At 31.7% G+C, this 72089-nt stretch overlaps 1 protein-coding gene across 1 annotated transcript; it reads right to left on the bottom strand.

Annotated features, from left to right (window-relative positions):
* Nucleotides 1-47577: 47577 nt before the first annotated feature.
* Nucleotides 47578-48200, bottom strand: LOC134727668 (uncharacterized; the record flags this gene model as incomplete). Its single annotated transcript, XM_063592048.1, is given in 2 exon segments — nucleotides 47578-48020; nucleotides 48023-48200. Coding segments are annotated over 2 exon segments (621 nt in total), but the record flags the coding sequence as incomplete, so codon positions are not given.
* Nucleotides 48201-72089: the final 23889 nt, after the last annotated feature.

Genomic DNA, 72089 nt, shown 5'->3' with positions numbered 1-72089 from the left:
TGTCTTGATAGTTCTTAATGGCTACAATTTATAGGCTGTGCTTTACTGAATAGCTATTGTATAATAATACATCTGGAGAATAACGAACTACTGGGATAAGCTTTCTAAAAGGCCTAAAATCTCATATGTGAAACGGATATTCCATAACGGTCAACCAAATTGTGAGGGCGTTCGTACAATTTGTGAAAGGATAATTTCAACTTTTGGAACTCTTGGTTTAATAGGTACCGTGTGAGTAGCGACCCTTTTTCAAAGAAATAATGATAGGAAAAAACAAGCCCGGGAATATCGTATTAATTGGGAGATATATATACTCTGTATACAGCTGGAATGTTGCTACATACAAATGGAAAGTTTACAATTGAGAAGCTGAAATCATCTTTTTTTATCATAAAGGTTTGTTTTCAACCGACCCTAATTGTTAACATCTAGATGTATTTCAAGATATGAGACAAACTTAACTGAATCTGTTGTATCTTTATCTCTAGTTTGATGGGATAGATGCGTTCAACAGAGTCATTACATTTTGAATTATTTAGTAAGAGAACACAATATATATAGCTGAATGTAAAGTAAAAGGATACTGCTAACTTCTTTTCTTTCTTCATAAGTTCCTCACGTCGTAACTACAAGCCCCTTCCCTTTCATGAATGTGACCTACCGAAATATACTATTTACCGGATTTGATATCACATAAGCAACACGACGGGTGCCACAGGATCAGGATCTGCTTACCCTTCCGGAGCACCTGAGATCACCCCTAGTTTTTGGTGGGGTTCGTGTTGTTTATTCTTTGGTTTTCTATGTTGTGTCATGTGTACTACTGTATGTCTGTTTGTCTTTTTCATTTTTAGCCATGGCGTTGTCAGTTTGTTTTAGATTTATGAGTTTGACTGTCCCTTTGGTATCTTTCGTCCCTCTTTCAAGTATGAAGTAAGACTCATAATGACTGAATATGATAATGTTAATTGAGGTCAGCTTAAAAAAACAGTAATACTTTCAGGTTAACTAAGGTCAACACTGTTTTACTGTATCGTGTTAAAAAATAGAGGGGTTGATGTTTTACTGTACATGATCAGGCTACATCAGGTCAGCACACCCTAGGTCAGTACCACAGCACTGTGCATGGTCATATATTAGTTTATGGCAGCTCAACAAAACAGAAATTATTCCAGGTTACCTTAGGTCATCTGTTTATTACTGTACATGATCAACTTTCATCAGGTCACCACTACAATACTGAACGTGGTCATGTGACCCATGACAGATTAAAACAAACACTCATATTTTCAGGTTACCTCTTGTGTACATGGTCAGGTTACCTCAGATCACCATTTCAATACTGTACATGTACATAGTCATGTTACTTCAAGTCACTTTTACAATACACTTGTATGTATATAGATTATTTGAGGTCAATATTGCGAAACATACATTGAAGACCTGTTGGTGACCTTCTGCTGTTGTTTTTTTATTTGGTCGGGTTGTTTTCTCTTTGACACATTCCCCATTTCCATTCTCAATTTTATTTGCATGTTCAGGATACCTAATGTCACTGTAATACAGTATTTGATCGTGTTACCCAATATACTTTTGTAACGCAAAATTAGACTAGGTTTCTTAATGTCACCTTTACAATATCATTGCTATTAGGGTTACCACAGGCCTAATTTGCATTTACAGTACATCGTCATTTTATTCAAAGGTAACCTTTTAGTCCAAAAACAGTTTTATAAAACACAATATTACCAGGTTACCTCAGATCACCTCAGATCACCATTAAAATACTGTACATGTTCAGGTAAAGTCTGGTCACCACTGTCATGACTGTAATACTTTACATAGGCATACTACTCTAGACAAGTTTTCACAAATATTTTCAGGTTATCTTAGGTCAGCATTGTATTACTTCTGTGCGTGATCAGGTTACCCAGTTCAAACATTGGCTGATCCAGTCCAAATCCCCTTTCATGGGAAATTTGTTTTGGCGGTTATCACTTAAGCATGACTGTAGCGGGTCTATCAAGACAGTCAGTAACCCCCCTTCTTTTTAAAAAAAGTTCTGGATTAGCAACTGTCATCACTCTATTACTGTGCATGGGCAGGTTATCTCAGGTCACCATTGCATTACCCATACGGTCAGGTAATTTTTCTAATCCCATTTTCCCTGAAAATCCTATTTAATTTTACCATCCAACCCCAGTCAACACACACGCATATATTAAGATAAATGATCGTTGCAATAGGTAAAAAAATTATTAAATTGCCTGGCAATTTGGTTAATATCTTTGGTATTTAGCCAAATTAAAATTGTAATTAAGATTGAACAAAATAGGGAACTACATTTTCGTTCAAATTAATTGATGACAAATCCCCTACATTTATACCTAAGGGCGTCTATTACACGAGGACATAATTCAGCGGACCTTTTAGCCGTCTGCATTTAAAGGAGAAAGAATTTATTATAGATACAAACAAATCTGAACATTACTATTAGTTTAAACTTAACACATATGAAAGACACTAACATAAGAGACGTATTTAAAAGGAGAAAGTATTTATTTTAAAAAGAAAACCACATATCATACAGTACCAACATTTGGCACTGTTCATTATTTCGTTGACAGCAAACAGATTATTCCGATCGTGCGTTCCGTATCACTTAGACTACCTTAATTTCATTTAATGTGCTAGATCTTCATGAAACACATAATGAATTTTAAAGATTCGCATATTCGCATCCGATTATATCTAATTGTAGTGTTAATAAATAACCTTTTCACTATATATACATTTTGACACTCATATTGTGAAATGGCCCTCCATACTCTCGGCATCCTGTAAAATAGTTCCTAAACAATAAGAATATGTCTGTGTTAGATGAATACCTGATGTTATCTGTATTATAGCATACGTCTTTTAAAACAAAGCAGAAAAGGTGCTAATCGCTTTTTTCGTGCAAGTTAATTGCGTTAAAATTCAATAAGACGGTGGGTTTATTTTTTGTAATCAATGTATGGCAAGCAAAGAAAAATATACGATTGATTTAGCACTATCCCGTTCTAGTTGTAAAGAATTACCGAGACAATGGGTCGGAAAGTGGGCGCCCCCAATGCATATTTTATCGTATTAAGGCTGATTTCCGTATTTCGGACGCAATTTTCGTCCTTTATGAATGCTTACCCCATAAATTCTTTGCCCCCTCGTTGTAGTACTACCCAATAGCTATTTATTAGAGCAGAGTGTATAATCCCTAGCCATAAAGAACTGCCGGGGCAATGGGTTTGAACAAGTGAGGTGACCCCAGTGCATATCTTATCAAATTTGACTTTTTTTCCCGTGTTACGGACGAAAAATTCGGCCTTTAAGAATGCTTACCCCAGAAATTATTTACCCTCACGTTTTAGTACTGTCCAATAGCTATTCATAAGAGTAGCTGCTATAATGCCTAGCCATAAAGAACTACCGAGACAATGGGTCGGAAAGTGGGCGCCCCCAATGCGTATTTTATCGTATTAAGGCTGATTTCCGTATTTCGGACGCAATTTTCGTCCTTTATGATTGCTTACCCCAGAAATCCTTTGCCCCCTCGTTGTAGTACTACCAAATAGCTATTTATTAGAGCAGAGTGTATAATCCCTAGCCATAAAGAACTGCCGGGGCAATGGGTTTGAACAAGTGAGGTGACCCTGTTTAAAAAGAAGTTGTGTTGTTGGTACTAGTCAAAATCTATTCTTTGTGGTTAATATGAGTTTTGAAAACCACAAATGTGGATTAAAAATGCGTTCATCACATCCTGAACTTAACAGATAATTGAATTGTCACCATGATATTATGGTAAATGCTAATTACAAAACTGTAAATATGAGTTAGAAATTTGCAAACTTAATCTAAAATTGTGTTAAGGGGATATAAAACTTTATCGATTTTCTATATAAATCTTGCAGTGAACAAAAAAGTCAAAAACTATGATTTTAAAGAAAAAAAATTGTCGCTCAAGTAGTTTACCAAACGCAATTGCAGGATGACGAATTGCAGGATAGATTTTTATAAACAGAATTGCAGGATGAGAATTGCTGGATAGCTTGACACTAGTTATACATCCTCCACATCAAATATTTGACTTTGAGCGTTCCTGATGAAGGTAATCCATAAAAGCGCTGCAGAAGCAAGAAACTTTATAAAACGTTCTTGTCATTTGTTTTATTATATAAAACTGGAATGAAACCATGTATAACTTAATCCGGATCATTTGAAAATTGCAAATTGAATTTCGACCAATTTCTTATATTTGTTATCTTAGTATGGAACACCAAGGCTACTCATGGTCAATCTATTCCATCTATTCCACGGCCTCATTTAATTCACTTTGATTTTTTTTCTAGATTTCACACATTTTCGTTTTTGTCAATGCAGTGTCTAAATAGTGCTTCTGTCATTTAAAATTACACGTTGACTACGTTGAATAAAAATAGTTTTTGTTCTCAATTCTATTAAGTATTTAAGGTTCTTGCTAGGATAAAAGTACAATCATAATCTTGGTTGGTGCAATTCCTTGATCTAATTGATATAATGTTTAAAAAATAATCCACTTTTCCAAAGTCGATTTCACACTAACAGGCTTAAAAGTATATGATAAAGTTCAACTAATTTTTATTTCCACATCATACATGTTAATAATAAGATAAAGACAATATGTTACAGTAATATCTAATTTCACACTTGATAGACATCACAGTTAAAGTTATCACAGTAAGACATGCGTTGCAAATTATTGTCTTTTGATAAGAAACACAATAAAATCTTTCTTTATTTAACTAACAGATGGTCATGACGTAGGGTGTTAGTATACTTCTAGTTGGAAATTCGGTTGGCACGCCTTATATGAACCGGGTTTATTTGAAAATAAAAATGATAGAATCCCTTCTTTAATTTTTCTTAAATTTATCTTTTGATCGGTCTTCAGGACATTATGTAAATAAAAAAAAGTTAATATTTAACGCCAAAAAAAAAAAAAAAAAAGATTTGACCTTCCTTTACGATTTGAAGTGAAAATTATGGCATGATGTTGATCAGCACATTGCATAATCTAAAAGAATACAAATCAAGACAATGGTATTTCGCTCTTTTTATAAAACAATATTCTATTTCTCACTCCGAGCCGTCCCGTCTTTATTTTAACACGTACTGTTTAATCATATGTAAGTTTGATTTTAGGTGACAGACCGATGGATGACATGCGATCTAATCAGATATTTCTTTCTAATTCAACTTCATTGAATTTGTATTCATGCTTACTTCGATTTAATCCCTAAGCTTGAGATGGACAACGCATGAAATGTGCGTGTTATGTTATTTCAAGGAAAATAATGTCAACATTTAAAATGAAACAGAAGTAAATAATTTGATTGACTATTTGGATCCACAAAAAACCTTCTTGTACAGGTAAAAACGATGATTTTCATATATTTTTCATCTTAATATGAAATTAAACAGACATAGTGAAATCCAATTGCACCAGTTCTCTTTCTATTACTTATCTTTACTCACGTTTATATCGCATACATATGGCTATCATAGATTTTCGGAGATCAACTCGACAGATAAATAGAAGGCATCAAGACTGAAATACACACGAAACGAAGTTACATATTATGGAGTCTATGCCCTGTTAATTGTTTTTTACGACTTTTTATAATTTGGAAAAACGATTAACATCCATGGTAATAAATCAAATATTAGAACTTGAGTCAGATATTTGGCAGCTAGTGCCCCTTTAAACATGATTAAGGCATAAGCAGATCTATTTTTTGGAAGAAAAACGAAAAAGAGGTATTGTTTCCGTCATCCGATTGACTTCCGGTTTTAAACTTTTAAACATAATTTTCATAGTTACTCGGGGACAAGACGATTATTTTCGTGGTATTTTGCATGTATACTATGCATCTATGATTACACTCCTATAATATAAAGAGACTCTCTCTGTAATATGGCAGTGCTCGCCTTGAATAAGAAACTTAATATTGATAGTTAATATAAAATATACTAAATGATAATATACGTATGTTCATAGTATACAGAAACGCAAACATCATTGAATTTAACAGAAAACATAAAAACAACGGACTTTGAAAAAAAAGGGGATAGGGCCTAAAATAGTTGTCCTGTCACCAAGTACCTATGACTTTTCTGAAATTCTCAAGACATACAATGTTTTACAAAAATTCATTCTACAACAGTTAACACACTTTTCACCGAGCTCTAAAAGCCCGCGATTGGTTGTCGAAACAAAGACAACGTATTCAAAACAAACTTTAAATAAGTATAAATCTTTAAAAAAAGTTGTCAAATATAATACATATATCAATTATTGGTACTCATTCACAATAATAATATAATTTTACTCTCGTACAGCATGTAATTAAGGTGAAAGAAATATGAATGAATAAAAAAATAAAAATTGATGAAATAACAAGACGAGACAGTTTGTCATCGCTTGTGATATATTGTAATTTTTCGTGTCTTCCGAGTATGTATAATGTCAATACAATAAATGTCTTTCCCTTTTATCCACAAAACATTAAAATATTTAAAAAACAGGTTTTTGTTTTATACAATCAGTGTATATATGAATAACTCCTTCATTTTCATGAGTGTATGAATTAGTAGGAACCATGCACTCATTTTTTTGATACATAGATAAAAAAAATAAACAGGTACATTATAATTGACAATGAGACAACTATTCACCATAGACCCAATGCTACTATAGTTACTTTAAAACAAAGCATATACTCTATATCGAGCTATCAGAGGCAATGCCATGACACAAAACGTAAGAAACAAAGGATGTTCATGCACTGAAGAGATGGGTTATACCAGATATTATTTTTTGTATCAGTGTAAGACCATCTATAATCCTACAGCAAGCATACGTGCCAGGATCACTGTATGCCCCGACGAGTAAAAATGCAGCAAACTCGACATTTCGTTCAGTAAAACAAACTAGTGATCCGCTATCTCCTTTTCTTGCAAAAACGCCATTCGCCTCATTTTTAATGATTATCCACGGAAAGGATTCCTCTGCGTCTTTAAGCCTTTCGATTGTTTGTTTGTAAACTCCTGTTGTTAAATTACTCGTTGATCCCCATTTGAACACTTGCGTTCCAGGGTTTAATGTAAATTCATCAAACGTGAAAACGTAACCTGGAACATACCTATCATTCTTGTTTCGTATACCAATACAATGTGAAATATTACCATCCGATTGGTCAAGTCTTAGAAAAGAGATATCTAAGTTTGGCGACGGCTCATATTTATCGATAGCTTTTTTGATAGAACCATCCGATAATTTCACTTGTAGATGATTAGCCTCACACCCTAATGTGACATGTCTACATGTTGCACAATATTCATATGATCTGTCTTTCAAAAGAAATCCCAAAGTGCCATGTTTGTTGTTTAAATCTCCTTGTACTATTTTATCACCAGATTGAAGATTTGCATATTCTTCCACTTGAATTTCTTTAAATTCGCATATTCTTACTTGACCTGCATTTTTCAAATATTTTGAAAGAAAGCGATAGACTGCTGGACTGTGAACACTGATGTCCTCTATGTATACACAAAAGTTTCCTTCGTCGTACCCGATTGCTTGAATGTGCTCACTTCTACATAATAAAAACAAGATTTTGTTTAGCTTATATGTATATATATACATTAAGTAATTTGTCACAAAAAAGTGCAAACAGTTATTAAAGAGAAACATATAAAATAAATTCAATTGTCTCTATAAACATTATAGGACGCGGATACTTTGCTAGATAAATATCCTATGAACAGTATTTCTCGATTTACATTGATTGGAGTTTTTCAACCAAATTGATCTAATTCTTTGCTTTTTACTATATAAGGAAATTGAGAATGGAAATGGGGAATTTGTCAAAGAGATAACAACCCGATCATAGATAAAAACAACAGCAGAAGGTCACCAACAGGTATCTAATTTTGTGATAGGTGTCCTCCTTAAGCATAGCTACTGTCAGAAGATATTATCTAAAGTATGAATTAATATTCATAATAAAATATTAGAAACAAATAAAAACAAATCCAGATGCAATTATTGAAAAACTACAGAATAGATAAAACCTGTTGTACAAATGTTCTGTTCTTGTGTGTCAGTATTAACTAAATTTTTTTTTAGTAAAAGCAATATTTGTATCTGTTTAAGTAAAGGAAACCACTATATTTCTTCTATTCATATGCGTTTATTGTCTTTTGATATTTGAGACTCGTAGAGAAATTAATTCTCGTAATGTGTCAAATATGTAGCCTTTTGTGGGATTTTAAAACAAAGCACAACAAATTGGCAATGTCAAATACATTTATCCCATTATGATCATTGCTAAGTATTCCTGTTGGCTTGTAAAGCAACATGCTACACGTACTATCAGTTACAATGATCTGAATCGTAACTCAACATATGACATCTACAATGAAGGTTGTACCCTTTGCAGATTAGTATAGTTGGTGCAAAAAGGAAGGCCACATTAACGTGTGTGCGGCAATACACCAGACATCAACAAACACTGTTCGGTATTCATCTTATTTGCACGAAGATTTGATAACTCTATCAAAACTATACAACTTATGTTTTGATACTACTGACATTAATCCCCATTCAAGCCAATACAAACTTACAGCTATCATTGCGAATATTGCAAGTCACGGACTTTTTCACATTGGAAAGACAAAGAGAGGCACATTTGGAAAAGACCTTTCCTTTGCCAAAAAAAAGTCTCATTGATATCAATTTGGGAAAAATACGTAATAATATATCAGCTACTTCTAACTTGAAAATACCTCTTTATCATAAATACTTATTTGTACCTTTCATTTTTTTTCCATATATCGTTACAATTATAACTAAGATTTCCATCTCCAAATCTCAATATTGATGACTTCAGGTCAAGTACCTTATTGATCTTGTGTTAGTTCACCATTCATATGAATATTGCTGGCCATGTAAAAACTTATGACATAAACATTGTCAATAACATTTATCTGCGAAATATGTTATCCGAAGGCCCATACAAATCGTGAACTCTAATTAATAAATTAGAAACACAACTTTAAAATACCAATGGATTCAGTCTAGGACTGTGCCAGGCAATGCGTAAAGCCAGGAAAAAAGACGTAGATACTCTTTCTGTGTGGATTAGGGCTATGAGATCGCTGATACAAATTGTAATTTAGAAACTGAATCTGTTTAAAGCAATTTTACATCTATCTTTAAATTCTCAAATATTGAAAAATACTTTTCCTACCCCTATGACAAATATGTTGTTGTTCCTGAAAATGGACTCACATCAAAATATGTTTGTGTGCAATCACAACAAATGAACATCTTGATTAATAAATATGTATTAACTATTCAATTGTAAACTCAACATATACCCCAAAAGACTTACTAAACAGGAACTCCTGGATAATAATATGTCTATGCTATGTTCCTTTGCAATTTCATCCAAAAATGATGAATTTTATACATAAGCACATATTAAAAAGTGTTGCACAAACAACGATATAATGTTTGTTTCCCGAACCTCATTGTACATCATTACAGTCCTGGAAAGATGGGAACTGCCCACCTACACCATACACCATTACACCATTTCACCATACACCATGCACCATAACACTATTCAATTTGATTTATCACACGAAACGCATTACACCTTGACATTATACACCTTACACATTGCACCATACATCATTACCCTTTCTATCTACACCATCCGAAATTAACCAATAATGCAGTTCAATTTCAAAAATCGTGCAATTACAACATTTTTTATTTATTTTGAAAAATGAATTTTGATCACAATATTGTAAATAAATGTAGAAAATTCAGACTCAGTTTTGTTTTAAACTCTAATAATGTCGAACACAATTCATTCACATTATTCCCGTGCGACGGTTGCAAAGTCACACCATTCCTGATACACCTTCCCACCCTACACGTTGTCTCACAACCAATGTCTGTAATATCAAATTGAATTAATCAGAATTAAGCCGGGCGTCGAAATTATTTTGAGACCTACCCACTCTAGCAGTGTCGTGAATCAGATGAATCTAAGACTATATCCTCTTTAGATGTATTAAAACATTTGACTTTGTTATAAAAAGTATTCCCTTTTCCAAACTAAAATACACATCAATATATTTGGTTCTGCTAGGTTTTATAAAACAGACTACCTAACGTTGATACAAGTATCTTGTTTTGGATACGAATAACACATAGCTTGTAATAAATCAGTCTGATTGAACCAAAAAATTATCTGGAACCGACATCATATAGATGCTTGATGTTTTGATAGCCAATATATGTTTTACGTCACGATGACTTGTTTTTCAACAAACAATCGGCATGTTCAAGAGAACCAACTGTGCTCGCCGACTTATTTCTAAAATCGTGTGATGCCATAATACAGGAACTCATTAGACAGAGAAAAATAGTTCGCATTATTCTTTAAATTGACCTTTCGTTATACAAATGATAATCTCTCACTAAATAATTAAAAAAATATGACATAAACATTGATCGAATCAGGATGTCTGAAGTTGTCAAACTGCATTTTAGACCCCCATAACATAGAATGATTTTTTTTTTAGTAAAGCTGGTAGACATTTCTTTAGATATCATGTTGTCTGTCCCAATAGTTGAAAACTGCACTGTAACAGTATTTTTGAGATAGAAACAGTGCAAAATTTAATTTATTGTCAAAAAGAAAAGCACTACAAAATAACTGTATTCTAAGGCCATTTATCGAAAAAGTATAAATATGTAATTTTCGATCTGCGTTAAATACCGATTGCATGGTGGCCTTCAGTTGTTTTCTGCTCTTTGGTCGGGTTGTTGTCTCTTAGACATATTCTTAATTTTCATTCTCGATTTTATTCAAACGATACGTAACTGTCATCGTTTAAAACGTCATTGTCAATTAGAAAATTTATAGCTTAAACTATAGGGAACCGTACAGTTAGCTTAGTTAAAGTACCTCGATTAAATCTTAGATATGGATATTTCCATCAATACAACAAACCAAACTATAAACCTGTTAATAACTATAGGTCACCATTCTAACTTTAACAAAGATTAAAAATAATACTAGCATGACAAAGTGTCAAATAATTTGAATGAGAAACCAAACTTTCCGACTTTGATGAATGAAAAACACAATAACTATGACTGTCGGAAACCGACGGAAACCACTGAATGAACTCGCTCTCGAATAGGATTATAAACACTACAAAAAAGGCGGAGTTATGCATTGATGAAGGCAAACCCTTTCCTTTGAATCTAGGATGGTGGTATAGTGTCAATACTTATCTACAAAATATCAAATTCGATTTACAATCAAAACGACATAAAGACAAAACAATTATGAAACTCGAAAAATATTAAATACAGTAAAATTCTTCTTTTAACCGATAAATTAACCATGTCTATTCAGTTTGAAATATTAATCAGGTTCCCACTGCGCATGGATTTGAATTTGAATGGTAAGTCACACATGTACTGTATGTGCATGTTACAACCAAATGTTTTTTTTAAAAAGAATAGAGAAATTTGATTTCAACAGATTAACCAATTTAAAGAAGTGACCTCTTGTTCTTGATTGTCTATTTTAAAAAAAAACATAAATTGATTACAATTCAGCCATCATCTCGCCTTATCTCAGTCTTGTACTCGATCTTTATTTAATCAGCTTTTTATTTCATCATTTTATGTCGATATGGACCATACCGACATCAGGTATTATCGTATCAACTGTGTCGTCATCAAAATCGTAAATATAATGCCATGTGTGAACAATATCAAAAAGAGCATCTGGTATCATTGTCGGTGTGACAACTCTCCACAAGAGACCAAATTAAACAGCAAGTAACAAATATAGGTCAACGTATGGCCGTCAACAAAGAGGAAAGCCCATACCGCAACGGGACAAAACATAAACATAAGGTAGCTTTACGGTTCCCGATAGTTATTTTCATTCGTCAAATTCGGAGTCTTTGGTTTCTCATTCAATTTATTTGACACTTTGTCATGCTGGTATTAGTTTTAATCTTCGTTGAAGTTTGAATTGACCCCGAAATGACAAATATTAGAGAATTCACACGAGAAAAATGACGGCTCAATTTATGAAAAAAATAACAAATAGAAACAAAAACACTGAGTTCATTGATATCGATTCAATATCACGTCCAAACCGACATCAAGATTTCACAGAGATATGTTTGAACTGATTTGATTATTTTTTATGCTTGACACATACTTATCTAAAACCTAGCAACTATAAAAAAAATAACCAGTATCAGATACATCATTCCTTTTATGAATTAGATAATATGGACCGAAAGACAGAATGAAAAAATAGGTAGCAAGAAATTGTTTTTTTAATAAGTGGACAGAAACAAAAAACGCAATAGGTAAAGCATAATATTACGTTTGCTTTAAAACATAGCCCTCTACCTTATAAATTTAATTTGTCACCTTCAAAGTTTTCCATCATTTATCTTTTGGGCTCCATTTCAAATATGTTGTTTAATTTGTTTGTTTAACAAATACGTGACGAAATTGACACACCTAACACTATACCGTTGCTTGGAAAGACTCTCTATATATTGTTATCTTAGGTATCAACTACAGTGAAAGAAGATACAGTTAATGATATTAAATAGAAATTGCAAAAGGGATTTTACTGTGCTTATCCATTAACCTGTGTTGCAACACATAAGCAAAGGCTGAAACAGTTTATCATATTGCAGTTTGAAATCTTAAAAAAAAAAACTGTTTTAGCCTTCAACAGATTGCTCAACAGATTGCTCAATTGAAAGGTTGTAAGTTTGAAGAAAAGTGCTATGAAAGGAAAAGTAATTCTTCCCATCCAGCTCCGGATCCTGTAAGTGGATGTCTTTGTCATTAATTTCAAACAAAATAATGACTTCATATAATATAAGTCAATGATAAAGAAGGTCTAACTTTTACAAGAACACTTCTATCATAAATTATTGTTTATAATTAAATAGTTCAAAACGTTGATTTGTATTTTTTTATAGCTTTGTTTTGAATAAGTAACATCACTGAAGAGACATGTATTGTCGAAATGCGCATCTGGTGCAGGAAAATTGGTGCCGTTAATGACACACAACAAAAATTAGGCCAACAAAATTAAATACAATAATTACAAAATCATAAAAATAGATATACATTATTTCCATTTGTTAGAAGGAGAATATCCAAATTACAATTACACAATAACATCTATTCGGAAAAAAGTGCTATGTATTAAAGACATACAAATCAAAATGTTTTGATTTTTTTAGTAATACAATATATTTATGATAGAAGTTTTCATATCAAAGCTAGACCTTCTTAATCAGTTGCTCATATTAAAGTAAGTCATTACTTCATTTAAATTCATGATAACTAACAATAGCCAGATGGTGAGTATAACTTTTTATTTTACAGCACTCACTTTAAACTAACAATATGCTAAAATATTTTACGAGTTGATAAGTGTGTGTGAGATGAATTCAGACTGCAATATGGTAAACTGGTTTAGCATTAATAATTTGATACCACAAAGGTTACAGGATAAGCACGATAACAGACCTATAATTCTTAACGATTTTCTCTTTGGAAAGAATCATGCCAGTATAAGCTTTGATACAAGTGATTTTCACGAATAAATTCCTTTATACCGCAATTATTTGAATTTTGATTAATAGTCAAAGAGGATGCTGTTTATGGCTTTGTTTGTTGGGACAGCGCATGTAGTAGAAAGAGTGCTTGATAATTGTTTGGTCTATAAAGACAGCTTATGAAACATGACTATACAAAGACCCCTTTTAGTTTTGTTTATTCTTAATTTGTATCAATTAGCAAGCATTCTTTATCTCTTCTGAAAAGTAATCTATGTCATTTTTTCCACGTTTGGTCAATTTTCTAGTTTCATTTTGACCTGCTCACATTACTATTTTAAGTTGTGTTTGCTGTTTATAGAATACGCATACGATATTTTTGCACTTCATATCTATCGAACACATTTCATAGACAACTGTTTATGACAAGTTGTTGTTAATGATAAAATGATTGATTACACGTTTATAAAATGTGGGGTATGAGGTGAAGTATCGGATGAATCAAATATACTTAAATATGGAGTAAAATTCATTTTAAATTTAACTTTTTGATATCAAAGGATGTTGCGAAAAACAATTGTATACCATCTATTCAAATGATAGGAATATGTATAAAGTATTTGATTGAAAACCTTTGAGTGGTATACAAAGGTACACATTAGTAAAATTAAGAAAAAAAGTAGTCATAAAAACAACGTTTATACATATGGTTGTACACAAATATTTTAACACGACAACGGAAAAAGTTATTAAGAGTGAATTAAGAAGGGACATACTCTTCAAATCTATATTTTGCTTTTAAAAAGTTCCCAAGTTAAACCATCTATGTGCGTCTTGTAAAGCAACGCAATATGCAACTCCTTTTTTATATATGGTTAAGAACGTTTCAAATAAGGAGTTTTCACGCTTCATACAAATGTACTTCGGTCAACGCTTTTACACCCCAAAGAAGTTAAAAAGAAGCATTCAAGTCTTAAATATTAAACTGTGAAAATAAAGCCAATGTCCAAAATAAATCATATATAGAATGATTGCATTTGTATTTACCACAAATACGCGTTAAGACTACTTAAGACTTATCACTGAATAAGCTCGAACAAAAAAGGCAAATATACTTTGAAGTTATACAGCTGTTTTTCACTTGTTCCGTTGTTTTGTTACGTTTGATTTTGTTAGATTGTTACGGACTTCTCCTCGTTGAATTTAACCTGTATTTTGGCATTTGTGTTCTATTCTTTAAAAATCCTTTCTAGAATTTAGAGAGATTTTTCTATATACAGCTAAGGTAATATAATCCTGTGGTAAAACAATACTTCGTTTTTACAAAAAATAAACATCAATTATTGACAAATAAGTGCTGTTTTATAAGCTGTTAATTATCTCTAATAACTTTTATATAAGTTGGAATTATTCACTATTAACTAAATATTTTGAATTTAGCTTAAGGTGGCTCGTGGGTACAAAAATTTCAGCCAAAAAAATAAACCTTTATTTTTTCATTACAAATTTTATTTATTACACTATTAGTTGTTACATTATGATATGGTACAAAAAACAACCCAAAATTCGATTTCTTTTGGCCCCTGATGACTTTAGAAATGTTTATATCATTGAAAAAGCTCAAAGTTATCTTCCTTTGGTGCAAAAATGTAATTTTTTGGCATTAAATTTGAAATATCTTTTTTAATTCATCGGTGACCTATATTTTTTTATTTTTGTTTTCAAAAAAGCAATACATAAACTAAATAATTGTAAAATTTAAGCGATTTCTGTAATTAGGTTATTTTTTTATTTCGATATTTCCTCTATTTCTCCTATTAGTTCAACAGAAATGTATGCTTCTTCCAGAGGCAGATTTTAGCTTAAATGAACGGTGACCCCAGTTTTTTATTTCATTTTTTTTAGTATAAGATAAAGTTCATTTATAAAAATATAGCAAAACCCTATGTTAGAAAAAAATAGTTGATTTATACCCAGGAGCCCCCTTAATAGAAGTTATTTTCATTATTTTGTTTGAAACTCGTGATAAAGGAATTACGTTTTATGATTTGAAAGTGACTTATTGACACAATAGGTCGGGTGTATTTTATTGTGTACGTAATATATTGTACTTTACTGAAATTTAATTATACATGTCACTATAATAAAATAATTACTTTCTTAGTTACTTACTCTCAGGGTTCCCAAAGTTGAGTTATTTTCCTTTAGGTAACTCTTAGATTCATGTAAGAAAGAGTAATAATTGAATGAAATTATTTACCTTTTGGATGTCATTTTAAGCTCATGGTAAAAACAGTCCACCGCGTTACGACTTTCTAGCGGAACGGCAGTTGCTTTAACTATTTCATTTAACGGCTTAATCATTTCTTGTAGCTTTGGAAGTTGCAATGTCTTGAACTTGTCCAATATAATACGCATAATTTCGGTTTTTTTCGCCATTATTTGCACGTGAACTGTTTGTGCGACTTTATCCCTAAACGAATAGCTGTTTAAATCTTCTGTGAATAGAAATGTTGAAACAACTGTAACCACAGCTTTAACTCCTTCCCAAATCTGTTCTATGATCTGAAATATTACAAATTCGTAGACAGCTTGTCTGATATTACTTACATCAATGTTCTTGAATAAGTAGTCCGCAATTTCTGTATCGAGCGATTTGACATCTGATTTAAATTTTTCAATTAGAGATTCTGCAATCTGATTTCCTAGTCGTTCGCAAATATGACGTGCAATGTTATCTCTAACTTCGTCTACTTTCCATTTATTCCGGGTTGTCGAACTACCACCCCACTGATATTCTCTAGCAGCAGTTGTCATAAATCCTAAACTGAGCCTATAATTAAAGGGTACGTCATTTAAAACCCCCCTGTACTCATCAAAGTAGCGATTTGTTGATATATTGTTTTCTAATCTTGTTATGGCTTCGTAAGTTTGTTTTAGTTTCGATTTTGTGGTTTCATAATTACTCAGCATTTGTTTTTCAAGATACAAGGATGCCCGAATTCCAATGTCGCTATTATGACGACAAAAAAGACGATGACAAATGTCAGTTGAGCCTACTTTCAACTCCGCAGATATTTCGTCGCTCAAATTATGAGATGCGGTAGCTGTTAAAGAATCTGCCGGCTGGTCGATGACAAATAAGATGTGTTCAATATATTCGTTTGGGAGATCTCGCAATCCATTTAGCATTGCTCTGTCCTACAAGTAAGAAGTTATTCAAAAATAAAACGCACATGAAAAGAATTAAAAAAATCAGGTGGTTGACTTTTCATTTTACCTAGCAACACAATTTTAACATTTTACACCGGGTATGTTAAACAAAGGCACATCTTAAAAATGTCTAACAAACGTTATGTACCCCCTAAAAATATATAAATATCAATTTGAACTTGATTTTAGCTTTAATTTATATGAATTATAGTTTTCTTTTAAAAAATGCTTTGCTTTTCAATAAAAAATAGACAGCAGTGGAATTTGGACACGTTTTAATTTGAAAAGTTATGTCAAGCTGTAAAAAACTCATATTTCAGTTAAAGTTTAAAGTCTGCATGCGGTTTTCCTGTGTAAAACCTTTATATTTTGCTCAATGCAAATATCATATAACTAAGGAATATAGTTATTTAGTCAGTAAGGTCATTAAATGATTAACATAGGAGAAATGAAACATGTTCAGACAAGACTATTTAGCACGAATTAGAAGTTCTCAAATTGATGTCGTAAACAAACGCTATTGGACTATTTTGTTTTCTTACTTATTGGTTTTCTAAAATTGATTTCGAAATTATCTAAAATGAATTATCTAATCCCTACTTTACCAAATTGACAAGCTTGTTTCAACAATCTATGTTTTAATCCGTTGATAATTTATTTCAGGCACCACATGTGCTAAACCAGATGGTTACATACTAAAGATTGTTCTGCCTATAAACTTAGTCCCAACAGTATTATAGTACTTTAGTTTATCTGTGTATCGGATGGCTTTCTTTTTTAGGGAGTTTTTATGTTAATTTTTGGAATGTAAGAACTTGTAAAAAGAGAATTTAAAGTGATAGTAGATAGTTGAAGGCTTAAGAGTTATATTATGCATAATTACAAGGAGATTCAAATTTTCTAGTTGTGTCAATAATTGTTATGTGCTGTGTGATGTATGAAGCCATCTGTACTAGTACACATATTTGATTAGGAAGACGCCTCAGGGTGCGGGAGTTTCTTGCTGCATTGGTGACCGTCTGGTTTTGTCTCTTCTATGGTTGGATTGTTGTCTCTTTGACACATTCCCCATTTCCATTCTTAATTCTATCTAGATTTATTTTGGTTAGCATGGTTCAGTTTTGTCCAGGCTTTTCTGACTGAATTGCGTTAAACTAACAAATTCTTTATTTGTACACATTATACAAACAGTCGCCCAACCCGTGATATTTTGTCCACATTTTATAATATTTTTCTATATATAAACTTTTTAAATTACATACATCAGCTGTTAAACGTTCAGATCCAAATGTCATTATTACACAAATTATAAGAAATGGTACTTTGTCGTCTAATTGGGAAAAAATCCTGTGCCCTCTCTTTCCACCGGAAGTATCATACGCAGCAATCTCGGCCAGATCAATCGAGGGACGAAAATATCCATAACACACGACTATCTGTGGATCGTCCATTTTGTACGTCCATTTAAAATTATCTGCCACCTTGTCGATAGAGCCAATTACGTCATTAACTATACTTTTGATACTTTGCTGCGATTTCTGAAATCTAGGAAACGCCTCCTTGTTATATTGAAAAATTTCGTGGCTACCTGCAACATAAAGATAAAAAACTTGAAAACTATTAGGAATACAATTAAAATACATAATCTAATACTTTTTTGATTGTGTAAAACAAATTCACGACAATAGGAAGAATTTTATTTCAAAACAATACAGACGATTTACGTCTTCACTCTTAACGTTTATTGGTTTGCATGTAAAAAGTAGGTTAAAAGACAAATTCAGACTCGAATGATCAGCTGTTACATGTGTTAAATGTATGAGTGGTTAACAACTTATTCCATTTTCGAATTGAGCACTGTTGTGTTTGAACTTAACAAATCTGTTCGCACATTTTACATTGTTATTCAAAGCAAAATAATTATACAAGATAACTTGAACGATATAATTTTATAAAGGATATATTTTTTTCTTATTGTACTTGAACTTATAAACCCGATGTAGGTCTTTAAATTATTAAGGTTCAATTACTAAAAGTTTTGACATGATTAATCGCATACGCCTTCTTAGAATAAGGGGATCCAAACTGGGATTCGGGAAAACACCCAGCATAACACCATAATATACAATTTCAAAGACTTAAATCAAAAGCGCATTTTAGGGTTTCGAAATTTTATTAATCACTGCATCACGTTAACTGATCACTTATGCAATAATGATTTTTATCGTGGTTCTTATATGCTGTTTATTACGATCTATGATATGATTTGGAAGGAAATTATCAAAGTAAGAATGTTAAACAATAACTCTCACAGTGTTTGTTTAGGCTATATTAAGATGCGAAAAGGGAATTATGAACGAAAAGGGAATTATGAACGAGACAAATGCAATTGTTTGATTTCATATAACACATTATAACACATTGTATTTAAATTTAAGAATCATGATCAACTTTGCAAAAATGTATCATTGAAACACGTTTGGATCGATGAACCGAACAGACAAAATTAAATATTTTGTATTCGCATAGTTTAGAAAATTACAGAATCAAAACCAAAAGAAACATTTACCCGAAGATTGTGACGGAACTTATGCATCTAGGTTTATTCAAATAGAAGTTGTGAAACAAGCCGTTGGAAGACTTTACTCACTATTTTCAGTTGTTCTGATTATTATTAATCTTTTTCACGATTACTGACAGATTGAGCACATCAAATATATATATATATATATATATAGAATGCATGTGCAGAGGATTCATTGGTAAGTTGTAAATGAGGTTTGTTTATGGTTTTGATTTCCTTATTTATAAAATAGAAAATCGTAATATTGCAGAGTTGAAACTGAAAAAAATATATATAGAATTAAGGCTTGAGTTTATAAATGACGTCCATTATCACTGTACTAGTATGCATATTTTAGGGGCCAGCTGAAGGACACCTACGGGTACGGGAATTCTCGCTACATTTAAAACCCAGTTGTCTGCTCTATGGTCGGGTGGTTGTCGCTTTGACATATTCACCATTGTTTTTCTCAATTTTATTATCATATATACCAGGACTAAATTTAGTATATACGCCAGACGCGCGTTTCGTCTACAAAACACTTCTCAGTGATGCTCAAATCCAAAAGAGTTAAAAATGCCAAATGAAATACGAAGTTGAATTCCTAAAAGTTTTGCCAAATACAGCTAAAGTAATCTGGGGGTATAAAAGCCTTGGTATTTCCAAAAAAATCATAAATTTGTAAACAGTAAATTTATTAATATAAGGCCACACCAATTTAAGTCCTTGTTCGACGGACCCGCCCGCACCTATTTTTTCAAAAAAATACTAATTTTTGGGTCCCCTATAGATTGCTGTTTGGTCTCGATATGAGCTCTGTGTAAAAGGCCGAACTAAAAGTCTTTGACCTATGTTCTTTTATTATAAGGTTGAGAACAACCCTCCCTCACACAAGGGCCTTGAAAGGGTTATTTTACCATGTTAACTGTTGTAGAAAAAAAGAAAGAAATACTAAGGATTTGTATAGTGCTACCATACAAAACCTTGAAAACTTAGATTTTTTTACTCAAAAGAGGAGAAATACATTAAATTCAAACAATTTTTCTGAAAGAGGGATACACTCATTTTGAATAATATCAAACAGTTAAAGTAAATATGTTAATATGGTTAAAATCCAGGAATATTATATTCTTTCATATGTTTTGAACATTTAATACCATATAGATATTATAGTTCTTTGGGAAAATATTAGCCCTTTTGTACTAAAAGTGTTTTTACTAAAAAAAAAGTATATTATACCTTATACTGACCTCTCATAAAAGGGATATTCATAGCATTAAGTGGTTATTCTGAACCTGATAATGACCTGGATGGAGAATTGACTCATTGTCACACATACATCGACCAGATTTTTTTTTTTTTTGTTGAACAGGGAAAACGTACTTCATTATTTAAAGAAATGTCAAAGCACAAGAGATGAATAATGTTTTAATGTAGTCAAAACCTACTATTTTATGTTTACCAAAAAAAATATAATCGCTAGCCTTTACATTTTAACCTTCGCCTCAAAATTTTCAAATTAAATATTATTTTAATAAACTTTTTAAATCGCTCGCTCGCCCAAATTTCGGAGTCCAAAATTCGTAGAACAAGAAATTAAATTGGTGTTGCCTATAACCATACTAATGACAATTCATGTCAGCACACAACGTGCTGACTACTGGGCTTGTGATACACTCGGGGAAATAAATCTCCACCAGCAGTGGCATCGACTAAAATTTATCCTTTGGTAGTATTTTTTTTATAAAAAATATAATTAATGAATAATTAGAATGTGTAGTGTGTAATACTATGAATGACAAAACTATTTTTTTCAATATTACTACTTTTTCTGTTAAGTCTGTTTTTTATGATATACATTTGACGTGAAACTGTACTTATGTATCCCGTCATACATAAGAAAAAACAAAATTTAATGTTAAATTTGATATATGCTTTTTTGTGCTTCTTCGTTACATTTGTTGTTTTATAGTGATATTAAGATGATTACACAAAATTGACTGATGTACCCCTATTTTTGACATTTTTACTCTTTGAGTATGTTAGTGCTGTTCATATATTGTTGACAATGTAATGTAATTTAATGCCACTGTCATAAAAGTATGAGGTTAAGCTAGCTATAAAACCAGGTTCAATCTACCATTTTCTACATTATCCAGTATTTTTGTGTTTTACTTTAAGCAATTGAATTGGTCCGTTTTCAATACAATAAGGTAACTGTTATCTGTCTGTATCAGGTTAACTATTATTTGAGTTGAACATATACGGATCCCTCAAATTTAGTGGAATCAGGCTTCTGAAAGCGTTTTCCTTTGTGCTCATCTATGTTTGTGACAGTTGATTAGTCAGTTAAACATGAAAGTTTAATGATTCAGTTAATATTGACATAGACAGACCTTTTTGTTTGGAAGACTTTTAATATCAGTACTAACTTATCATTGAGCTTTTACTATTACTTAAGGCTAGATACACTGTGAAGACGATATTAAATTAGTTGATTTAACAGAGAACATCAGAAGGAGCTTGTACTCCTGAAGGATATTTTAACAAGCCAATAATTGAAATAAATATTTGATTATGTTGTTGAAAATATAAATATTTGATTTGCTACAGTAATTCTCAAGGTTATCTTCAGGAAGTTTGACACAGAAACTTATAAGATTGCAATAAACCAAATTTTCGCATATAACATTACTAGAGGTATAAATGATTACGAGCTCATATCACAAATACATTTACTATGAGCATAAGCTAAATTGAAACATATAATGTCGCACAACGAATAATTATTGATAAAATAAATTGACACAGATGAAACTGAGTTATTAAATTGACAATTCAAAATTCAAAATTGTGCAGACTTAGCATATTTAGCTTTTTGTCATATGTTCAGGCGCACGGCTCTAAAAAAGATTATCGTATTTACTGGAAAATTCAACTCACTGACTGTACTAGTACACCTACGTCAAACTAAAGCGTACAGTATACTTAAATTAATTTATTCACTTTTAAAGTCCTGATCTTTTCATTTAATTGAAATGTTGCTGTGAGACGACTGGACCCTACCCCTTTGAATTTAGTTTAAAATCTTTTCGAAGCCAGAAAGTCCCAATATGAGATTGCACAAAGTCTTAAAGTTAACTGCACTGCCATTTCAGGACAACAGTTGGAATACATGTACCTGTATTACGAAATATGGACTAACAAAGTCCGCATCGACTTTGACAGGAGGGCATTAAAACTAATATGCCGTATTGGTTAAGCAGTATCGCGTCAAAGCACATTTGAAAAATAGTCCAATACGGATATGTTGGCACAAGAATTAACGTTCTCTTCAATGTGTGTACAGGAGAGGGTAGTACAGTAGAAAATAGTGTCAAAGTGCGACCTGAAATGACTGCAAAAACGAACCCATTGGTTTTCAATGCAATGTTAAGGCTGAACGGTACAGGGATGAAATTTTCCAACTTAACCTCATGCACTGCATTGTATGTCAAAAAGTGACCTCTTACAGAAAACAGTGTTTAACAGTGTAATACTTTGAGTCGATACCAGCTATTTCTTTTTACAATAACCTTCCTATTCGCTAAACTTACATTAGATTCAACACCAAAAGGACAATTTGGATAAACATGCGCATCCGAATAAACCTTTGCCTGTGACCCTCAATTAACTTCTACAGATGTTTGAACAGAGACTTCGAACAATTGAGTCTACGATAAACAAAACAAGGTTAAGATACAAATGAAAAATTATATTTGGTTATCAGCTACAGCTAGTTTACAAATCCGTCTTGTATTTTTTGGCGTGCCGTTTACATTAATTTCGGAGAAGGAAAAAATATAAAAGATGAGAGCATGAATTTGAAGAATCAGTAAACTCTATAGATTGCACCTTCAATAAAACATTTTGAAAACAGCTTTTGTAAATATTAACGTTTGTTTATATGCACGAAAATAAGCTGTAAATAGTCTGGCATCTTATGTCACAACAATGTCGCGATGATCATACTTTATACAGAATGATGAATGTCAGACTTTTAGTTTCTATGTAGCAACATTCCAGCAGCGCCTGCATACGGAGTATATATCTCTCAATTGATACGATATTCCAGGGCTTGTCTGTCCTATTACGATTTCCTTAATAGAGATTTGATTCTCACAAGGAAAAGAGGGACGAAAGACACCAAAGGGACAGTCAAACTCGTAAATCTAAAACAAACTGACAACGCCATGGCTAAAAATGAAATAAACAAACAGAAAAACAATAGTACACATGACACAACATAGAAAACTAAAGAATAAACAACACGAACCCCACCAAAAACTAGGGGTGATCTCAGGTGCTCCGGAAGGGTAAGGAAGCTATTTCACAAGAGTTTCAAATGGAGTTAAAATCATCCCTTCGTAAATTTTACGTACGCAATCAGGAGTTGATTGACCGTTATGTAACAGACGATATCAGATATGTACCTTATGCTGTAATTACAATCCCGTTCTTTTTTTCACGAACGTAACTTACCGAATTATACTATTTACCGAGTTTGTAGTAACACGACGTGTGCCACATGTGGAACAGGATATGCTAACAACCCCCAACCTTCGATGCATTACAATCTCCCAAGTTTTGGTGGGGTTCGTGTTGCTTAATTTTCAGTTTTCCATGTTGTGTCTTGTTGACTATATTTGTGTCTGTTTGTCAGTTTCGTTTCAAGTCATGGCGTTGTCAGTTAATTTTCAAATTAGGAGTAATCTGGTATCTTTCCTCCCTCTTTCAGAAGAGTTATTTGCATTCCATTTTGTCATTTACTTAGTGACACAATATATCTAGCTTGACACTTCCTTTCATATAATATATATCTATAGAATAAGCTCTGAAGATGCGATATGTCAAAGACAAAATTAGAAAATGAGCAGTTAATGTAGAAGATCCATTGTCAATTGTAGATAGAGGGGGTTGCCTATATCCCTGCAGAACCTCATATGCAATATCTAGATAAAGATCCTAGTCAAGTGTCAAAATCAAGTGCTCGAACACATCAAAGAAAGGGACAACAACTGACATATTCCTGACTTCGTATTTTTCCTATGTAGAAAATGGTACATTCCTACCAAAAGACGTAAGGCCACCAACAGGTCTTTTCAATTCTTATTGTAATTTATATTTTCGTTTGAAACGTGTAACCCGGATTTGTTTTCCCTAATTCGATTTCGGACTTTTAAACAGTGGTATACTACTGTTGTCCTTATTTATTCCCTTCAGAATATTCGTCTTTGTTAGGGTGTCCTTAAATACTACCAACTTGCAAACATACAATAATTTTTCTCTCTCTATATTCAGGCGTTAAATGTTGTGTTTATATATATAAGAAGATGTTATATGAGTGCCAATGAGACAACTCTACATCCAAGTCATAAAAGTAAACGATTATAGATGAAGGTACCGCTTAGAAGTTATCGTAATATTGATATACCTTTAATTCATATATGTTGTTTTTTTTTAATTTATGGGTTTTATGTTTTCCTTTCATTCTTTCTTTTTACATGTTTACTTCATATATCATATGTATGAAGTATTAAAGAAATCACATCAAAATGTTCCATATGGTAAAAGCTAACAGGGAACAAAGATAACATTTCCCGTGCTGAAATGAAAATTACCTAAACGGTATAAGCGTCTACAACGTACAAGTGTCTAAAGACAGAGTAAAAGGTAAAGAAACTGCTTGGGACGAATTCATCAGACAATATGCATATCACGTCTCAATATATGCCTCAAAGAAATCTGAAATTAACGACACAATGTCGATGGTGGACGATCATTAACACAAGTTTACTTAATGTCTTGGTATGTAAAGACCCATTATTTAGTCAATGAACAAAAAAGGAAGTAATATCTTAAATCATTACATTGTACAACATATCATTGTCAAGCTGTTCACTATATGTGAACTCATTTTGTTCCGTAGTTTTTGAGAGCGTGTTATTCTCTACATACATAGATACATTACCCGTGGTAGGGGTTATTTAATCGTCAAATATAACTGTCAATTTGTGGATAATTTCATTGTCAAAGAGTAAAATTTAAATAATATGCCGAGATGATTTTATGGGTAATATATTCCAAAACACTTTCAAAAGATAATTATGTTCACTGGACATTTCGAGATCTAAAATAAAGAAGATGAACAATGTTAGAGGTGTAAAGTGAAGAATTTGGTGCTTAATAGAGGGACGAAAGATACTAAAGGGACAGTCAAACTCATAAATCTAAAACAAACTGACAACGCCATGGTTGAAAATGAAAAAGACAAACAGAAAAACAGAAAAACAATAGTACACATGACACAACATAGAAAACTAAAGAATAAACAACACGAAGCCCACCAAAAACTAGGGTAATCTCAGGTGCTCCGGAAGGGTAAGCAGATCCTGCTCCACATACGGCACCCGTCGTGTTGCTTATGTGATTAGGTAGCACTCCACAGTTAGAAAATAAAATTAAAATTGAGTCCCAAAATGTTTTATCATCTCCTATTCCTGGATTTCTAATACATTAACCTAACTGTTTGTGTTGTACATGTGCATATGTATGTAATCAGTATCTTCCATAGATTCAATTTCCCAAAGTTAAAAGGGTGAAAAGTAATTCCTTTTATGTGTATCCATGGCAACATTCAGCATTTATTTACCATAAAATATTGCAAAAAGGGGGGTGAACATGTCATATATCCCCCCAAAAGTTGGATCAAACTAGAATTTCAATGCCTTTGAGTGATACCTTTTTAGAAACTGTTTTCTTAAATCTTCCTAATGATCAAATAAAAAATGGGTGTCTTTCGCCTCATTTTTTCGTAAAATCCTATCACAAAGTTCGTGCGATAAAAAGTTGGAAAAAAACATTACAATAATTGCCGGACCAATGTATGGTATGGACATGCAAATACGGACTGTCATACAGAAAACAGCCTATATTACATACATTACATAACCTTGATGTTCATATAAACCCAATACAAAGGCTATTTTAATACTCAGCTATCCAAAAATGAATTTTATTGCACACTAGCTCTCATATTTAAAAAATCCACAGGGGCCAAAATGCGAAACTACACACCTAACTGTGGAGTGCTACCTTAAGGTGAAATTTTCCCCCTCCTGCCTCATCTTTTTTTATGTTGTCTGTGTTCTACTAGTTGTTACGATGAAAATGGTACCTAAGTTTTTAAAATTGGTTCAGTAATAAAGATTTTATGAAGGTTAGCAGTTGGTGTTGAAACGTGACAAAAGTGATTTTAAAATAAATGCTGGATCATAGTGAAAAACTTCAAGTCTGTCTCATTTTTGGGGTAAATTTCTAAAACTTTTCCCTTTTTTTTATTTGAAATTATAAAATTACCTTAAAAGAGGACAAATTGTTCAAGTTTTAGGTGTTTGAAAGCACTTATAGGTAATTTTTGCTGTAAATAGCACACCTAACCTTGGTTTAGAAGCTCTCAAGCAGGGTATAAATTTCTAACAGTACTGGCATCATTAAATTTAATTAATGCCAAATTATGATATAAAATCCTGCTTAAAATGTTTATTTGACTTATTTGCATTCAAAAATATAAAGCGATACATTCTGAGATTATCATATAAAGTGCAATCTTTGGTTACAAGGGCAAAGCTAACGGGGTACAAATTTAAGACCGCAACATGTCTTAGTGTCAAAATGTGTATATTTGGATGCTAAGGACAGTAAACAATAAAATTAACATGAATTGCCTTCCTAGCAGTTTTTTTTACCTTCAGAACTAAAACAAGAACATAAAAGACTAAAGATTTGTGGTCAATTTTAACTTTAAAAGTGCATTTCTGTGCTTTCTGATGTGCCATAAGGTAGCACTCCACAGTTAGAAAATAAAATTAAAATTGAGTCCCAAAATGTTTTATCATCTCCTATTCCTGGATTTCTAATACATTAACCTAACTGTTTGTGTTGTACATGTGCATATGTATGTAATCAGTATCTTCCATAGATTCAATTTCCCAAAGTTAAAAGGGTGAAAAGTAATTCCTTTTATGTGTATCCATGGCAACATTCAGCATTTATTTACCATAAAATATTGCAAAAAGGGGGTGAACATGTCATATATCCCCCCAAAAGTTGGATCAAACTAGAATTTCAATGCCTTTGAGTGATACCTTTTTAGAAACTGTTTTCTTAAATCTTCCTAATGATCAAATAAAAAATGGGTGTCTTTCGCCTCATTTTTTCGAAAAATCCTATCACAAAGTTCGTGCGATAAAAAGTTGGAAAAAAACATTACAATAATTGCCGGACCAATGTATGGTATGGACATGCAAATACGGACTGTCATACAGAAAACAGCCTATATTACATACATAACATAACCTTGATGTTCATATAAACCCAATACAAAGGCTATTTTAATACTCAGCTATCCAAAAATGAATTTTATTGCACACTAGCTCTCATATTTAAAAAATCCACAGAGGCCAAAATGCGAAACTACACACCTAACTGTGGAGTGCTACCTTACATAAATAGTCTAATTCGGTAGGTCAAATTCGTGAAAGGGAAGGGAATTAAGGGAAAGGAAAGGAAAGTCTCTTAAGGTGACACGATATCAAATGGCATATCTCCCGATTTCCAAACTTTTTGGCACACTTGTTCTTTGAATAAAGTCTCATCGGAATATGTAATAAAAAATGGGGGTCACCATTTTTGTTTTCTTGGTATTTTCATAAGAAAACGTCAATTTTGACGACAGATTTACTTAGGTATATAGGGAAAATGTCTAATTTTCGGCTTGCCTTTTTAGATTTTCCAATGAATGGCTATTTTCTTATAAACAAAGAAAAACAAAAAACTAGCATAATATCCCGGGTTGCATTCTGAATCCATACACGTATAGAAAATTATATGTCACCATCCTTGCTTTTGAGATAAATGGCTTCAAAGTTGATTGATACCCATAGATTTTGGCCGAAAACGTGTGACGTTATTGAATACAGAATATAACGTTATTCCTACTCAGAGAAATGGAAAACAAAATATGTGTCGGAATCTGAATGGTGTTTATTTTATTTTCATTTCCTCTGTCGGGTGTCGTTAATTTCCTGGTAATGCAATATGAAATATTTCGTCCTGCACATGTAAATTTCACTCAAACGAATTAACATTAATTTTGTCTAATTTTCACACCAAACGAGCATATTGTAATTCAGTGCATGGTTGTTGTTTGTTTATGTGTTACATGTTTGTTTTTCGTTCATTGTTTTATATAAATAAGGCCGTTAGTTTTCTCGTTTAAATTGTTTTACATTGTCATTTCGGCGCCTGTTGTAGCTGACTATGCGGTATAGGCTTTTCTTTTTATTAAAGGCCGTATGGTGACCTATAGTTGTTAATTTCTGTGTCATTTAGGTCTCTTGTGGTGTGTTGTCTCATTGGCAGTCATACCACATCTTCTTTTTTTATATATACTTGAAATTTGCTTGAACTGGTTGGTTCAACGTGAATCTTATGATAATAGTTCATGAATAAATCACCAGAAAGATAAAAGATCTTAATTCTAAAATTTAATTAAAATCATGAAAAATACCTTCAAATTTTTATAAAGTTCACGTGGAAATAACCTGAAAGAATTCACGTGTGATTTGAATAACTGAGTTTTTATCTCCATCCTTTAAGACAAAGATGGTATCATCGCTTCATCTATGCAGAAATAGAGTACTTTAAAAATTTGATCCAGTTAACAGTTTTATGATTGCTCGGCCACGGTTTTTGGTGGTTGTTTGACGTTCAGTGGCAAATAGTTCATGCATGTTCGGGATGATACAAAACAATATTGAAAACAGCTGTTTATAAAAGACACATTTAATGCACCAGTCAAAAAAGGTTGAACATTCTGTTAGTTGTGAAAATTATGAGTGAAAGTAATTATCCTGATAAAATACACATTCTAAAAAATAAAATAACAAAACTCAAAGGAAATTTCAGAACTCACATTCTAGATTTGCTACATACATAAGTATAGCGTACTCTGCGTGGTGTAAATGTGTCAGTTAGTTGCTAAGCAAGTCGGACACACATTGCGAACTGTAAGCAAGCTTTCACAAAAATCAACAGTCTCTTAATTGTGGAAAATTATTTATCAAACAAATCTTGAGATCAGATATGCATTCTTTATAAGTAAAACAAACTGCGAAATATAAAGGATCAAGCTTAAATTCCACATGTAGGAGATGTAAGCCGGAGTCTGTACTCTGCGTCCCTTTTTTTTTTTTTTTTTTTTTTATCAAAATGCCTAATCTAGCAACCTGTCATGAACAAAAAATAAAGAAAATCCAATCGTTACTACTCGGCCATTCTCGCTATAAATAACGTACAATAACGTTATTTCTTCGTGCAACCAGAAAGGCCGAGTAGTTCCGATTGAAAGAAAATGCAGATGATATCCGCAGCTTTAATATAAGTTTTCGGTCGGAAGAAGACCCAGAGATTATTTCTATTCCCTAGTCACCCTTGTGGTGTAATTCGTAGAATAAAAAAAATATATATAAACATTATGTAATTGTCAGAAATATAAAAATGTATTTGTTCTCACTACAAAACAAGTCTCTTTCTGTCGTTTGAATAAAAAGTTAGTCAGTCGTTTGCTTGTAAATTTCGAGAGAAAAAAAATGTAACGGAACCAGTTTGACAAGAGCCAGTCCTGACTATCAACTTGCGTTTATAGACGCAAGTGGATACATGGGGCTGTCTTTAATCAGACTTTAACTGGACCTGAATGTTTTAATTTTATTTTTGTCGAATCAAGTTTTCATGTATTTCTCAGTCCACGTTAACTTTCTCAGACCTCATTCCGAATTTGCTGTCTGTCCCGTGTAGATTTGGTTTACAAGATTACAAAGCTAGCACTTTATTTTATAAATGTTTCAGAAACTATATCGGATTCACTCTGAATGAAATGAATTTCAGAGACTGTTTACACTTGAAACACAGGGAGTGTTTTTTCGGCAAAATAACAAAGTTAAACCACTTTTTTACATTCCATACTAACAAACTCTTTTCTTTATGAGTTTCAAAGTCTGATTGTACAATGTATTGTTCTTTTTCGCCTAATTCTATTCGAATTCACATCCAGATGATAACCTTTTTCCATTTTACCCGAGCGGTTTGTCTTTTTATGACCATTTTAAAACGAATTAATAGTTGTACAATTCCTGTTTTATTACGCATCATCCTAAGTTTCTATAGATAAGATTTCTACGAAAATTTCATGGGGATACGGCGTGAGTCATGAATAAGTATTTATTGCAAATATAAACCAAGAATAAAATTAAGTGACAAAACTCAATCTTTTATGCATAAGAACATAAATAGATAAATCGTGCAAATGCTTAAATATTCAAGAAACAGCCGGATATTTAAAAGTAAAGTAATACATTTTTAAAGGTTAACAATGAGCAGAAAAATTGCCGGAAAACGATAAAGCATTCTACTTCATATAAGTTTACCGTACCGTATGCATCAAAACTCTCGGCGCTCTGCATCAAGAAAAAGTTTCCGTTAAAATGTCACATAGTTACCAAAATTATTTTTTAATTCAAAATCACCTTGTGATTTCAGAACCAGCTACATTGGCTTGTATACATACATCATGTGTGAACGTTATTCCATAACGTCAGGAACGATAACTCGTGGCGTAACGTCATTCGGTATCGTGTTACCTTAAAGGATTCAAATTAATCTTAAACAAAAACTTTAAAGTAATACTGACTCACCTTTTAAGGTCGACAAGGACATTGTGGTTGCTGAAATATAAAAAGAAACACAATACTGTGGATTTCTATGTCATGTTGGTCTCCTGTAGAGAGTTGTCTTATTAGCAATCATTCCACATCTTCTTTTTATATCATCAATATATCTGAATGTGAAATTATATAATCTAGATTTTTTTTTTAATATTCTTGTTTTTACACGTGTCCGAAAGGAACTTCAAATCACTTGAAACTTAGAAGACTTTGGCAAGGACAGACGAACAGTACTTTCCCATAGGAATAAACGGCCAACTGCTTTACCTGTTTGTCGACTTTTCACAAAATGTGCAATATGGTGTCAAAAAGTAATAAATTTATAGCGTAATTTGAATTTGAAAGTCATTGTGGATTGTTTGTTTAGAAGATTTTCCAATTTCACATGTAAATGAAGAATTTGTGTTATTTCAGAAAAAAGATTGAGATCAAAATTATAAAGGAGCTCATAAACTTTTTTTAGAATCCACATTTTGGTTAATAACACTATGCAAGTAAACTTGTACAGTTTTACAGCAATTCTCAAGACCCTCTTTTACTGCGGAAATAATGTTGATCAATCCAATGGACAATCCAGTTGTTGAACATAAAGATGAATATTGTACCGTTTTAGTACGGAATTTTGTGAAGCTTGGGTATCCAATACAAACATGGTAAGTCTTCCGATTTACTGTTCAATGTAATGTTAATTGAAGACATGAAGAACTTATGATTTGCCAAAATCTTATCCTTGTCAATTGATATGTGGAATAACCTTAGTGTCAATGTATTCTCAATGATTTAACATGACATGCATGGAGCACGATTAACATACACAAACAAAATTATTTGAACCTTTGGCCTTAGGACTAACAACATACTTATCGTGAAGAGATGATAGACATTTCAAAGTCTCTTTTTCTACGCAAAGGACTTTGATCAATCATTTACACAGTTTTCAACTTTTGACTGCGATTTTTTTTTATCAGAGACCTAATCGTTTAGCCAATGATCATAGGTAGTCCTCAAGTGAAATCATAATTATTTTGAGGTTATTGTTTCAATTAACGTGTTATGGTTTTCTAAACGTAGGATAATTAAATATTACATTTCGGAGATGTTCATGTTGAACTATGGTTATATCCCCAGTAATCACATGGCCCGAGGAACTGTGAATATAAGGCAAAAGATGTTTTTATGCATGTTTTTTTATAGGTAAAAACCGTTTTTGTTTAACTATAGGATATAATGGGTAAGGACGGATATAAAAGTAGAATTTTATATAGTATCTCTGTGAAATGAAGAACGTTGCATTTATGTATGGCATAAATGTCTTTGTAGCAAACATTAACTGGAAGGAATTTCCACATTTTATCATGTGCAGGTTCCGTCATAACTTTTAATGTAATGTAACCGTAGATGATAATAAAGGTTGCTAATCGGTTGAAAAAATAAGTCAAACGTTTAGTAGGCTTACCTGATTTATGTAAATATCATAAAAAGCTAATGAACAGATGTTTTTGAAAATTGCCTCTCTGTCGGTTTCTCACTCCCTTTAGGTATTTCTAAAATAAAGCAGACATAAAATGTAGCAATTGATAGTACAACAATGTACAAAACCTACTATTTTGCTGTTAGATAAAGGCAACAGTAGTATACCGATGTTCAAAACTCATAAATCGATAGACACAAACAAAGCAGGGTCATAAACAAAAACCGAGCGAAACGCATCAAATACAAGAAAATGACGACACAACATGAAAAAAGTTACACACACAGAAACAAACTAAGCATTATAAAAAATCCGATGCGAACAACAAATATAACATCAAAACTAAAAACATGAATTGAGGATAAAAAAAGTACCGTGACACGTCTTATAATAATGTGAATTCACAATCAAATATAAGAGGAAACAAACGACACAAAAGAAACACAACGTTGAATTGTAACACACACAAAAACGAACTATAATATAACAATGACCATATCCCTGACTTGGTACAGGACATTTTTTAAAGAAATAAAAATGGTGTGTTGAACCTGGTTTTGTGGCATACTAAATCTACCTTTTTATGGCCATGTGAAATATAACATTAAAATGACAACACAACATTACAGGACTACAATACAAATAAGAGGAGACCACAATTGACAAAGAAACACACAAATAAAAAAGCAACAGATTTAAAATTCAATACGCCAGAAATGCATTTGTCCACACAAGACTTACTGGTGACGCCAAGATACAAAATTTTGAAAGCCGAAACAAGTACAAAGTTGAACAGCATCGAGGACCAAAAATTCAAAAAAGTTGTGCCAAAGACGTCCAGGTTTTTGTGTTAGGTACCAGAACATCCCTATTATTTAGAATAATTTATACTTTTGCGAAACAGTAAGTATTATAAAATGACTTTATAAAAGATAGACATGATAAAACTGAGGAATTAGATTATAACAGGAAACAAACAACATCCATTATATAACCCCGATAAAATCCAAAATAAACTATAAACACATTCGAATTTGTCAAAACCTCAACGCCAAGTGACGTCATATTTGAGATTGTAAAAAGTTTTTTTTTAAAAATGACGTCACATTTGAATTTGCAAAACAGAACATCAAAAATGAAAAATGACGTCACATTTGAATGAATAAAACTATCTGTCAAAAATAAGATAGAACTAGGTTTGATTTGATATTTTATATTTATTCTAAATACTGATATTACATTTAATAACATTGAAAATTGCAACACTGAGGTAGCAATTAGACAATTACCTATATTCTATTTCCGGTTAATTCAGAATCAAACTGCAAGCGTAATGCATGTACAAATTATGTTCAACCAAATCAAATCTAATAAATGAAGGCGGTGATTAAAATTCTTTAACATAACACATGAATTTTATCGAAAAGACGTCAAGACATTTGACATAATCGGATGAGAATTACAACTGTAAAAGATAAGTGAAGGGTTGATGGACAGGTACAATAGTTTTGAATGCCTTGTATCTGAATCAACCTTTATCGTGACGCATGATATTCATTTTGAATCTTACGTTTCTGTGTGGTCCTTGACAAAACTTTGCAATAATGAATGACAAACATAGAAATAAATAACCATGACAAATCCACTTAATGTAATCTACATCTAATGAAGTTATTGTATTAGATACGCATTTGATATGTATCTGATGTCCCCCTAGTCCATGTCATGACAGACGTTGCAATATTAAAAACACACTAAATCGATGTTCATAAAACTAAGTATATAATCGTAAGAGGTATGTATATGTGCATTAAAAATAACTAAAAAAATTATTATAATAGAAAAAAATATACTTAAAAAAATCAAAATATTGGTTCATAAAAGTTTTCTCTAATTCGTCGTCAATTCATCCCTTTCTGCACCAATTGTACATTGCCTGATTATGCCACATAGATAGAACACATACTTTTGCAGATAATTCGAAAATGATGACTAAGTTTGCCTGCGTATTGTTTGAAAATTATTAGAGACACAGATTCCACAACCAACAACTTATATAATACGATTCTATCAACTCTCGCCAGTTAAATTTTAGATATCTAAAACGCTCAGTGACCCTCGCGTTTTGAATTTGAAAATTTGATTGTCTTGAGTGGAAAAGATATCGGTTCTCACTAAATGCAGTGATATACTCTATATAATATATTATGAAAGATAAATATATGTTAAGAAAAGATATTATTTGTTCATAAAAACAGTTCATTAAAAGTAAATATATATTCATTTAACCACAATGTTAATCTAAAACTTTAATCAAAATATACGTTTATAAAAAAAAAAAAAAAAATATGTAGATAAAATAATGTACTTGTAATTAACAAATACATGTATTTTGTTTATAACAAAATAGATTTATATAAAACCTGAATATGTCTAAAAAATAAATAAAAAAAAAATGATTGAAATAGGTTAACATAAGATAAAATGAATTTTCAGGAAAAATAGATACATGTATCAAGGTTTCATAAAATAAATATACGTTCAATGATTTGCTTCCCGGTATACCTTGTCTATAATACGCTATAGATTTCTCCGTTATTTCGGGTATCCCTCGAGATCTGCCAGGTACAGTGGAAGGTATGTCAACTCCCTCCCGGGATTAATGGTAAAGGTAGTTGAAATACTCGACATCCAAGGGGCTGCATGTTTGGAATAGATAAACCCAAGAGGTGTATGTTGGTAAGCGGTCTAGCTGTTCAGACCGATAAATGCAATGGCAAAAGCCCTTTGTCTGACCCCAGGCGTTTAAAAAATCGGGTAAATAATAAGGATGACGCTTACGTGTCATGGAACACGTCTGCGGTCCAAACCGGAGGTAAAATAAACTTGACTTGTTGGGCTACGGTTTGTCCAATAAAATCAACGGTACCAATTTTGTTGCACCAGATGCGCATTTCGACAATACATGTCTCTTCAGTGATGCTCGTGGCCAAAATATTTGAAATCCAAAGCTTATATAAAAGATGAAGAGCTATAATCCAAAAGGTCCAAAAAGTATAGCCAAATTCGTGAAAGGAATCAGAGCTTTGCATGAGGGAGATACATTCCTTAATTTATAATAATTTATAATATTTTGAAACAGCAAATTTTAATAACACAAAAAAATCCGTATTTTCATGCCAGTACCGAAGTACTGGCTACTGGGCTGGTGATACCCTCGGGGACTTATAGTCCACCAGCAGAGGCATCGACCCAGTGGTAGTAATAAAATCAACGGTACCAATTTTGTTGCACCAGATGCGCATTTCGACAATACATGTCTCTTCAGTGATGCTCGTGGCCAAAATATTTGAAATCCAAAGCTTATATAAAAGATGAAGAGCTATAATCCAAAAGGTCCAAAAAGTATAGCCAAATTCGTGAAAGGAATCAGAGCTTTGCATGAGGGAGATACATTCCTTAATTTATAATAATTTATAATATTTTGAAACAGCAAATTTTAATAACACAAAAAAATCCGTATTTTCATGCCAGTACCGAAGTACTGGCTACTGGGCTGGTGATACCCTCGGGGACTAATAGTCCACCAGCAGAGGCATCGACCCAGTGGTAGTAATAAAATCAACGGTACCAATTGTGTTGCACCAGATGCGCATTTCGACAATACATGTCTCTTCAGTGATGTCCAAGTTGCATCTAACTGGATATATAATGCAACAATGTTTGTAACGTTCATTTTGATGGGATAACGTCACTTATTTACATGGCATCAATTGACAATTGATGCTATGAGAGGTACGCGCAAGCGCAGACGACATATATGACAGATTTTAAATACATGTTTTAACGTTGTTTTCTTTCAGTTTTATTAGAATGGAGATGACAATATTTAACGCGTCACCAGTAAACTTAATTTGCGACCATCAAATTCCCGATTGATGCCGTCGGAGCTTTGAATACAATACAGTTATCTTCTAATTCGTTATCAATCTGTGTATAGAACGTCGGTGTGTCTTCTCCCGCTGTGCAGTCCGTTGGTTGTCTTTAAGAACTTCGGTTTCCTCCACCATGCTAATAGACTTTCCAGCTTTTTAGCACTATATTGGGGGTGGGGACTGCCCTTGTAAATTTGCTAGTGATACAATCTTTTTTTTTCCCGAAAGGGGGTTTATACGAATGTCTACCTTGCAGCTCTCGACGGGTTGAATAAATAATGACGAAATCGATCAGCACAAACATACAACGTATTTCCTGATATGTAAACAACATGTACATTTTTTATGAAAATATATTGTCTTTTTTTGACATAATTGTTTAAGTTTTTAATTTAGGTTTTGTTTTATAAATACATATCTTCTTATGAACATACATATTTATCATAAATGCAAGATTTATATTTAAAAACACATTATTTTTGTTCTGGACATATTGAACATGTATGCCTATTCTTTAATTTCATCAAATAACAAAACGCTTAAAAAACGCATTAATACCGTGTAGCGTGCCTTTTCATCTTATTTGATAATTATACATCGGATTTACTCACCGAACTTTGCCGACATAGCGATTGGGATGACAAAGATATAGATAAATATGAACGTGTGGTTTTGTTTTCCTGAGTATTTTATTATTTCTTTAGATTAAACATACACACTTTAAACTATTTATCAAATTATGTATACATATACCAAATGCCTGCAAACTATTCGAACCAACGGTTCTTCAACAATGACGATACCATAGATATTTGTATGTCAAAACAATGACAATAAAGTTAAGACGTGTTTGTGAATTGAATTGGGCTTTCGTGCAGGTTACACCGGAATAATAATATTTAATTGTAAGAAGTTGATTTTAAATGTCCTCTTAGTTCTGAGATCACTGTTCTTTAATTGATAAAGATATTTTTGACAATAATTATTTGAACACGTCGCGATGAATTTCATTAGATCAGGATTCGAATACTTCAGAAATGTGTAAATCTTTTCATTTCACAAACTGTCGCAATGTCGACTACTTATAAAATTACTTTTTCTGTATGACAAGTGTTTGCAAATGATTCTAATGATCGATCTTATCGCCGTTATTTATTTTCAATTTACAATAATTTGTCTGCACCTCTTTAGTGTTTCTTTTTCTCGTAGAAACTATAAACACACGTTCAAATTAAATTCCGCGATCACATTTCTCTGATCGACATTTTCCCTTTAAGGTACAACTTGCGATTTCGAATTGGGAACTTTGGAGTTAAGGTCAACATAGGTCATATGCATATGGGTTGGCTTATGATCGAATATTTGTCCATAGACACAAAATATATTCATGTGTAAAATGTGTAAAAGTTTCTAAATGCCAATTGGAGAGTAAACAGTGATGGTTTTATTCATTCTAAATAAACCTTTTGTACAAAATTCGGCAAATAGATTACAAAAAACAACTTAAATGAAAATCGTTGCTACTTTCCGTTTAACTTTTATGAAAAGGTTCACCACACCGATATCGTTTTTCAATATGACCAAATAGTTTCCAACTTTCATGCAAGTTATTAAAGATTAATTTGTATAGAAGTTTACCTTCTATATTTCAAAAACATGATAATAGTTTAAACCTTTATAATTACGTCAATCCTATAATTAAACCTAATGATACCAAGAATAACTACCCACAATAACATCATAAAACCAATGCATGTATCTAGTCAGGTAATATTTCATTAACATTCATTACGATATTTTAATTTTGAAAATTCAATGTTTCATATACCTGTGATGTTTTCGGAAAACGACGATTTAAATCTAACTCGTTTAATTTATACTAGATCCAAGTGCTGTAGTGCAAATATTTATTTGTTACCGTGGTATTTACAATATTTGTTTGCATTGAATAATGCATGTATTCAAGAGCTAAACAGTCCTAAAGTGTTTAGTACCTGATAGACCTTTGTAGATCAATCTATGTGAAACACAAAACAACAAAGTTGTGTTTAAGTTGATTGGACAGCAATCTATCAATCTTAATATCTTATAGACATGGGGGGATGTTAGTCTAAAACAATAGACAGTCGTCAATACAATATGTCAATTTATTTTTGAGTGTTGTTTTTAAAATCAACATTGGAATTATTATCTGGGTTATCATAAATTTGATTTCTTGTGGCCTTTATGATAATTCATTATTTATAACTATGGTGTCACAATATTGTAAACGGTCCAGCAATAAAAAAAGGTAGTCATTTGCATATTTTGAGAAAATGCAATTAAAAATCATGTTCTTGGTCGTTTAATGTCAATTTTCATCTAATCAATAGGTTATTTCTGTTTTATTTACTGGTCGTGCTTTACGTAAACAAAACATATATATTACTTTTATTTTTATTATTGAAAAGACCGAGTGATACATGAAACGAAAAACGAAAAAAGAAATTGCTTTCTACTTACAATACTTAGTTAATCCATTTGTACTTTCTCGACAAGGACTGACATATGGTGACAAATACGGACGTGATACAATTTATATCACTTCACCGATGTATATTTAAAAAATCGGCCTACTTAGATAAACAATAATTAACGCTAATCGACATACTTTGGCCTGCTTAAAGTGAGTGGCTGCCTAAAATAAGTCTATACATGCATAATATTCAGATAAGTTTATCATATTTAAATTATTTAAGGTTGAAATCCAATCAAAACATGATATACAGCAGCATCATAGTGATTAATAGTGGTAGTACGATAAACATTACCTAACAGACATACATGTCAAAACAAAATTCAATATTCGTAAATCACTTGCAAATAAGTTTGTGGGTTTTAGTACAATATGTCTTTTTGATTCAATTGTAGGATAAACAATAGCGGTTATGACTTATATTTAAAAAAATATTTATTGAAGGAAACCATTCAGATATAATACATATCATTGCAAACCGTAAAGATCACACATTTATTTTTTTAATTAATATCGGATAATTGTCCTTACATCTTTCCAAGAATCAAACAAAACAAAAACAAAATACAAAAAATAGGGCCTAAGAATCGGAACTTTACATCTGAAAAATCCCACTGCATATTATTAAGCTCTGATATTTGAAATGTAATGATTATGCATGTTCCTTATTTAGCAAAGCGCTCACTTTTTCCATCAAAGTGTAAATAATCTTAAGGTTAAACAATGAAAAATAGTCATAATTGACATGACTTAAATCACATATAATGTGGGTAGTATATCTTGCTCGAAAGGCTATCTATAGTTTATATAGATTAAGCCGTTTGGTTTACCATTTGAATGGTTTACACTGAGTCTGAAATATTTTGATGCCCTTTATAGCTTGCTGTTCGATGAGAGCCAAGGCTCCGTTTGGAAGACCGTACTTTTACAAATTGTGACTTGGATGGACAGTAGTCTCATTGACACTCATACCACATCTTCTTATATCTATATAAGACTTTTAAAACGTAGGAATTATCAAAATAGTAAGTATTTTTTATTCCCGGATCAATGTACCTTATTTGTATTTGGCAAAACCTTTTTGGTTGCACAGCGCTTTTAAATTTGTACTTTATTTAGAGTTTTAACCAGATGTTGAATGGTATCTACATCGTCTGCTAATTCGTTCGTTTCTTGGTCCCTTTAAACAATGAGTTTAAGTATGTGGAGATGTACGTAAGGTTTATATACATTTTCAGGTGTAAATGTTGGTTGACATATTCGTTATTTTTGTGGCTCTTTATTTTGTAAATTTTTAAGGATAGTTTATTATACTTTTGGTCATTTATCGTGTATTCTATGGTTTTGTCAACTCTTTAACATATCTTTTGTTTGTCCCCTTTGTAGGGTATGGTTGTAAATTGTTGCGGCATGCTGTAGATGATAGGTGACTTTCACAGGTCCTGATTGAATATTTTCAGCATTATATTAGCTCTTCGTCTATATATAATATAGTGGTAACATGTGCTAACATTCATATATGGAAGTTGATATTAAGGGCTGAAAATTGTATTCGTTGAACGGAGGATACCACAAATAAATCCAACATGACGTCATTTACCATATATATTTTTCATGTTTTAAATCACTCGGTTAAATCTTAACTAGAGACCGATATTCCAGTTTATACCAGATGTATTGTTGTTTGACTCCTGTGTCAGGTCAAATAAATATGCAGGACAAGAATACAGTGATATCTTATGAATCCGGCCTTGCACAAGAAAGACCTGCTTAGCAGGAGTTCAGTCGTGCTAGTTCACAAAGTAGTAGTATGCAACAAGATAAATCGTCTTACCAGGACTTATTATCTTGAATCGCGAGCAATTATACCAAATTATACAAAAAAAATAATCTTTAGTTGAGAAAAAGAAAGAGAACATAGATTTATTCAAATCTAATGTTTGATCTGATTTTAAATGTTTTTTTAAGTTGTGAGATCACTGCAATGTCGACTACTTATAAAATTACTTTTTCTGTATGACAGGTGTTTGCAACTGATTCTTATGATCGATCTTATCGCCGTTATTTATTTTCAATTTACAATAATGTGTCTGCACCTCTTTGGTGTTTCTTTATCTCGTAGAAACTTTAAACACACGTTCAAATTCTTCGATAAAATTTCTCTGATCGACATTTTCCCTTAGAGGTACAACTTGCGATTGCAAATTGGGAACTATGGAGTCAAGGTCATCATAGGTCATATGCATATGGGTTGGCTTATCATCGAATTTCTGCCCATAGACACAAAAAGTATTCATGTGTAAAATGTGAAAAAGCTTCTAAAAACTAATTGGAAAATAAACAGTGATGGTTTTATTCATTCTAAATAAACCTTTTGTACAAAATTCGGCAAATAGATTACAAAAAACAACTTTAATGAAAATCGTTGCTACTTTCCGTTTAACTTTTATGAAAAGGTTCACCACACCGATATCGTTTTTCAATATGACCAAATAGTTTCCCACCTTCATGCAAGTTATTAAAGAAACTGTTTGTATAGAACTCCACCTTTTATATTTCAAAAACATAATAATAGTTAAAACCTTTATAATTACGTCAATCCTACAATTAAACCTAATGATACCAAGAATAACTACCCACAATAACATCATAAAACCAATGCATGTATCTAGTCAGGTAATATTTCATTTACATTCATTACGATATTTTGATTTTGAAAATTCAATGTTACATATACCTGTGATGTTTTCGGAAAACGACGATTTCAATCTAACTCGTATAATTTATACTTGATCCAAGTGCTATAGTGAAAATATTTATTTGTTACCGTGGTATTTACAATATTTGTCTGCATTGACGATTGCATGTATTCAAGACCTAAACAGTCCTAAAGTGTTTAGTACCTGATAGACCTTTGTAGATCAATCTAAGTGAAACACAAAAAAATAAAGTTGTGATTAAGTTGATTGGACAGCAATCTAGCGATCTAAAAATCTAATAGACAGACATTGGTGATCCTTAGTCTAAAACAATAGACAGTTATCAATACAATATGTCAATTATTTTGAGTGTTGTTTTTAAAATCAACATTGGAATTATTATCTGGGTTATCATAATTTTAATTTCTTGTGGCCTTTATGATAATTCATTATTTATAAGTACGGTGTCACAATATTGTAAACGGTCCAGCAATTAAAAAAGGTACTCTTTTGCATGTTTTGACAAAATGCAATTAAAAATCATGTTCTTCGTCGTTTAATGTCAATTTTCATCTAAAATTATTTTTTTTACTGTGCAACTATAATTTACTGATCGTGCTTTACGTACACAAAACATATACATTTCTCTTATTATTATAATTGCAAAGACCGAGTGATACATGAAACGAAATATGAAAAAAGAATTTGCTTTCTACTTACAATACTTAGTTAAAATTCCATTTGTACTTTCTCGACAAGTACTGAGATTTGGTGACGAACAAGGACGTGATACAATTTATATCACTTCACTGATGTAATTTTGTGAATACCTACCTTTCAATATTTTAAAAATCGGCCTACTTAAATAAACAATAATAAAAGCATATTGACATACTTTGGCCTGCTTAAAGTAAGCGACTGCCTAAAATAAGTCTATACATGCATAATATTCAGATTAGTTGATCATATTTAAATGATTTAAGGTTGAAAACCAATCATAACATGATATACAGCAGCATTATAATGGATTGAAAGTGGTAATACGGTAAACATTTCCTAACAAGCATAAATATTCATGTCAAGAACAAAATTTAATATTTGTAAAACACTTGCAAATAAGCTTTTGGGTTTTAGTACAATATGTATTTTTTATTAATTTCTAGGATAAACAATCGCGGTTTTGACTTATATTTTAAACAATATTTATTTGACGGAAACTATCCAGATTTAATCCATATCATTGAAAACCGTAAAGATCACACATTTTTTTTTAATTAATATCGGATAATTGTCCTTACATCTTTCCAAGATTCAAACAAAACAAAAACAAAATACAAAAATAGAGCCTAAGAATCGGAACTTTGCATCAGGGAAATCCCACTGCAAATTGTTAAGCTCGGCTATTCGAAATGTAATGATTATGCATGTTATTTATTTAGCAATCACTTCCATCAAAGTGTAAATAATCTTTATATTAAAACAATAAAAAAAATTAGTCATAATTGACATGGCTTAAATCACATATAATGTGGTTATGTTCTAATTCGCCAAGCTTAACCGAACATAAATGATTTAGTCAATAAAACTCAACACATGTATACAATAGGAATGAGCTCTCCTTGTGAGTAACACCCTTATACTTTATTTTTTCTTCAAACATTTTCATATATATATTCATATTTCAATAGTCATTTAAACGTCCATCTGCATCAAATTACTTATCCAAGATAATCATACAATTTTATCAATACAACAAAACACCGTATCGGGACTCCATCCCACTAAAAATCAAAATTAACAACAATCTACCAAACACAATAAATACATTATTATTACAATCTATCTTGTCACATCATTAAACTGTCTAACTCAAATCTATCAAAATGGGTGGGGTGGGTGGGGATATGCTACTCGGTAAAGGCAGGACGTCGAATTACTGGTAAAAAAAATATCTTATATTGATAATGAGATTCTGCACGAGAATCACGATCCTACCCTCGTACAAACGGGTAGAATACCTGCATTGTGACATACAATAGCCAATCAAATCCAGGTATGCAACCATGTGCTCATCAACACGTGTTGAACATAAACAAACACAGAGACATGTTCTTCCGATACTATTAATAAATATATTTATGTTCTAATTCGCCAAGCTTAACCGAACAAAAATTATTTAGTCAATAAAACTTAACACATGTATACAATACGAATGAGCTCTCCTTGTGAGTAGCACACTTTCGAAATGAAAAAGTAGATAAGAAAAAAACGGGTATGAAAATTACAAGCCAAGGTTCTTAGTAGCGAGTAGTTTTTCAGAAATATTTTCAAGCACATATCCGATTTTTGCTGCGTCTGAGGACCATCTACCGTGTTTCTTAGATATTCTATCTTGATTACCAGCAGCCGCAGCTGCTGCTCCACCTGCTCTTAAACTATGCAAACCAAATTTTGATTTGTCTAATCCCAAAGATTATAAAGCCTCTAATAGTACTTCTCTGACTCTTGCATAAGACAAAGGCGCATGACCCCTTAGCACGTACGTGTTAGTCTTTCTACGATATAAAACTGATCTAAATATGAATTATACAGAATCGTGTTTAATGTTCGCTTAGTTCAAGTATGTCTCTAACATTTGGACTGGACAGGTAACCGAATATGTTTTGGAAATAAAAACATGAGTTCCTGCTCTTTGTTGGTCCGTTTTGCTTTTTTCGATGAATAAAGACATATATAATGAATGAAATGAAACATCTGACCTTTTTAAATTAACTAATTCTGATAATCTTAAAAATCCGGCAGAGTTAACGAGACAGATACATGCTATTCTTCTATGGTTTAAAGTACTATTTGTATTTGCCGTATTTCAAAACCAGTTGATTAAGAATATGAGGAGTTATTGGTTCCTTCTTGTTTACAATGTGATGACCGATTGACTTTTGTGTACCTTCTTTTACGGAAGTACAAAGAAAAAAATCACAAGGATTTACATATCCAGCTAATCTGTGTGTCCATTGAATGGCATAATATGCTTCATCTATCTTTGCAACAGAATTATAATTTATTCGTAAGCGAATCAAATATAATGAGACATTATAATCTGATGCCGGTAAAGGCTTTATATTAAATAAATTACACCATTTACAAAAGCTATTAAATGCATACCTGTATTTCTTTCTAGTATTATCAGCTCTAGAATTTAAACAGTAATCTGAAAGACATTTTGCAAGATTGCTAAGAGCTTCATGCTGTGGTATTTTATCCTTAGACCAACGACCAGTACTAAAAACATCTGCAAAACGTATACTAGTAAATAAAATAAAAAAATAATAAAACTTTTTTTTTTTTTTAATATCTCATATACATCGTACTATTCACTAGACCTTGCTATATCAACATAAATAGCCGTGTCAGAACCAAATTTGCATTCACATATTGTAAACATTTAACAATATGCACAAATAAACTCGAACATCATTAAGTCGCTTTCCTCTTAATTGCCTGTATATCAGATTTAAAATGCTTGGTACCAAAAATGAAGTTTTTATTCTGTTCTTGAATAAATATATTCTGACCTGATGAAAAATCAAGAACTTCTATAACGTAAGGTTGAAATTTCAATCTTTTATTAAAAATAAAAGACCAAAATGCCGATGATGGCCATTTTGGAACGATCAATTTTCCCTCAGCTCTACAGAGAATGAGGTGTTTAATGCTTTTAGCCACTAAACTTATCGGAGGAACCATCCAACTATTTTTCATTGTCCAGTTTTGAGCGAAAGCGTCAATAGCAGTGCTTCCTGGATTCAAAAATTTTGAGATGAACCTTTTCAGTTTTGTAGTATGAAAATTAGCAAATCTATCGATTGTGTATAAGGACCCCAAATTTCATTCATGAAAGTAAAAAACTGAAACGAGGTTTGCCAGTCATCAATATCAACCATTTTAGATATGAAATCAGCTTTGAAATTTTCACACCGAGGTATCCAAATAGGACACAACGTGATACCCTACCTTGTACATATTCTAAAAATATCATAAGCTAAATGTTGTAAATGCAACTTTTTACTGCCTTTATTGATCATATTTACACAATTTTGGTTGTCTGTATGCCATTTAACTATTTAACATTTCAGATCGGGTTCAAACGAATTCAACGATAACTGAATAGCCCTGAGTTCATGCCAAGTGGAACTCATTTTTTTCTCATTTTCATTCAACATACAATGAAAAATCTTTTCATTTGATTCAACAGTATATGCACCTAAAGCTACATTACTTGCATCTGAATATATCATAATTCTCGGTAAAGAATCATTCAATAAACGCTTCTCATTAAGCTCCAACAAGTTTTCCTGCCAAAATTTCAATTCAGCTAATACACATTTTTCATATACTAAATATAGTTTTGAATCCCACGTTTTTCTGTTATCTATCGCGAAATATATATGCCTCGTCATTAAATTTGTGACATTACCCATAACTGGTGACATTGATATAATTCTTCCGGCAAATTGAGCTAGCATACGTGCGTTCAAATTTGAAAAAAGATTTTAGTATAATATCAAGAGAATCTTTAGTGTCTTTAATTCTGCGCTCTGGCATCTTTAAAGTAAAATCTTTTGAATCCCAAATCAATCCTAACCCTTCTAAACACTGAACTGGTGCAAAAATTGATTTGTTTTCATTGACAATAAATCCAGCCAGTTTAAGTGATGACTTTACAAATTCAGAAGTATCTTTACAATTTTTTATAACCTTCATCCATGCCTAATCCATCGTCCAGATAAAGAACAATATTAACACCATTTTCTCGCCAATACTTTACCATTGGTCTCAAACATTTAGTGAATATATAGGGGGCGCTACTTCAACCAAAAGTTAATACAGAAAAGCAGTAAAACTTATTATTCCAGGAAAAACCTAAATATGTTTGTTGTTCTTTACAGATGTCCAAATGAAAATATCCTGATTTTAAATCACTGTACTATTATGCATATTTTTAGGGGACAGCAGAAGGACACCTACGGGTGCGGGAATTCTCGCTGAATTGAAGACCCATTGGTTGCCTTCGGCTGTTGTCTGCTCTATGGTCGGGTGGTTGTCGCTTTGACATATTCACCATTTCCTTTCTCAATTTTTTCAATTAGAAAATGATCTTTTTGGAAGAATTCCATTGCAATTTTCCAATCTTCAAGTTTTACCTTGTTTTTCAAAACATAGAAATTCAATTCACTTAAATCTAAAATCAAACGCTTTTTACCATCTTTTGTGTAGCAACACTGAGAGGATTAACGACGAATGGTTTAAATGGTACTTCTGGAATACAGCCATTGCTAATTAGCTCAGTTATCGCTTCATTTACAAACAAACTATTTTTTAAAACAGATTTATTATTCCAAAATTTCATTGGAGGGGGTTGTTTCATAAATGGAATTTAATAACCCTTTTCAATGGTGTCCAACACAAATTTGTTGGCCCCAATGTGTTTCCAAAAACTCTATATGTTTAAATAAGCTCGATTTTACTCCTTTAGCGATTTTTGAAAAATCTATATTATCAAAATATTTAACATGTTGAAAGAGAACATTAATATGACCAAATAGCATTAAATTGTCAACAAAAGAAATATACTTATCTTGTATCTTTTCACTTTGACAAGTTTCCAAATGTTGATTTGTTTGTAGCTATTGGGCAGTTCCTCTTGAAGTGGCCAGTTTGATGACACTCGTAACATGTGTCGTATGGGGTCGCTTCGTGGCGACGGAACCTCGGAAAGGGCTGCTGAGTAGCGTTGTAAGGCTGATAGTAACTGTTACTAGTATCAGTAGAGTTGGCAGGTCTAGAAACGGTGGAGGACGGTTTTGAGTAAGGTTTTCCACGGGTTTTCTTTTCTTTGATTGTCTTGAGGGCCCTGCTTTCTGCTTGTCGTAAACGTTTTTCATCTTCTGAGTCTGATGCCAGGTCATCACTTTCGTATTATCTGACTGTGGACCAGCCTGCTGGCGACTTGTCGGCAATTCGAATCAATTTATTCCTTCAGTTGATTTTAAGAATAAGGCCCGATATCAAATTGGTGCTAACGAAATCTTCCGCGGATGTACGCTTTAGAATTCGGAAACTATATCTGAGTTGTAGGAGTATTGATTCTGATTCCCTTCCTCCTTAAGCTTTACGGACACCTCTTTTTTGAGCTTCTTAGCTAGGGAGTCGTTCCCAGAGACTAACTCGTTCTTCAGAGAAGAAATCTTACTATCAAAATAAGAAGTAAAAAGTAAAAAGTTTGATCACTTATCTGTGGTAGAGAACTAGACATGGAACCTGAATGTACCGGTGGCTCGTGCAAAAGCAATGTGTCCTCGTCGTCTGAGTGGTTTTCGGTCATTATATGTATAACGAAACGGAAGGTATGCTTCTCGGTAAAGGCAGAACGTCGAATAACTGGTAATAAAAATATCTTATATTTATAATGAGATTCTGCACGAGAATCACGATCCTACCCTCGTACAAACGGGTAGAATACCTGCATTGCGACATACAATAGCCAATCAAATCATACAATAACAAACCAGGTATGCAACCATGTGCTCATCAACACGTGTTAATCATAAACAAACACAGACATGTGCTTCCGATACTATTTATAAATATATTCTATAGTATATCTTGCTCGTAAGTCTATTATAGTTTGTATAGATAAGGCCGTTGGGTTTCCCATTTGAATGGTTTACATTTAGTCTGAAATTTTTTGATGCCCTTTATAGCTTGCTGTTCGGTCAGAGCCAAGGCTCCGTGTTAAAGACCATACTTTTACATATAACAGTTTACCTTTACAAATTGTGACATGGATGGACAGTTGTCTCATTGACACTCATACCACATCCTCTTATATCTATATAAGACTTATTAAACGTATAATTTATCAAAATAATAAGTGTGTTTTATTCCCGGATCAAGTTACCTTATGTGTATACTGAACGACTATGGAAACGCAACACTCATTCTGTTGATTTGTTTTTACTTAATCTTGTTTGAAATCCTTACAACTACTTTTCATGCTTATAATACATCTTCTCCTTACAAAAAATCAAAATCTGACTAACCTGTGGTTATTAAACATACCGAATTTTCGAAGTCGCACGAATGTCTTAAAGCGAAATTTTGGACCCATGAAAGATTGTTTCAGTTTTTTTTTGCTTTGTGAAACAGTTCTTTTAATCCTTTGCCTCATTTAAATCAGTTTTAAAATGTTGCATCTCCATTTTGCCAAGACTGAGAAATAAAAAAAAAACTGAATTGGCCCTTAAGAAAACTTCAAACATGAAAACATAAACTTCAGAAACTCGTCTTACTGTCCTTCCGACAACGATACAAGTAGACAAGATTTGATGCTGGCCAGTAATGAACAGATCAACGTGTAGTGACAATGAAACGTCAACAGAATTTGATTACGCAACGTCATTTGCCAAACATGTTAACGACCGCAACGTCAACTGCTTAAATCAAATTGCTAAGTGCCATTGAGTACAGATTCATGCCATAAATGTTTCCAATCAACTGAATTGCCAAAAAATCGACTGAAGAAAAAAATTCAACGCCCTCGAGTTACAACCGTTTGACAACCATTTTAGCATTTGTAACAGGAAATCATCGCTTTTGACGGTTACACATTCATTCAAAAATAACCCAAAAATAATCTAGTGTTGCGTTTCTAAAAGTGGTCAGTATATGTGGCAAAACCTTTTTGGTTCCAATTGTGTTTAAGTATGTGGAGATGTATGTACGGTGTATATACAGTTTCAGGTGTACATGTTGGTTGACATACCCGGGTTTTTTTTGTGGCTCTTTATTCTGTAGATTTATAAGAAGTGTTTGGTTTTTTTAGACTTTTGGTCGATTTTCGTGTTTTCTATGGTATTGTCAACTCTTTTACATGACTTTTGTTTGTCCTCAGTCCCTTATTGAATATTTTCAGCGTTATGTGAGCTCTACATCTATATACTTAAGTGGTAACATTCATGTATGGAAATAAACTCATCAGGAAGTTAATATTTACAGGTGAATATTGTATTCGTTAAACGGAGGATACTACGTAATCTATACAAATTAATCCAACATGACGTCATTTACCATATATTTTAATTCACTCGGTTATTAAACATAACTAGAGAATGACATTCCCCTTTATAGCAGATGGGTTGCTGTTTGATTCCAGTTCCAGGTCAAATCAATATACAGGACAAGAATGCAATGATATCTAATGAATCCGGCATTGCACAAGAATGACCTTACCAGGAGTTATTATTTTAAATCTGGAGCAATTGTACCATACTCTCAATCTTTAGATGGGGAAAAGAAAGAGAAAATAGACTTTAACAAATCTAATGTTAGATCTGTCCAGGATCAAACTTTTTATTCCAGCACTCCAGGCGAGCGCTCTATGACTATGATTTGGAACTTGAACTAAATTGTCCGAGTGTTAATATTTTTCTTTGCGTAGCAATACATAGGAAATTTAAAAAAGATGCCATAAACTGTACAGTATATTTTGATTTGTTCATTATCATGTATTTTATGTGTAAATGGTACATTTTTATAAAGTGTAAACAACACATCGTATTTTTTATAATAAGGAATTCAGGTATTTATCCCACAGTTTCGTTTTATAATATGATCTAAAATAGTAGAACCATTGTCAAGCCTTTATATAACATGTATAATACTTTAAGTACCTTTTAGACTATATTCTATTAGCTGAATTACATGGTTTATCATTCAATGAATTATGATTAACATGTACTTTTAATATATCATATAGGTTATTTATATATTATATTAAGTATAATGTTTTGTCTTACACATTATTTGATAAATGTTGAGGACATAGAAGTTCAGCGATAAGTTCAAGAAACGTAATAATGTTGTTATCAAAATTGATACCATTATAACGACAAAAAAAGAGGAACAATGGAAAGTACATTACGGTACAAAACAAAGAATAAAGTTAAATCAACACCTATATTCTTTAAAACAAAATATAATCATAGAGATTAACAACTTGAATTTTTTTCTCGAAAACACTGCCTCTTAATTTTGAATTATAGATGGATAAGTTTATTCTCATTAAACCATGCAACTACAAAGGTTACAGAGAAGCTAAATATAGATTCTACCACTGCATCGAGTGTGATACGATATTTATCCCCTCGAGACAGTTAAATATTCAAATTTAAAACGCGAGGCTCGCCGAGCATTTTAAATATTTAAAATTTAACTGTCGAGAGTGGATAAATTCGTATTACACGAGATTTGGTGGTAGAATCTGTTTCTCTAATGATTTTCAAACAGTATACAGGCAAACGTATTCCTTCTTTTCGAGTGATTTGAAGAAATATGTGTTCTTTCTATGTGACGTCATCAGGCATGGTCGCCTTTTATCATGAAGTCACAATAGGGTATTCAGAGGAAAGCAAGAAATTTTGACGTCATAATCGGATTTTAACCAATGAAGAACAACACGTTGATTATTTTTTTTTATACAATGGGTGCAGAAAGGGATAAATTGACGAAGAATTAAAAAAAAAATTATATACATAAAAATGAAATGTATTAAAAATGCATAAAATTCAAAATTTCACAAATAGCACACTAAACAAATAATTTCAAAAAAACCACTCATAGTAGCATACATGAAACACACGAATTCAAAAAAATACTTAACATCTTAAATTAGAATAGAATATAGCAGATTAAGTTATATCATAATATTTCATTTCAATACATGACAACAGAAAAAACTTCACTGGCTGCCTTTTTATAATTTTAAATTTCGAATTAGAAATCGAGCGGACCCCAATGGCTGCGCCCATGAATTGACATAACTATATACAACAATATAATGTCCCGTCAATATAAGGCAATATTAGCCCATATCCATGCACCGCAGATGAGCTGGGCACAACGAAGCCGTTACGAGTAATGAAGTAATTTTTTACTTTTCTATATTATTACAATAAACAAAGACAAAATATATATACAGTCCCTGGCATCACCTAGGGTTTTCTTTAAACACACAACCAGAGTGGTATTATAACGATACAATTCTCAACAAAAAAGAAAACTACACTATACATGTACGTGCTGAGTGTACTGTATAGTGCAGTACGAGTAGTCAGATAAAACTATAAAATTGTACTTTTATAATCCAACATGGCATCACAAGAACAATTTGATGATTTGAAGACCCTTATTATGGGAATAGATAAGAAATTCAGTGATTATAGTTAAGTTTTTGTGTTTTGGCCGTCTGTTTTTCTTATACTGTATGCAATAGGTCTTCTATATTTTTGACATAAATACTTTCTTGTTTCATGTCCTTGCATAGTTGAAAAAGATTATGTTCATTTTTTATTTAGTCCATTTATTATCCAATATTTCACTCCCATATAACAACACATGAGCTGCGTCGGATAGAAATCGACCTTTTAAAGTTACTGTCTTTTCTACATAGCTGAATAAAGTTGAACGTAACTTGACAAGTATGATAAACGAGGTGAAGGCTGATGTAAATGTGCTCAATGTTAAGTACGAAACCTCCCACAAAGAGCTGAACACTCTTCGTAATGATTTCACAGAGCTCGAAAGAGGTGTTCAAGGTATGGATGCACAGATTCAATTCATAGAGAATGATAAACTTGAAAAACAAAAAATGGAGTTACAAAAGCAAATTGATGACCTTAAAGAGCTAGCTGTTTTACTAGAAAAACATGATAGAAAGTATAACATACTGATATATGGTATAAATGACACCAAAAAAGATGAGAATGTGTATGCTAGAACAAGAAAACTCTTCAGTGAAGACATGCATATCGATGATAGAAAAGCTAATGCTATACCCATCGCAAATGCACATAGAGTCCCTACACATGGGAAAGGTCCAAAGCCTATCATTGTTCGTTTCCTGCATTTTGGGGATAAGCAACTCATCATGTCCAACGCGCACAACTTAAAAAAGAAAAAAATACGCATACTTGATGATCTGCCAATTTCAATGAAGGAGGAGAGATTTTTACTTTCGCATAAGGCATACAAAATAAGAAAAAGGGACAAATTACAAACAAGAATTCGAGCAAAGGGGGCCCACATGACATTAGAGACTCGTAAAGATAGTTCAGAAGAATGGTCTTCATGGGGATAATTATTGTACTGCAGTTTTATATACTTGTATATACATGTATACTATTCTAAGATAAAAACTGGTTACTATATATATAAAATGTCATATATAATATATAATACTATTGAGTATATAAATTAACTAAGAATATAAGAAGATATAAATTTAATAATGAATTCTAGAAAACATTATATATATTACATTGAAACAAGAATTTGTATTGTTTAGATTTCTATTTACAGCCTTTAGTTCATGTAGTAAGTATAGAAAGAAAAAAAAATGTTGCTTTTTTATTTGGCTTACATTTTATTTTAAATTTTGCTTCTTTATTTTTGCTCTATTTTGTTTGACTAGTTTTATTTGATACATAGCTTTTTTTCTTAGCTTTTATTGTTATATTGAATAAATGCATGCATACATATATGTATTATATGTTATAATTTGATTTTTTTTGTTTTTTTTTGCTTCTTTCGTTCCGCATTTTGTGTTGAGTTGTTTACATATTACAGAAAATGCATGCTTTAGTCTATTTCAATGCGTATGAATTTATAAGATCACCTTAAGAAGTGTGTATTTAAAGATTTGGAGGATGTACGGGGTGCTTTTTTATATGTTAAGACTCTACATTTCTTAAAAATAAACATTAGGATTGAAATAAAACATGTACATTTTGTACCTTCAATACTCAAAAGGGGATAGGAATTTATACCTTAAGGTGAGCTTGAAAAATGAATATTTAGTTTTTGATCTCAATTATAGTTGATTAACAAATTGTGTATGCTTATTAAAATCCAAAGATGAAAAGTGACACCTCACATGTTGTAGTGATGTGATATATAAGACAAATTTGACCAGATCAGATAAGGAAGCATAGAAACAATGGACATTTTGTGGTTTTGAGGTGCTTCTTGTGTGATCTCTTCTCTTTTGTCTAAACAATTATTTAATGTTTAAACCTAATTTAAAAATTTATTCATTCATTTGGCATGATAAGCCTGACAAGATCAAGCGGGACCTTCTATGTCAGGAATACTTCCGAGGGGGGCTAATAATGATTAATTTGAGAAATTTTATACAAGGTTTAAAACTAATTTGGGTTAGAAGATTATAAAAGTCAAAATCTAAGTGGATTCAATTATTTACCTCCACCCAAAATATAAATTTTACAGAGTTGGCTTATTTTGGAATTACTAAAAAATCCAAAAAAATATTTTGGGATGAAGTTTTTCATGCCTGGAAAACTATGTCAAAACTCAGACATCCATTTTATTTTGAGGAAGTCATTTCTACATCTATATGGCATGACAAACATATCAAAATTAATAATTTCAGTGTTTACTATAAAAATTGGGCAAACCATGGGGTATGGACTGTAAATGACCTGTTACATGAACATGGAAATATATTAACATATCAAAATTTTGAAATAATGTATAATTTTAAACCCATATTTCTTCAGTTTTATGGACTTATATTAGCACTAAAAAAGTGGCTACAAGATATTGGAATCAACACTGAAAGAGAAAAAAAACATCAGGCTATTATACCTTTTAATATTAAAATTTTCTTCAAGTCCGAAAAAGGCTCAAAGGACATGTATACTATTTTAAATCAATGAATCTTACCTACAGATTTTGTAGCAGAAAAAAAATGGGAAGGTATTCTTAACAAAGTTGTAGAAAATTGGAAAAAAATACACTTGTGTGTAACCAAGGTTTCAAAAACACTAGGTTATGTTGGTTTCAATATAGAATTATTCATTATATTTCAGGGACAAATGCTTTACGTTTTAAAATGAAGCTTGTTAGTTGTAATTTGTGTACATTTTGCAAGGAAGAGCCTGAAACTATAGAACATTTACTTTGGGGTTGTCATATTGTAGCCGACATTTGGCACAATCTAAAATCATGGATTTTCGATAAGGTTCTTATCGAAATTCCACTTAATTTGAAAATTGTCATTTTTGGCCTCTATGAAAATTGTAAAATTGAACTTTATTAAAAATAAAGTTATCTTACTGACGAAGTACTTTATTTACAGATGTAAGATGCAAGATATAAAACCTAATATAAAAGGTCTTCAAAACTACATAAAAGAAAACTTGATTTTAGAGAAACATATTTCTTCAAAATACTTAAGTGTGGAAGAACACAACTTGTACTGGAACCCCTGGGCTAATGTCATTAATTAAATTTAACATGTATGTATATGAGCATTTGAAATTATCTGTATACTGTTATACCATACCATATGTATGCTCATATATATTTCCTGCACTAGTATTACTATATTAATGATAATGTTATTACTATACTTAATCCATAGATTTCTAAGTGTTAGTTCATAGAATGCTTATAATGCTTTTTTCTATTTCATTTGCTTGCTTATTATGCCACAATATAAATATATGTTGATACTTGTAGATTCATGAAGAAAAATAATAAGTTATAAAGAAAAGAAAAAAATTGCGAAGGTAATATAAACCTTAACCGAAACCACTGGCTGAAATTGCATCATCAAACAAGTATGTCTAACCAATACACCTATAAAGTCAACAGTAGTTTACCGCTGTTCAATAGTCATAAATCGATAAAGCGAACACATATACGGGTCTTAACTGTGTGTCATTTTTTAACCATGAGTAAAACTGTTTTCAAAAAGTCCGTTTTTACAAAGTAGTTATATGTGACATTGAAAAAGAATGAGCAGGAAAGAAATTGTTCATCATATATGTAAAATTATCTCAAAAAAATAACCTCTTTTTATTAACTTTAAGAATATTTTCCTTTACACATAATGAAACTCGTTCATAATTTACATACTTTACCATACAGAAACTATTATAGTTAACTTTGGATTTATATATCTCAAAATTTTACGATAGAATTAAGAGTAAAAGAGCAGAAAGAATCAAATGTAATGCTTTCATTGTTAATATGGTTATTATTTACGGAAAAATAAAATACACAAAAATAGAATTTAAGTGTATAAAATTGTCAACGGAAAAAATATAGCTTCTGACACTTAATTTATTTTTAGCAATTAAAAAAATGTTAACACTAGATTTTACGATCAGTTTTGAATAACGATATGATTTACCACATTATCCATAATGTTCAATGAGATAGCTCTTATTACCATTTAATGAAGGAATATACTGATTTAATATTCACGATAGATTTTTACCATAATGTAGAACTGTTCAAGATAGTTTAATATTGATACAAATTGTTTTATTTCTCTTTGAATATAGAGAACCATTGGGACTTTTTATGCCTAAACTCGTGATAATCTGATGAGTGAAGTCCTTCTCATCAGATTTTTACAGTGTGGTTGTATGTTATGCTGTTACACAAATGTCTAACGATATAGGGAATTATGTGGGTTGAGTTCTCTTAAACGTTTCAAATTATGTCGTAACCTAAAAAGTCAACCTTAATTCAGAGAATATACAAAAAGAAAAAAATATATGTGATGTTCCTAAAACGAATCATTTCACCGATTGCTTTCGGTCAATTGTGTTTATTGTTTAAACATCACTATAGCCTGTGATTTTCTAGTTTAAATTCATAGTTATTGGCCAAAATAACATTGAGATATGATTTCACAAGCGCAAAATTCTCACAGAATCCTTCAATAGTGTTTATTTAAAATCTTTGAAGGATTATCCAAACAATACTGTGTCGTTTTTATAAAATATAAAATCAAAATCAAAAGTGAATAAGTACTTAACCATGAAATAATAATTTTTCAAATTTATAAGGTTACCAATAATCAAATCTCGTAAACCGAATAGAATGAAAGAGATGAGGATTACAACAATAAACTGAAAAAAATGGAATGAAATAAAAAAAAGAAGCCAGATCATATGTTTTGGCATGGGGTAGTGTCTCCTGCTAAGATTTATACTTGTATACCCTGACATTCGAAATTACATCTATCCAAACTGCCAGAATCTGAGACAGAAGATAGTCGGTAAAATAACAGACCAGCCACCTGTGCTTATGTCTAACAATGTAAGACCGCGAAAATATCGCTAGTGATTTGGGACTCCAACGCATTGATTCGATCAACCGATTCATGATATCCTTTAATATTTAGAACAAAACAAAGATATAGACAACGTGCTTACCAGGTTTCACCATGTCAGTTTTATTCACTGATTATACATGTGCCTTCAAGTGTCCTATCTAATATGGCCCTGATCATCTATAGTTATAATGATAAATAGGTGTTACAAATATTCGGATGTCCCTAAATGCTTCCACTGACCAAGAAAGATTTTTAGTGCCCTAAAGCATGTACCAATAGAGGAAACAAGCGGAGAACGACATGCGGTATTTGTTATTTTACTTTAAATGACAAAATCCCGAGGACCTGATATTTTTCTTTTGTCCACAAAAACCTGCGTAGGTATGCACTGCCTGTATATGGGGTAAAATTGTGCCTTCGGCCTTCTTTCTGGTCTGAAAATAGCACGGAAACAGGCGAGTAGATAGACTGATGGGCGGACAGAAGGAAGTATAACAGTATTTACCTCCCCCTCCCGCAACTTTTTCAGCGGTGTTTAAATTAAATATCTGTCACTTTTGTGAGTTCGAAAAAAAATTAAAATAATAAGTTGCTTTAATTTTTAAGGGACTTATTTTTCTCTTTCTCATTACTCCTTTTCCCCCGACATTCCTTATGGATTTCAGATCTTTTCTGCTATACCCTCGCTTTCATGACTGTTCCTAATATAAAAAGGAAGACATCTTATGGGTTATATGATTTTTATTCTTCATAAAATAAATATCATGAAATATTTGCTCAAAAAAGAAAAAAAATATAATGAAATTATCTATCATGATAAAGATTTCGAAGGGACGTTTGTAATAAGAAATAAATATACACGAACCTCACTACTACGTAGTTTAAACACAAAATTTAATTGATACAGCTAATTTCAATCTTCAAATCACTTTTGTGTTTTGATACAGTACCCGCATTTAAGGTCTAATTTGTCAACCTCAGCGTCGAGTATATACCTTTTCGTAACATGTCTTCTATCATTAAATAACAACACGACAAAATTTCACCAACAGTGACCAATTCAGATCACTAGATATCGCTATAAACTGTAACCAAAATACAAACCAAATTTAAAACTGTAAATTATTTCACATTTTGTTTTATGTTAATGTATGAATAAATTTAGATGACTGATATACCTTCAAATGCATTATAATTACAGTCAAACCTGAGTAAACCGGACCCTGAATAAACCGGTTTCCTGTCCATTCCGGCCGAAAATTAAAGTCCCATTTTTTTTATAATTTAAAGTCTTTGGTAAAATACTCTTTGTAAACCGGACCCTGTGTATTCCGAATTCCGTTCTTATGATGCAGTCCCAATACTCTTATTTAAATCAACTATTACCTTCAAAACCGGTTTGTCTAATTAATTTCAAATGATCGATATGCAATCAAAACATGTTTGTTTATACAATATGGCTTTTCAAGGTAAACAATAAGCCAGGTGTTAAACTGTGAACTAACAATCGTAAAGTAGTGAGCTGTATTATTTATTAAAACGTTATAAACGTGTCAATTGAACGAAAAAAACACACAGAATATATTTCGGATTGAACTAACGTTATAACTTGTGATTCCATAAACCAATGACCCTGAAAATGAAGAACAACCGGATGACAACAATCAATGGGTAGTACGCACTGTACGACAATGTTTCGAAAGTGATGAAATTTTGTTTGACACTATTCCGGCTTTTTAATCGGCCATACCAACGTTTCAAATTAAAGTAAATTGAGACTCTCGTCTCACAATCCAAACAACGCCAGTATTATGATGCAAATGAAAACCAAGAAAAACGAAGTGAAAGTGAAATTGACAAGTTGGAGACTGATGCTACGGAGGTCTATTTGATATGCGAGGATATGTAAAACACGGTGATTTTTTTTAATTGGAGGAACAACCAGTTTCTTAAATTTCTATAGCCAATGCATATGAAGATCCAAAAACAACGATCATACGTTATTACTTTGGTGCGTTTTGTATTTGTTAGTTTATAATTTACAATCAGACAGAACTTTTACATGCAATATATAGGACGTCACAAGTCATTTACTTCCGGTCCAAACGGAAACCTGGATAAACCGGCTCACTGTCCAAACCGGCCCTTGTCATAGTCCTGTAGCTGGCCGGTTTATACAGGTTTTACCGTACACAAAAACATTAAAAACTTTGATTTTAAATTTTAGATCAGACGAAACATAAAGCTATAGTCCTCAATAACACTATTTAGCGTCTTGATTGCTTATTTTATAAACAAAAGATTTTGTATGATTGCGAAAATGACGTCAGCAACTATATGTTATATTTACGTATCAAATAATGATAATACCTTTTTGTTAGCTTTAAAGTTAAGCAAAAGATAAGAAATAACAGGAAGGTGAGTTCATTTTATTTCCTTTTAAGATTTCTAGTGTCTCTTTTAAGGTCTTTCCGCCACTCTGAAATAGAAAAGAATTGCCTGGTTTCTGGTAACATTATTACCTTAATAATAAAATGTTTCAAAAATACAAAATTCTAATAAATGATCCCGTTAAAATATGATAAGCAAAACATTAGAAATAGTTTCATATGTAATAAGATTTTTTCATATAAAATAGAGGTGATTTTACCTTTAAGCTAGCTAACCAGGGTTAATTCACTATTTTCTAGATCAGAAAAGGCCTGTATTAAGTCAGGCATTTTACTGTTCTTGTCCATTCGTTTGATGTGTTTGAGCGTTAGATTTTGCTATTTGATTGGAGACTTTCTGGTTTTGAATTTTTCTTATAGTTCAGTATTTTTGTGAAGTAACGTTTTGCAATGTTGATATTTTCCATGAAAATGACCACTATAAAAAAGGTGAGATGTTGTATGGCAATGTTTGATGGCACCAAACCCTCTTTATATTTTGGGACAGTGGTAAAACTTAACATCGGGACTCAATATTTTGATTTTATAAAATTTAACAGTAAGCTGCACATGCTGGCGAGCTATTCCTATGTAACAAGTGTTTGTTTTTATTTTATAAATACTTTATATGCGTTTGAGGTGACGAATTAGAATATAATGGTTATTACAAACCTTTATTCAAATAGAGGGGCAAAAGATACCAGAGGGACAGTCAAAATCATAGATCGAATATTAACTACCAACGCCATAGTTAAAAAAAGACAAACATACAAATAATATTTAGTCAACAAGACACACTTAAGAAAACTAAAATCTATCCGTTTTTAGATTCGGAAAATCATTAGGCAACTAAGGTGTTAACTTATTTAAGTATAACATGTATAAAAGAAACTAAACAAACGCAGCAGCTATCTTAGGTATCTTAATGTAGTACCAATAAAATTTAGCATGGGAATGTGTCAAAGAGGCAACAACCCGACAATAGAATAGACAACAGCAGAAGGTCACCAACAGGTCTTTATTGCACCGAATAAAATTCCCGCACCCGGAGGCGTCCTTCAGCTGGCCTCTTAACAAATATATATGAAGCACATCATGAGCCAAATAATAGAAAGTTTTTATCTCCTTGTTCAGAGTTTTTGACGAGCGATTAAAAGCTAAAACCAGTAAGGTGCTAGATACAATATTTATCATTGCATTGAACTTTAACGCTCGAATTAAAGTAAGTGCTATAAAGGTAAACATATTAGTAATTTGTCTAAAAAAAAAAACGCGAAAATCATACCTAGATTTCAGAGATTGAATCAAAAACACTGGATATTGAAAGAAATCTGAATTTTTGATTTGCAGTGCAACAAAAATCAATCACGATTAATGCAGTTTTGTTAAAATTGTTTGTATGCACATTGAACGACAAATTTATGTGACGTATATAATTTTTCTGACGTCGGACACTCAAGTAGATCCATGTGTTCGTGGATAGGTTTTTGTGTCCTGTTAAATTGTTCCTTTTAAAAGTTTTGGATTCTCATAAGTTCTATGTATAACTTTTGGACTAGTTTGATTTCTGTAATTTATTCTTACATACTTTTGATTTTTTAACCCTGTCTGCGCTCATTGCCTATGTAAATTTTAAAATTGTTTATAATCCAGGTACTTTTGATAACTATTGTATGCACATTGAACGACAAATTTATGTGACGTATATAATTTTTCTGACGTCAGACACTCAAATCAATCCATGTGTTCGTAGATAGTATATGTTGTTGTGTCCTGTTGAATTGTTATACAATGATGACTGATGTTCCCATATTTTGACTATTTTATTGATTGTGACTGTTTATTTAACGCATCATGTAAATGTAACGGAATTTGATGAGACTGTTATTAAAGTGAGAGGGTTAGCGCTATAGAACCAGGTTTAATCCACCATTTTCTACATTTGAAAATGCCTGTACCAAGTCAGGAATATGACAGTTCTTGTCCATTCGTTTTTGATGCGTTTTGTTTTTTTGATTTTGCCATGTGATTGTGGACTTTCCAAATTGATTTTCCTCTGAGTTCAGTATTTTTGTGATTTTACTTTTTCGTAAACAAAAGCAGTGGAAAATGAACTTCAAAATTATAAACCGGTAACTTTTTATTTGAACTGTTCCAGAATGTTTTTAAATTTCCTAAAGTCTAAAACTTTGCTATTATTACAAGTACCTATTTTTTAAAACGTCGTATTATGAAATTGTGGTATTTTCGATTGAATATTCATATCAAACAAAATAGTTCTGCACCAAACATAATTGCAATACACTCATCGGTTAAACCAATGATTTTACAGACATGTACACACCCACCTGGAACGCTTTCTATAATTATGATGTTATAATAGAGATATTGAATTAGGTTAGGGGATTACATAATTTTGATGAAGTCAACGAACGCATACAAAACTCATAAATAGCCGTGAACACATATCCCTCAAATATTGGTTCATGTTCTGTTTTTTTTATGGCTAATCAGTAAAACAAAATGAATGGTTGTGAACGTTCAACTGAATCATGTTTTAAGAAAGATCTGAGGAAGACACCAAAAATATACATTCAAAGTCATCTGTCAAAAATAAACTGACGAGATGTCAAGAAAAGAAGAAAAACAATAGTAAAAAAAACACAACATGGAAAATTTAATACCATTTCGAATATGAAAGTACGATTTCTCATTTTTTTTTTTTTTTTTTTATAAAAATACACTTTATAGCGTCCAAGGAACCGACTAGCTTTCGTCAGATTCACTGTACATACATTTGCAAGCCAGGGATGGTAAAACGATGAAATACGAAATGATAGTTGTTCAGTCCAATTGCATCTGATGCTTTCTTTGACTTGAGAAGTTGGAACATTGGTTTCTTTATAATTTCCTTCTGTTCAACGACGAATTGCAAACACATAAATATGTCTTAAATCATGTTTGTATCGAAATTCTAAATACTACGTTTCCTTGGATGAAATTAGGAACTAACAGATGAACTTTAAGGATGTCTGCTTGTCATTTTTGGATTTTTTTGTTATATATTCAAAATCCTCTGGTTTTATCCATTTGGACCCCATTTTTCCTTTCATAAATCTTTTCCATGTATTATTATAAGCAATTTGTTAAAGTTTATTAATATTTTGTTTATTTTCAAATAGTATTTGAGAACTTTAACTGGTCAATGATAAAGCAATGAAAAATCAAGAGAAAACATTTTCTCGCCAAAATTCCAATGGTTAATATCTCAAAATCAAGCATTGACCCCTATATAGTTTTTGCTTTTTTGATTCCTCAATTAATCCCCTATCAATATATACTAGTTTTATTGAAAGTTATTTATTTTGAAACTGGGCAGAAAACATCCTTAATTTGTAGCTCTCACATATTTCAAATCAATAATATCAGCATTTCTTTTTAATTTTGTAATCATGAAATTATATTTTTAAGCATTATACCAAGTCATTGATGAATATATATTTGAAAAGCATGGTGGTATTATTCTTATATAATTCGATAATTCACTTACGATAACAAAGGAGTCTAATGCATTCACTCAAGGAAGGAGAAACACTGCCTGAAAAATAAAATTAAACGTCATTAGAATCATATAAACAAGTGAAGTAAACTCAGACGTCATTTATATTATAAATAACATAAACGTTACCAAATTTTGTGTGCATTTTGACAATCAATATGTCTCTGCAGTGATGCTCGAGGCCAAAATATTCAAAAACAAGAGTAGGCAACTCCGACGTCTTTTTTTAACACGTGGAACCCACCTTCTATACTGTGTATATGTTATACATTTAAATGAACTTCCAAATAAAACAAATACAAATATTTCCATATAAAATACATGTAAGCCTTGTTTCATTATGTCTCCGAGACTGAGTTTCTTAAAAAAATCCTGTAGCTATTGCCTTTATTTATATTTTTACAGACCAGAGCTTTTGTGTCTTTGTAACAAGGCTCCGGAATTTGACATATAATTGTTTACCTTTTAAACATGTTGAATCGCATAGAGAAGTACATTTATTTCATTGGCATTCCACTAACATATTGGTTTAGCTATGCTATAGTTCTTTATATGTTAGTGTATGCAAAGAAATATATATTTTTGAATTATGCAGCTCTAATAAAAAAGACACTTACCTGGTAGATACGATCTCCGGCATTTTCTTTTTACACAATCTTGAGGAATTACTGTATGTGTGATAAAATGATATTCATTACTAATTACTAGTATACATTATATGTTCACATACAAATAAAGAGATTTTTGGAAGATATTTTATAGGTCCTGGTAACATATATTTGTATTAAATCCAAATTGTATATGTACCTGGTGTCTTAAAATGTTGATGGCATGCAAACTTGATGAAAGTTATGCTCGTGAAGTGTTCAAATGCAACCACAGAAAAACTATTGGTATAACTATTTATTTCTTTTCTTAATTCTTAATGTTATGATGTAACTATATCATAGAGAAGAATGTAATCGAATTCCCATTTCTTGTGTGTAAATAACATATAATTTTTGAATGTCGATTTTGTATTGTATGCCCATCAAAATAACTGAATCTTTTGAAACATGTTTTAATTGAAATTTATTTTTTCAATAAAAAAAAATGGCGGCAAAAGTTTTACCCTTATATATAATTTCGTTGTTATTAATTTGGATTTCAAATCGAGAAAAAAATCTACAACTGGCTTAGATTTTGGTTAAAGCTATTGAAGTCATTCGAAGTCGATCCGAGTCATTAAAAATAAAATAAACATAAACAATCAATGGAGTTCTTAAACACATGACAAATGGCAATCTTGAACTTGTCGATATGTATAGCTAGTTTTTTTTTAATCTCTATAGTTCTAAAATCCTTAGACTTTATAGTTATATCGATAAATAGACACAAAAAATGTGAACAAAAGTAAAGAAGTAAAAATAGGTAAGTGATACAACAAAAATACGATAAAATAACGGTATAATATATAAAACAACATACAATATTACAATTGATTAATAAATGTATTTATCAAAGTTGAGCATACACGTGTTAGCTATCATGTAAACAATCACACGTGATTGTGTGTCCGCATAGTGGTCATCTATTGGTGTTTATATTGGATTAACAGGTTTGTGTTTTAAATATATGATATTTCGGATTGGTCAATATTTGTCGCATTGCGTAAATATATAGAGTATGATATTTGTTATGTAAATAGCACGGAATTTTTAAAGCGCAAATAGTTGGCTAGTTTAAGTAATTTAAGATATATGGTCGAAGCTCGTATACCGTTCAGTAAAGCAGCTTAGTTTAGGTAAAGACCCCCACCCCCACCCGGATTAAGATGCTTGTATATTTGAAATGTTTTCACGCATAGATAGAAAGATATTTATACTATCAGTAGGACATTGTTTGTTTGATTATTAAGATTTATATGTATATATGATTTCTGATTTTGTTTTTCTTTTTTGTAGGCTGTCGTGTAATACGCAGCGTTGTGACCGATATCATGACATCGGGACCCAATATTTTGATTTTATAAAATTTAACAGTAAGCTGCACATGCTGGCGAGCTATTCCTATGTAACAAGTGTTTGTTTTTATTTTATAAATACTTTATATGCGTTTGAGGTGACGAATTAGAATATAATGGTTATTACAAACCTTTATTCAAATAGAGGGGCAAAAGATACCAGAGGGACAGTCAAAATCATAGATCGAATATTAACTACCAACGCCATAGTTAAAAAAAGACAAACATACAAATAATATTTAGTCAACAAGACACACTTAAGAAAACTAAAATCTATCAGTTTTTAGATTCGGAAAATCATTAGGCAACTAAGGTGTTAATTTATTTAAGTATAACATGTATAAAAGAAACTAAACAAACGCAGCAGCTATCTTAGGTATCTTAATGTAGTACCAATAAAATTTAGCATGGGAATGTGTCAAAGAGGCAACAACCCGACAATAGAATAGACAACAGCAGAAGGTCACCAACAGGTCTTTATTGCACCGAATAAAATTCCCGCACCCGGAGGCGTCCTTCAGCTGGCCTCTTAACAAATATATATGAAGCACATCATGAGCCAAATAATAGAAAGTTTTTATCTCCTTGTTCAGAGTTTTTGACGAGCGATTAAAAGCTAAAACCAGTAAGGTGCTAGATACAATATTTATCATTGCATTGAACTTTAACGCTCGAATTAAAGTAAGTGCTATAAAGGTAAACATATTAGTAATTTGTCTAAAAAAAAACCGCGTAAATCATACCTAGATTTCAGAGATTGAATCAAAAACACTGGATATTGAAAGAAATCTGAATTTTTGATTTGCAGTGCAACAAAAATCAATCACGATTAATGCATTTTTGTTACATTGTGCTTTTTTTTCCAACGTCACTTTAAGAAACATATATTGTGAAATTTTGTCTTTTATTTTGGATGCAATGAAGTTTTACTGACCATGAGTGTAACATACTGATGTATTTTTTCTAACCTCACTAAGAAAAACATAAAATGTGATTTCTTTTCTAATATTATGGAGGCAATGAACATTTACTTGCCTTGAATGTAACATATAGGTGTATTTTTTGTAATGTCAATAAAAAACATAATGTGTGATTTGTTTTCTTGTATTGAGAACGCAATGAACTTTTATTTAACATGAATGTAACATCTTGGTGTATTTTTTCTAACCTCACAAAAAAGTTATATGTTTTCTTATATCTAAATTTATTTTGATTAAAAGAATGACGTGCAAAGTAGAATGATATGACTGCTATAAGAAGTTGTTTAACAATTTAGATGTAAATGGATAACAGGTTGATTTGAACATTTTTAAAGTTCTGCTACCACACATTTTCTCTATCATATAGGTTTTCAAGGTGCAAAACTGATATTATCTATGTTTGATTTTAAACATATTTTATTCATTAAGATATGAAAAGGATTGAGCAACAGACACAGCCTAGTAAAGCTCTCTCCATATTAGATGTTCTAGGTATAATTCAATTATAACAACTGTATGTAAAATAATGCAATATAGTGGAACATGCATGCTACTTATGAGCACACACGAGCAAATATATGTTTACAGCGTTACTAACTAAATGCAAAGTATATTTAAGTATATAGGCACTTACTCATCGTGTATTACAGAACCTTGAAACATGCAAATATCATTTTAAGTCATTAGAAAAATAGATATATATATATATGGCTTGAAAGAGAAACTAAGCTTGCTTAGTGGATAAAATGAATTAATGTTTAGGCAGAGGAGAAAATAATAAAAAAAATAAAACTAATTTAATGAAACAACAAGTTGAGTGTCACTGATATATTTATGAACAGATTTAAAAATAGCAATATTCACATCATAGGAAAATAATCTGTTACCAATAAGTAATAATTCAATATTTATATCAACATTGTCAGCAATGGAGTGAAAGGAATCCAGTAGGATCTGTCTTATATCATTGTACTTAGGGCAAATGAAAGAGAAATGATTGTTATCCTCCACAGGGTGATTACAGTTTGCGCAAACAGTGTTCTCCGATAAAAAACTGATTAAACAGATGAGAATTTAGGTTGCTAGCATTATTTCTGAGTTGACAATGACTTATAATAAGTTTCCTTATCCAATAGTTGAAAAGTTTAAATATATCATCAGTCCTATAAAACTTTTCCAGTCCACTTCTAAATAAATCCAAACCTGAAGATTTTAGTTAACTCAAAAGAAGACTATTCCAAAGTCTTATAGTGGAAGGAATGAAACTATTAAAATATGAGCTAGTTCTAGCAAGACGTGGATGAAAAGTGTTATTTTCATCCCTAAAAGCATAAGGGGGTTGTCTGGGAAGATTTGGCTGGACTAACTCATATAAGTATGCAGGTGTCATCCCATTTTATATTTTATAGAATAGTATAAGCTTATGTTTATTACGTCTATTTTCCAGAGTTTCTTAACCTAATTCAATATAAAGTTTTTGTCTGGAGGAATTACGTCGTAAACCTGTAATAATAGCGGCTTCTATCTGAATATTTTCAAGAAGCTCGGACTCGTGCTGGGAGCAATTGCCCCATACAACATCACCATACTCTAATGTAGGTCTAATAAAAGCATAAAAATACGTATAAGTGAACTCCTATCTAATAGATGTTTAACTTGACGAATCACAGATAGACGAGAGAATGCTTTTATAAATAATATCAATATGTGAGTTCCATGAAGCTGCTGACTGAAATGACATCCCAAGATGACAGTGGATATTTAATTTCTCAACCTCTTCCCCCTTTATTCCAAAAAATCAGGTGGGTGCTCCCTTTCTCTTCTAGTAAATAATAATTTTAGTTTTCTTATAGAGTTAAATTTAACAGCCCATGGTTTTGCCCAATTTGAGATAACATCCAAGTCATCAGTCAAAGAAGCAGCTACTCTAATGTAGCTGATGTACCCTGAAACATAAACAAAACAAATATTTCCTTTCAATTTCAGATCTTAAAATGAGGCTAAAGGAACTTGATTTGCAATCGACCAATAAATAAAGAAAGAAGAAACCATGGAATGAAATAAAAGTCACATTGCATTTTTTTTTTATCTTGAACAAACAACAACTATTCTAATTATTTTATATTAAGATATATAACCTTCAGGAATCGACAAAAAATATTGGACGTTAAAACAGACCAAAGCGATCATCCTATTCAAATGCATCATTGCATAGAACTTTAACGGTAGAATGAAATTAAGTGCTATGAAGGTAAACATATTAGAAATTTGTCTATAAAAAAATTATACCCAGCTTTCGGAGATTTAATCAAATACACTGGAACTTGAATGAAATCTGAATTCTTGATTTGCAGTGCCACAAGTCAATCACGATTAATTGTCATTTTCGATACGTCGTGTTTTTGTCCAACGTAACTTTAAAAAAACATATATTGTGAAATGTTGTCTATTATTCAATGAACTTTTATTGATCATAAATGTAACATATTGATGTGTTTTTTCCTAACCTTACTAAGAAAAACATATAATGTTATTTCTATTCTTATATTGGGGATGTTATAAACTGTTACTGGCCTTGAATGTTATATCTAAGTAAATTTTCTTTAACTTCACTACGAAAAACATAGTGTGAATTCTTTTTTAATATTAGAGCCGTTATAAATTCTTACTGGCCTTGAATGTTTCATCTTGGGGTAGTTTTTCTAACAGACGAAGACGACAACGACGACGACGACGAAGACGGACGCAAAGTGATGAGAAAAGCTCACTTGGCCCTATGGGCCAGGTGAGCTAAAAACGTAGCAATCGACAAATCTAATATATTGCATTTTAAACTTCAATAATATTTTTAAAGTTGGAATATTTTCCCAAAAAACACGTTTCGATGCATGAGCCCTTTATTTAATCTGCCCGTTCAAGAAAAAAACCTTATTCTTTATCAATGTTCTGGTAGCATATATTCTTTTATGTTACTTAAAACTGAAATTCAAATCTCGAATGACGCTTGCGGAACACTTTTACATAATAACGTCTTTTACAGATATGTTTGTATCGTCGGTTGCGTGATTTTTCTGCTGTATTGAAGAACCATAAATGGCTTTCGGCTGTTTTCTGCTCTTTGATCAAGTTGCTGTCTTTTTGACACATTCCCCATTTCAAATTATTTTTTGAAACATCCATTTTATTATTTGTGCTTGCAAACAGGTTCTGACTATTGCTTATATAAGGATGTACTAAGTTGAATTTAAAAAAGTATAAATATTTTATGGAGCATCTTTTCGAGATATTGGCTTTTAAGAAACGGCTGAAAAAGGTTTACTCTGACTTTTATAATTTTATTATTTTGGTTTCAAATCGAGAGAAAAAAATCTACAACCAGCTTAGATTTTGGTAAAAGCTATTGAAGTCACTCAAAATCGACCCGAGTTTTAAAAAATAAACAGAAACATAAACAATCAATGTTATGTTCTTAAACATGATTACTGGCAATCTTGAACTTGTGGATAGGTATATCTAATTCTTTTTAAACTCAATAGTTCTCATCTCTCACCTTTATTGAAACATCGATAAGTAGGAAAACAATAGTGCAAACAAGAGTGAAGGAACGACATGGAACTGGTGATTAAATTCAGTAAAAATAATGGTATAATATAAAACAAAATAAAATATTACAATTGAATAATAATGGTGATTACAGACATTTCTTAAAAAAGAGGGGCAAAGATAACAGAGGGATAGTCAAAATTATTTAGGTGCTACATAAAACTACAAGAGGGTAATTCTGTAACTAAAAATAGCTGAACATTTTAACCACGTTCTATTGTAAAGGGCACATTAAGCTTCTCAATGATTAGAATTAGTGTTTGTCAAACTTTAGATTTGTATCCAATGGAATTTTCTTATATTTTTGTGAAAGAGTCAAGGTAAATATTTGGTAAAAATTGTTTGAAAACAAAACGAGCCAAATCATTTGTAGTCAAGGTGTTTGGTACAACCTCCAGTATTATAAGTGTTTATCTGTTTAACTATATTAGGTCTAGATAATCAATTCAAAAACTTGAGGTCAGATATTTTATCAAAAATGATTGAAAATTTGATTTTCTTATCATTTCCTTAATACATAAAACAAATTATAGGAATCGACAAAAAATATTGGACGGTCAAACAGACCAAAGCGATCATGTTTACAGAGTTTGCCTTTAGTGCCGTGTGGAGGCAGTAGAGTGCCTCCCCGTGCCTCAGGTTTATTCTCTTATAATATACCAGATTATGGAGTGTGTCTTAGAGCGAGAACTGCTCTAGTTCATTACTTTAGGAATATTTATCAAAAAGTAGTATTTCAATATTCAGCCCCATTCTACCATTTAGTCGGGTAATTAATACTGATAGCGTTTGACATTTTTAACCGAACAGATTTATCAATATTACATAACTTATATTATTGTATGCTGATTCATATTCTGGACGCCAGTCTTTGCTCCTTCAATTCTCAATTTTACATTCTATTCAAAGGTACAATTGCATAGGTCTATAACGCTAGATGAAAGTAAGTGCTCTGAAGGTAAACAATTTAGTAATTTGTCTATAAAAAAAGAACCGCGAGAATCATACCTAGATTTCAGAGATTTAATCAAATACACTAGAAGTTGAAAGAGATCTGAATTCTTGATTTGCAGTGCCACAAAAATCAACACGATTATTGTCATTTTCGATAAATTGTGTTTTTATCCAACGTCACATTTAAAAACATGTATTGTGAAATGTTGTCTTTTACTTTGGATGCAGTGAACTTTTACTGACCATTAATGTAACATCTTCGTGTGTTATTTCTAACCTCACTAAGAAAAACATATACATTGTACTGTGATTTTTTTTCTTATATTGGGGACGCCATGAACTTTTAGTTAACCCGGTTGTATTTTTCTTTAACCTCACTAACACGACTAAGAAAAACATATTGTGGTGTCTTTTTGGTCTCCAGTAAAATTTCATTGCAGCCTAAATACAAAAAAAGAGACCACAATATGTTTTTCTTAGTCGTGTTAGTGAGGTTCGTGTTAGTGAGGTTAGAAAAAAATACATTTTCTTGTTAGACATTTGAGAAGCAACTACCCTACATTTCATTGAGCGAAGCAACTTGAATTCTTCTTTCCGAGAGAAAAAAAATCTGTTATTAAAACTTTATGTTTTCCTGACTTAAGAACAGATGTTCCTATATTTTAAATATATTTTAAATGCGTAGTAAATAACGCAATGTCAAAGTCATTTAAAATTGGTATCAGAAACCTCAAAATTGATTTTGATTAAAAAAAAAAGACGTGCAAAGTAGTATGATAGGACTGCTATAAGAAGTTGTATAACAGTTTAGACGTAAAATGGACAACATGTAGATTTGAACATTTTTAAATTTTCTTCTACTGCACTATTTTCTATAGATATAAAACTTACATTTGCTACGTTTAGCTATTTTAGCAATTTTTCTTGACATAAGGGATCATGGAATACCCTTTTAATCTAAAATGAGTGTGGCTTAGTTCAGTTAAAGACCACGGACACCAAGTGATAAGAAAAAGTAAAACAAGGAAGTTGCCAGTAATAGCCATTTCGTTGTTTGAAGTGGTCCACAATAACATCTTTGCTTCAGTGTTCAAACAATGATATACAAATTTGTGTATCCTCCTATAAATTGAAATAAAAAAAAACATAGAAAAATAGTCGTACAATGTGTTCGTCTTTTGATATGCACATACTTTGACCTATAATGGTTTACTTTTATAAATTGTGAATTGGATGGACAACTACATCTTTTTATATCCATTGTATCGAGTTATGTGACCAGTTATATATCTATATTATCAAATTACAAAAGGTCAAAAAGAAACAATTGACAAAACATGGGTTTGCAGTGATGTATGAAGTTTAATGTGTAATTTAGACTTGTATATATAACTGGTCACATAACTAATAAACAAACATTTGGGTA

This window comes from Mytilus trossulus, chromosome 8, assembly GCF_036588685.1.
Source record: "Mytilus trossulus isolate FHL-02 chromosome 8, PNRI_Mtr1.1.1.hap1, whole genome shotgun sequence".
Taxonomy (NCBI): domain Eukaryota; kingdom Metazoa; phylum Mollusca; class Bivalvia; order Mytilida; family Mytilidae; genus Mytilus; species Mytilus trossulus.
This window is presented reverse-complemented; position numbering and strand designations above follow the sequence as displayed.